The sequence below is a fragment of the Salvelinus fontinalis genome, chromosome 34 (genome assembly GCF_029448725.1).
Source record: "Salvelinus fontinalis isolate EN_2023a chromosome 34, ASM2944872v1, whole genome shotgun sequence".
In the NCBI taxonomy this organism is placed as follows: Eukaryota; Metazoa; Chordata; class Actinopteri; order Salmoniformes; family Salmonidae; genus Salvelinus; species Salvelinus fontinalis.
Window position 1 is genome coordinate 36,087,919 of NC_074698.1, and position 72,089 is coordinate 36,160,007.

Consider the following 72,089-nt stretch of genomic DNA (forward strand, 5'->3'; position numbering starts at 1 on the left):
AGACTAAATGGGATCTTTGGTAGTGGATGAGACTAAAGGGGATCCTTGGCAGTGGATGAGACTAAAGGGGATCTTTGGTAGTGGATGAGACTAAAGGGAATCATTGATAGTGGAGGAGACTAAATGGGATCCTTGATAGTGGAGGAGACTAAAGATGATCCTTGGTAGTGGAGGAGACTAAAGGGGATCCTTGGCAGTGGAGGAGAGTAAAGGGGATCCTTGGTAGTGGAGGAGACTAAAGGGAATCCTTGGTAGTGGAGGAGACTAAAGGGGATCCTTGGCAGTGGAGGAGACTAAAGATGATCCTTGGTAGTGGAGGAGAGTAAAGGGGATCCTTGGTAGTGGAGGAGAGTAAAGGGGATCCTTGGTAGTGGAGGAGAGTAAAGGTGATCCTTCCCATCAGGGATGATGTATTTTTATCATTCATCTTTCTAACACCAGATTATATTGAAATCTAGTCTTGGATTCATTTGCATCGCCCTTTTCAGCTATGCACCTTTTGAAAGCAATTTTCACACACTTGCGGAGACCGCATTCACCGTACACGCTGCATATGTCGGCTAAATCGAAAATTACCTTTAAATGTCAAGCACTTATAACGCGGATCTACTGCTGTTCAGACTGAATCCCGGCCCTAGTCTACCATTGGTAAAATAACACAATTCATACAAATAATCCAGGCTTCAGTTCTGGGAAAGGAAAGCATGTGCTGCCTGTCTTTGAAAGCAATCTCTCCCAAGTGTGACAGTGACAGAGGTCTCCCAGACCAGTGTTTCCCAACCCTGGTCCTTGAGTACCCCCAACAGTACCTCCAACAGTACCCCCAACAGAACACATTTTTATTGTAACCCTGGACAAGCACAACTGATTCAACTTTTCAACTAATCATCAAGCCCTCAATGAGTTGAATGAGGTGGGTTTGTCAAGGGCTACAACGAAACTGTGTACTGTTGGGGGTCCTGGAGGACCAGGGTTGGGAATCACTGTCCCAGACCAATGCCTGAATGAGAGAGGGACTACTTCATGTGTACTGTACATGACGTACCTTCTCATCTTTATTTAGACTCAACATGTCTACCACTGAGCAAGTCAGGGGGAGGATGATCCAATCACTATATCACAATCAATACCACACTGATGTATTTGTTAATGTACGTCATGTTAATGTATTAATGTGTTAATGTGCGTCATGTTAATGTGTTAATGTGTTAATGTGCGTCATGTTAATGTGTTAATGTGTTAATGTGCGTCATGTTAATGTGTTAATGTGTTAACCTTTATTCAATTTTCACCCAAAATGTCATACACAAATCTAACTGCTTGTAGCTCAGGCCCTGAAGCAACGATATGCATATTCTTGGTACCATTTGAAAGGAAACACTTGGTGAAGTTTGTGGAAATGTGAAAGGAATGCAAGAGAATGTAACATATTAGATCTGGTAAAAGATAATACAAAGAAAAAAACAACCTTTTTTGTATTTTTTTGTACCATCATCTTTGAAATGCAAGAGAAAGGCCATAATGTATTATTCCAGCCCAGGTGCAATTTAGATTGCAATTTGGCCACTAGATGGCAGCAGTGTATGTGCAAAGTTTTAGACTGATCCAATGAACCATTGCAATTCTGTTCAAAATGTTGTATCAAGACTGCCCAAATGTGCCTAATTTGTTTATTAATAACTTTTCATGTTCAAAACTGTGCATTCACCTCAAACAATAGCATGGTATTCTTTCATTGTAATAGCTACTGTAAATTGGACAGTGCAGTTAGATTAAGAAGAATTTAAGCTTTCTGCCAATATCAGATATGTCTATGTTCCTGGGGAATGTTCTTGTTACTTACAACCTTATGCTAATCTTATTAGCCTACGTTAGCTCAACCGTCCCGCAGGGGACCCACCAATGTGCGTTATGTTAATGTGTTAATGTGTTAATGTTCGTCATGTTAATGTTTTAATGTGTTAATGTGCGTCATGTTAACCTGTTTGGGATAGGGGGCAGCATTTTCACTTTTGCATGAAATGCGTGCCCAGAGTGAACTGCCTGCTACTCTGTCCCAGATGCTAATATATGCATATTATTAGTAGTATTGGATAAAAAACACTCTGAAGTTTCTAAAACTGTTTGAATGACGTCTGTGAGTATAACAGAACTCATATGGCAGGCGAAAACCTGAGAAGAAATCCAAACAGGAAGTGGGAAATCTGAGGTTGGTCGATTTTCAACCCAGCCCCTATTGAATACACAGTGGGATATGGATCTGTTTCACTTCCTACGGCTTCCACTAGATGTCAACAGTCTGTAGAACCTTGTCTGATGCCTCTACTGTGAAGTGGGGCCGAAGGAGACAGGAATTAGTCAGGTCTGCCATGAGGTGACCATGCTCTGACCATGCGCGTTCACATGAGGGAGCTCTGTTCCATCGCACATCTGAAGTCAATGGTATTCTCCGGTTGGAACGTTATTCAAGATTAATGTTAAAAACATTCTAAAGATTGATTCAATACATCGTTTGACATGTTTCTACTGACTGTTACGGAACTTTTTGACATTTTGTCTGCTTTTAGTGAACACGCTTCCTGACTTTGGATTTGTTTACCAAACACGCTAACAAAAATAGCTATTTGGACATAAATGATGGACATTACCGAACAAAACAAACATTTCTTGTGGAAGTGGGAGTCCTGGGAGTGCATTCCGAAGAAGATCAGCAAAGGTAAGTGAAGATTTATAATGCTATTTATGAGTTTTGTTGACTGCACAATTTGGCGGGTAACTGTATGGCTTCCTTTTGTGGCTGAACGCTGTTCTCAGATTATTGAATATTGTGCCTTTGCCGTAAAGCTTTTTGAAACCTGACACAGTGGTTGCATTAAGAACAAGTGTATCTTTAATTCTATGTAAAACATGTTTCTTTCATCAAAGTTTATGATGAGTATTTATGTTATTTGACGTGGCTCTCTGCAATTTCTCCGGATATTTTGGAGGGATTTCTGGACATGGCGCCAATGTAAACTGAGATTTTTGGAAATAAATATGAACTTTATCGAACAAAACATATATATATTGTGTAACATGAAGTCCTATGAGTGTCATCTGATGAAGATCATCAAAGGTTAGTGATAAATCTTACCTCTATTTCTGCTTTTTGTGACTCCTGTCTTTGGCTGGAAAAATGGCTGTGTTTTTCTGTGATTTTGCGGTGACCTAACATAATCGTTTGTGGTGCTTTCGCTGTAAAGCCTATTTGAAATCGGACACGTTGGTGGGATTAACAACAAGATTACCTTTAAAATGGTATAAGATACATGTATGTTTGAGGAATTTTAATTATGAGATTTCTGTTGTTTGAATTTGGCGCCCTGCATTTTCACTGGTTGTTGGCATATCATCTCATTAACGGGATTGCAGCCATAAGAAGTTTTAATGTGTTAATGTGCGTCATGTTAATGTGTTAATGTCCTTCATGTTAATTTGTTAATGTGCGTCAATGTGCATCCTGTTTGAATTTTAAAGACACTGGTTTACTGGCAAATTGTTTATGTCAAATTTTGTCCTGAATGTTGGCTGTATGGTTCATATGCGAGTCCATTTCTTATCCCAATTCAAACATATGATTTTGCTCATTGGTGTGCGGAGATGTGTCCCTTTCTGTCCAATTAGGTCGTATCTGGACCAGTCCAGTTTGGCAACTCCTTTTGGTTTAAGAGCACCCCAAGATGCTAATGTAGCGTAAAGCCTGTTTAAATGGACAGGTCCTCAGACTGCATGCCTTGTGTGTGTTGTAAGTGAATGGTAGTCAACATCAAGAGATCAGCAGAGCATTGATTACCTGAGACCTGCCTGCTGTAACACTAACACTTCTCTTTTCTCCAAGGACTTCCTGACATGGAGGCCTTCTCCGGTTACCTGTCCCAGAGAGGAAGAGGCGAAGCGAGAGGTATAACTGGGCCCAAAATCTGTCTTCTCCAGCAGGTGTCATTTAAAACATTTAAAAAACGTTTAAAAAAATGTATTGCTACATGTGGCTTGATTGATGGAATATAAGTTTTGTAATGATTAGGCTGTTACGAGTGTACTGATATAAGTAGGACACGTGACATCCCGGTAACTTGGAGAAAAAACACTTCATATTGGAGTTGTGGCAGTTATCACAAGGGTATCTGCCCACTCATTGGCTAGAATGGTCCCACCTGATCTTGCCTCTTCCTGACTGCCTTCCGTTTTTGAATACATTTATTTTCATTTTTAAACTGACCAATGGAGTATCTGGTCAATATAATGGATAATCTGTGCCTATCATTTAGATTGGAAAACATTCCTGTTTTTCTCTATTACATTGTCATTATAGTAATTTAGCAGACGCTCTTATCCAGAGTGACTTTCAGGAGCATTTACAGTTAAGTGCCTTGCTCAAGGACACATCGACACACATTTTTTTCAACTAGTTGGCTTGGGGATTTGAACCATCGCCCTTTCAGGTACTGGCCCAATGCTCCTAACATGGCACCCCATTACAACTGATCTCTGTGTATAATGGTTTAATTATACTATATCATACAGCAGCCTACTGCATGTTTACCCCTTTATACTGTGTTATATACTATACATCTGTCATGACGTTGGCAGTGGGGGTAGGTTTATGACAGTCATAAATACCTCTTTCCCCCTTTTTCTCTCTCCCTACTATAACTGATGTGACATAAGGAAACCCATGGGTTAACACAGAGATTCTGGGTAACATCAGAAGTGGGGGAAATTAACTATATTCTGGTAATCCGACCAACTGAACATATGCGGTGGTACTTAAGGTATATTATGTCAGTTCGGTTGCCCTCTGACACATTCTCATCAATGATAGAATGACATAAACTCTACTGTGGAAAGTCTAAACGTCAGAGGTATCGGATTCACATGGAATTGTTGTTTAATTCAAATGTTTGAATATGACATTATTTGTGAAGAGGTGAAATGTAATTTTAGCTTCCAAATGAGAGATCTGGACTTTCATACGTGTTCCTCTGCTCACAGTGGCCCGCCCCTGTGAAGAGGCATGTTTTATAAACTTTTCAGACACACCCCTCTCCCTCCACTATAAAAGCCATTGACAAGAATATAACTTCCTGTTCCGGGTACACTAGGATGATGGTCCGGTGTCAGAATGGTTCAGATAATAACTACAGAACTAAGCCAACAGCAGCATGGACTTTGATTGTGAATGGTATGAACTTTGAACTCGTATTCACTACAGAAGTGATATCTCCTAGCCGTTGAGTTAGCAACAGCTAAACGCAGGTTAGGAAGGACGTTCCTGCACCCAACCCACACAACGTTCCTCCAACGTATCCAGTAAGGCACCAGAGACATTCTTCAAAGGACAGAGGACTCGGGTTGGCGACACGGTCCATCTACCACCAACCTACTGAAGCGCAGCTCAGAGTAAATATTTATTGCATTTTCCTCTTCAAATGGCCGGTAATTTAGAATGCATAAGATACTGTATTTACGATAGCACAGCTTCACCTCTGTTCCAGTCTCCCGCTCTTTCACTAAAAGCCTCCCCCCCTTTCCTTTGTGTAACAAGCTGTCATATCTATTCCGCCCGCTAGGGACGTTTTTCTGTGACGTAGTTTGTGATCAAGTTATGATTTCATTGTGTATGTGTGATTCTGTGTGATTAGTTAGGTATTTAGTAAATAAATAATTAAACCCAATTTTGTATTGCTGATTCAACTTGTTAGCCAGGATTCTTGCAGATAATCAAGGATTTACAACTTTCAGATGAGACTGAATAAAATGACGATTAATGTGACTGTTATGGATGTAAAATCTGACTAAATCTTTAAGAGTTTATTCGGAAGATAACAGCTCTATAAATATTATTTCGTGGTGTCCCTCTCTAGTTAATTAATATTTACATGATTAGTTCAATCAGGTAATATTAATTACGGAGAAATTATTTTATAGAATAGCATGTCATAGCAATTAATCTGGCATAGTCAAAGACACGACACATCTGTACAGTAGAAAGTTGTTAAATATATGTTATATACTGTATGTCTGTGCAGTAGGTTGTTAAATAGATGTTTTAGATGTTATATACTGTACGTCTGTGCAGTAGGTTGTTAAATAGATGTTATATACTGTATGTCTGTGCAGTAGGATGTTAAATATATGTTATATACTGTATGTCTGTGCAGTAGGATGTTAAATATATGTTATATACTGTACGTCTGTGCAGTAGGTTGTTAAATAGATGTTATATACTGTACGTCTGTGCAGTAGGTTGTTAAATAGATGTTATATACTGTATGTCTGTGCAGTAGGTTGTTAAATAGATGTTTTAGATGTTATATACTGTACGTCTGTGCAGTAGGTTGTTAAATAGATGTTATATACTGTATGTCTGTGCAGTAGGTTGTTAAATAGATGTTTTAGATGTTATATACTGTACGTCTGTGCAGTAGGTTGTTAAATAGATGTTATATACTGTATGTCTGTGCAGTAGGATGTTAAATATATGTTATATACTGTACGTCTGTGCAGTAGGTTGTTAAATAGATGTTATATACTGTACGTCTGAGCAGTAGGTTGTTAAATAGATGTTATATACTGTACGTCTGTGCAGTAGGTTGTTAAATAGATGTTTTAGATGTTATATACTGTACGTCTGAGCAGTAGGTTGTTAAATAGATGTTTTAGATGTTATATACTGTACGTCTGAGCAGTAGGTTGTTAAATAGATGTTATATACTGTACGTCTGAGCAGTAGGTTGTTAAATAGATGTTATATACTGTACGTCTGTGCAGTAGGTTGTTAAATATATGTTATATACTGTATGTCTGTGCAGTAGGTTGTTAAATAGATGTTTTAGATGTTATATACTGTACGTCTGTGCAGTAGGTTGTTAAATATATGTTATATACTGTATGTCTGTGTAGTAGGATGTTAAATAGATGTTATATACTGTACGTCTGTGCAGTAGGTTGTTAAATAGATGTTATATACTGTATGTCTGTGCAGTAGGATGTTAAATATATGTTATATACTGTACGTCTGTGCAGTAGGTTGTTAAATAGATGTTATATACTGTATGTCTGTGCAGTAGGTTGTTAAATAGATGTTTTAGATGTTATATACTGTACGTCTGTGTAGTAGGATGTTAAATATATGTTATATACTGTACGTCTGTGCAGTAGGTTGTTAAATAGATGTTTTAGATGTTATATACTGTACGTCTGTGTAGTAGGATGTTAAATATATGTTATATACTGTACGTCTGTGCAGTAGGTTGTTAAATAGATGTTATATACTGTATGTCTGTGCAGTAGGTTGTTAAATAGATGTTTTAGATGTTATATACTGTACGTCTGTGCAGTAGGTTGTTAAATATATGTTATATACTGTATGTCTGTGCAGTAGGTTGTTAAATAGATGTTTTAGATGTTATATACTGTACGTCTGTGTAGTAGGATGTTAAATATATGTTATATACTGTACGTCTGTGCAGTAGGTTGTTAAATAGATGTTTTAGATGTTATATACTGTACGTCTGTGCAGTAGGTTGTTAAATATATGTTATATACTGTATGTCTGTGTAGTAGGATGTTAAATAGATGTTATATACTGTACGTCTGTGCAGTAGGTTGTTAAATATATGTTATATACTGTATGTCTGTGCAGTAGGATGTTAAATATATGTTATATACTGTACGTCTGTGCAGTAGGTTGTTAAATAGATGTTATATACTGTATGTCTGTGCAGTAGGATGTTAAATATATGTTATATACTGTACGTCTGTGCAGTAGGTTGTTAAATAGATGTTATATACTGTACGTCTGTGCAGTAGGTTGTTAAATACATGTTTTAGATGTAATATACTGTATATACTCTCTCCCTCTTCACTCTCTCCCTCTTCACTCGCTCCCTCTTCACTCTCTCCCTCTTCACTCTCTCCCTCTTCACTCTCTCCCAGGAGTCGTCTCTCACTGTAATCATTCATTGTTGTCTCTCACTGTATTTCTGCTTCAACCCAGCATAAGCCACCTCTATAATCTCAGGCCGAACAAGGGACACAATTGTGGGATGACGTAATTGATCTAACCTATGTACAGTAACCTGCTGGATAATGAAAAGTAGTAGTATAATACATGGACACACACACACACACACACACACACACACACACACACACACACACACACACACACACACACACACACACACACACACACACACACACACACACACACACACAGTAACATTCATTATGGTTAGGAGTAGGGTAGCACATAGCCGTTTGATTCATGATTAAACGCACCCCATGGTGGTTTCATATAGAACAGTTGCACTACCACAACAGTACCGTTACCGTTGCTTTTCCTCCGATTTATGGCCTTATTATGATTGTAAAATTGAATCATAAACCACTGTTGGATCACACTGTTCATTATGACACCCATTATCTGATGAATTCTTCCATACTAGCTGGATTAGGACTAGCTGGATTAGGCTTTTCTATTATTTATGTATTTGAACTTTATGAGTTATTGAAAAGATTTGAAAACATACACTGAGTGTACAAAACATTAGGAACACCTTCCTAATATTGAGTTGCACCCCCTTTTGACTTCAGAACAGCCTCAATTCGTCGGGTCATGGACTCTACAATGTGTCGAAAGCGTTTCACAGCGATCATGGCCCATGTTGACTCCAATGCTTCCCAGAGTTGTGTCAAGTTGGCGGGATGTCATTTGGGTGGTGGACCACTCTTGATACACATAGGAAACTGTTGAACGTGAAAAACCCAGCAGCGTTGCAGTTCTTGACACAAACCAGTGTGCCTGGCAGCTACTAAATCAAATCAAATCAAATTTTATTTGTCACATACACATGGTTAGCAGATGTTAATGCGAGTGTAGCGAAATGCTTGTGCTTCTAGTACTACTACCATACCCCGTTTAAAGGCACTTACCTATTTTGTCTTGCCCATTCACCCTCTAAATGGCACACAAACACAATCCATGTCTCAGTTGTCTCAAGACTTAAAAATCCTTCTTTAACCTGTCTCCTCCCCTTCATCTATACTGATTTTAGTGGATTTAACAAGTCACATCAATAAGGGATCATAGCTTCAACTGGATTCACCTGGATTCACCTGGTCTATGTCATTCTTAATGTTTGGTACACTCAGTGTATATTACAATGGTGACCTGGTTATTAGGGTTGTGGAGTAATATCATATCATCAGCAACCAGCGCTCTGCCCCTGAGGAGCCTCACTACACCCACGGGGCCAACTGTTTCCTTGCACTGAGCAGCCTGTCACCGTGGGAACGTGGTACTAATCACCCACCCACCAGGCTGAGACAAAGGCGATAGGCCACCTTCACATTTCACGTTGACGGGACAGAGGAGGGATAATCGTATCTATAAAAAAAGGAGGAGGTAATATCAACCATCTGCCTGGGCGAGGGGATTTCTGTTCATCTGACACGACACCATGATCAGGGTTCCAGTAACACTTTCCCTCTCTGCCAGGGTTTGGCCTCAATCAATGTTACCACTTGATTGGATCCTTTAATCTGGTTTGTTCTGGTTGAATTCAATCTAAAGTCAGAGGGAGGTGGATCAACTCTGTACTCACGTGATCTGGTGTTCCTGTGACTGTTACTCTGTGACCGGGGGTTCAATCCCCACATCCACCCTTCATGCCCCCTCTCTGTCTGTTGCTCATGAGGCTTACCTCTAGTGAAAAGGATTCTCCTTTTTTAAAGGGGAAATACACAGATGAAACTATAACAAAGTGTTTTCCCCACCAGTGTTTCAGTAAAAAGCTGAGGGACGGACTGGATAAATGTAACCACCCTCACATTCATACACAGAGCTATTGATGCAAGGACTGACTATCCATGATATCAACACTACGTGTTTAAATATGTTTTAACGCCATGAAGTGTTTGCTTACGTTTACTTTGTTTACAAACATTGGAGTAAAACAAGCTTATATATTTTGGGTTCTGAAGGGGTACAACAGTTAAAATAAGCTCATGAGGCATTTATAAGTTATATTATTAAAAAATAAATTGGTACATATCATTAAATTGATCTAGCAACTGCAGATTGCCTCTTTAAAGGAAGAACTTTCAAAATAAGGTATGTTTCCATGGTGATAGGAGTTAATAGCAGTTTCCCACTCCTATAGAATTCTATGGGTTTGAGAAGATCATACATTACAGGGAGTCTCTTAACCTTGGGCTTAGCAGATGACCTATCATGGTCAAGTTCAGGGGAGTAACATTTGTTATGGTTGGCTTCAAGTAAAGTATTATTACTGTTTATTTGCAGCTACTATCCAGTGTTGCGTTGCTACCCGTTTTAATGAATTAACAATCCAATAGCAGAAGCTGTTATTATCTTGTCCAATGATAGAAAATTCCTTGATCTGAGCATCCAATACAAGGCTAGTCCTTACAAGGCTATCAACCAATCAGCTACTGAGGAATGTGGACAGTGGTCGCCTCTGGAGAGACTGACCAACAGTGACCATTATAGCAGGCAGAAAGGGAGCAACAGCGGCATCTCAAGTGACAAACAAAGATTTGGCGAATCCCAGCTGCTTAAACCAGCTCCACTTACTTCCTGATTGGTCGCCAACACCAATAGCACCCTAAAAATAATCATGAAATGGCATATGATTAACTTTCAAACATCAACAAGGACAATGGGATCCCCACATACAGACACAGCAGACAGTAGACATAAACAACATGTAAAAACCTCTTACTCACACCCCTTCCTCTCTCCTCCTTGTTGACATATTCACCTGAACCTCCACACACACCCATCACATCAACACCTCCACACTACTCTAGGCAGGTTGGCATTTATTGGGATGAATCTTTTCCTGGAGGCAGCTCTGCAGAGTGGTCACTAGCTGTCCTAACCACAAAGGCATAACATCTGATTTTAAACATAACCCTAACCTTAACCACACTGCTAAACTTATGCCTAACATTTTGGTTTTCATGCATGTTTTATGATATAGCTGGCCCATCTAGCGGAAACCACTCAGCTCTGCCTCCAGGACAAGATTCATCCCAATAAACGTCAACCTGCCTTATCTACACCCCCCCTGCGTTCTCCCCGCCCCCCCCCCCCCCCCAACCACTGACGTCAGCGGTTGCCAGGACCGTGATAACCCCAGATGGCCCGGTGGGCCTGGCTTTGTGGCACTTTCAGGTGTAGAGAGAAGTTTGGCCTCAGGGGGGTTGTGTGGCACTGTGCAGTGGAAATATCAAATGTTCTTTCACAATGAACAATCTGACCATCTACACAACATGGTGTGGCAAACATGGCAGGTCATTTGAAATTCACAGGATGTTATGACCGCTTTGGTATTATTTAAACTGCCTGCATAATGCCTCGTTGAGGAGTGTTTCAGGTCTGTAGAATGTGTCTTTGAGGAGTGTTTCAGGTCTGTAGAATGCCCCTTTGAGGAGTGTTTCAGGTCTGTAGAATGCTCCTTTGAGGAGTGTTTCAGGTCTGTAGAACGTGTCTTTGAGGAGTGTTTCAGGTCTGTAGAATACCCCTTTGAGGAGTGTTTCAGGTCTGTAGAATGCCTCTTTGAGGAGTGTTTCAGGTCTGTAGAATGTGTCTTTGAGGAGTGTTTCAGGTCTGTAGAATGTGTCTTTGAGGAGTGTTTCAGGTCTGTAGAATGGTCCTTTGAGGAGTGTTTCAGGTCTGTAGAATGCCTCTTTGAGGAGTGTTTCAGGTCTGTAGAATGTGTCTTTGAGGAGTGTTTCAGGTCTACAGAATGCCTCTTTGAGGAGTGTTTCAGGTCTGTAGAATGTGTCTTTGAGGAGTGTTTCAGGTCTGTAGAATGTGTCTTTGAGGAGTGTTTCAGGTCTTTAAAATGCCTCTTTGAGGAGTGTTTCAGGTCTGTAGAATACCCCTTTGAGGAGTGTTTCAGGTCTGTAGAATGCCTCTTTGAGGAGTGTTTCAGGTCTGTAGAATGCTCCTTTGAGGAGTGTTTCAGGTCTGTAGAACGTGTCTTTGAGGAGTGTTTCAGGTCTGTAGAATGGTCCTTTGAGGAGTGTTTCAGGTCTGTAGAATGCCCCTTTGAGGAGTGTTTCAGGTCTGTAGAATGCTCCTTTGAGGAGTGTTTCAGGTCTGTAGAATGTGTCTTTGAGGAGTGTTTCAGGTCTGTAGAATACCCATTTGAGGAGTGTTTCAGGTCTGTAGAATGCCTCTTTGAGGAGTGTTTCAGGTCTGTAGAATGCTCCTTTGAGGAGTGTTTCAGGTCTGTAGAATGTGTCTTTGAGGAGTGTTTCAGGTCTGTAGAATGCTCCTTTGAGGAGTGTTTCAGGTCTGTAGAATGCTCCTTTGAGGAGTGTTTCAGGTCTGTAGAATGCTCCTTTGAGGAGTGTTTCAGGTCTGTAGAATGCTCCTTTGAGGAGTGTTTCAGGTCTGTAGAATGCCTCTTTGAGGAGTGTTTCAGGTCTGTAGAATGCCTCTTTGAGGAGTGTTTCAGGTCTGTAGAATGCTCCTTTGAGGAGTGTTTCAGGTCTGTAGAATGTGTCTTTGAGGAGTGTTTCAGGTCTGTAGAATGGTCCTTTGAGGAGTGTTTCAGGTCTGTAGAATGCCCCTTTGAGGAGTGTTTCAGGTCTGTAGAATGCTCCTTTGAGGAGTGTTTCAGGTCTGTAGAATGCCTCTTTGAGGAGTGTTTCAGGTCTGTAGAATGCTCCTCTGAGGAGTGTTTCAGGTCTGTAGAACTGATGTTTCAGGTCTATAGGAGTCTTTCAAGTTAAAACACATATGACTACGTGTCCTCACTATGGACTGAATGCTGCTGGTGCTGCTCTAACTGGTATTTCAGCAGGCCCAGTGAATGGAAACAGCCTGATGTGTCCAACACACTGTAGCTGTCATTGGATTCTCTTTTTACTTCCCAGAGTCATGATACCCTCAGCTAAGACTGGGCCAATGTAAGTGTTGACAGGCGAGAGTGTGTGTGTGTGTGTGTGTGTGTGTGTGTGTGTGTCTGTGGGGGGGGGGGGGGGGGTTGTATTTCAGACTTGTCAGACCTCTTTCCTATATCGAATATCAAAATGTTCCAGTGTAAGTGAAAGCTTCTGTAAATAGCTTTATCCCCCCTCTGTATCTCTGGCACAAGCAAACAAACACACACACACACACACACACACACACACACACACACACACACACACTCAGCTCCTATGCTGTGTGCTGGGTCACCCCATCAACTCAGTGATATTGACAACTGCCAAGATGTCTGCCTTCCATTAGAGCCCTCTTTTAGCGTCTTCTTTTAATCCCCCACTGAAACCACACTAGCCTCTATCCATCCATCTTCATCTTTCTCCCTGGCATAGAGGAGCCCAATGGATCAAGTCCCTGAAAGTTGTTTTTACAAGGCCTAACTACAGATATTTGTTGCTGCTGTGTTCCCCTAGGTACCTGAACCTCAGTGGACAAAACTGGCTGAAATGACGTAATTAGAACCAGGTTCCAACCAGTTCTGGTTGGCAACTTGTTGTTATTGACTGGTTGTGTAATCTGACTAGAATGAAGTCATCACAGACAGCTCCGACCTCTGGAACCTGACCTCTGTGTTCTACTGTATAGCGACCAGAAAACAGTTGGTGAATCTGAGTTAGCTTGTATCTCTTTGCAACGCTACTTACTGCAGTGCGAATGCAACTCAAAGGTGAGCGGCAACTTGATCACCCTCGAAGATGAGAGCTGAGGACACCATCAGCACACGGCGACGTTGAGCGGTTCCTAATCAGTCAAAATGTCAGTCCACAACTATCACACACACACACACACACACACTCTGGAGGTCACCATGAAGAAGACACAACACATTGTAAAACGAAAGTAGGACCAAGGCACTCTTCATATAATTAATTAAAATGCCTTTATGTGTATGGCATGTTCAATGGAAACTAAGTTTAAACACTCTGACGTGTTTCGGCTGCATGGCCTTCATCAGGGAGTACTCTTTTGAACAGCTTTTTCCAATCAACCCTGATTTGAAGAGGGAGTGGTTACAGAATTGATTGGACAACACCTGGTAAGTTAAACTGTAGACATTAAAAAGTGAAATATAGATAAGTTATACAAAATGCAAATCAAGTTTAGAAGCATCACAACCACTAGAAAGGTAGTTCTAACCTTGAATAGGATTGGGCAAAGTGGTCAGAATAGGAGAGCTGTCTATTTTACAGTACACCAGAACACAGCAAACATGGACCACAACAGTCTAAACATAGCTGAGGGAAATAGAGCAATATGTCCATTACACGGTGTATCTTGTATGAGTTGTAACCTGGTCATCAGCAGGGCCATCAAGTGGCTCCCTTACTGAAGTGTCGTCTTTCATCTGTCCAGAGAGGAAATAGCTGCTGCCTGCAGGTCTGGTGATGCGGAGGTAGGTTGGCCTTCTGTAAAAATATATCTGTTGGGATCACCATTTGCTCATCATTCCAAGACTAAGATTCCCTGTATCATTCTGAAAGGTTGACGGTTCAATTCCCACAAGGATCACATACAAAACATGCATGAACTCCCTGTACGGTGTGTCGTGTCCGATAAGAGCGTCTGCTAAGTGGCATATATTCCATTCTGGGAATATACTGAGAAAGCACAGCGCCTTCAGGAAGTATTCATACCCCTTAACTTATTCCACATTTTGTATTACAGCCTGAATTCAAAATGGATTAAATGTATTTTTTTTCTCTCACCCATCTACACACAATACCCCATAATGACAAAGTGAATACATGTTCTTAGGAATTGTTGCTAATTTATTGAAAATTAAAAACATAAATATTTAATTTACAGAAGTATTCATACCCCTGAGTCAATACTTTGTATAAGCACCTTTGGCAGCGATTACAGCTGTGAGTCTTTCTGGGTAAGTCTCTAAGAGATTTCCATACCTGGATTGTGCAACATTTGCCCATTATTCTTTTCAAAATTATTCAAGCTCTGTCAACTTGGTTTTTGATCATTGCTAGACAACCAGTTTCAGGTCTTAGATTTTCAAGTACATTTAAGTCAAAACTGTAACTTGGCCACTCAGGAACATTCACTGTCTTCTTGGTAAGTAACTCTAGTGTAGATTTGGCCTTGTTTTTAGGTTATTGTCCTGCTGAAAGGTGAATTCATCTCCCAGTGTCTGGTGGAAAGCAGACTGAACCAGGGTTTCCTCTAGGATTTTGCCTGTGCTTATCTCCATTCCGTTTCTTTTTATCCTGAAAAACTCCACAGTCCTTAACGTTTACAAGCATACATATAACATGATGCAGCCACCACTATGCTTGAAAATATGGAGCGTGGTACTCAGTAATGTGCTGTATTGGATTTGCCCCAAAAGTAACACTTTGTATTCAGGACAAAACGTTTTTAAAAAATCTTTGCAGCAAGTGCTTTGATGTAAACAGATGCATGCAATATTTTTTATTCTGTTCAGGCTTCCTTCTTTTCACTCTGTCAATTAGGTTAGTATTGCAAAGTAATTACAATGTTGTTGATCCATCCTCAGTCTTCTCCTATCACAGCCATGTAACTGTTTTAAAGTCACCATTGGCCATATTGTTGAAATCCCTGAGCGGTTTCCTTCTTTTCCAGCAACTGAGTTAGGAAGGACGCCTTTATCTTTGTATTGACGGTGTGTATTGATACACCATCCAAAGTGTAATTAATAATTTCACCATGCTCAAAGGGATATTCAATGTCTGCTTTTTTAATTTATAAAAACACAATTCCACTTTGACATTATGGGGTATTGTATGTAGGCCAGAGACAAAAAAAGTATACATTTAATCCATTTTAAATTCAGGCTGTAACACAACAAATGTTGAAAAAGTCAAGGGGTGTGAGTACTTTCTGAAGGCTCTGTCAGTAAGTGAAATTTTAGCCCAGATTTCATATCTGTCACATGTTGTTATTTATATCCTCTGACCAAGTGTATTTGGTATGATTTCAGATCTTAACTGGAACGCAAGATCAGACGTTCTAATTTAGTTGTTGGGTGACATGGGTAAGATCTCTGAAGACGGATCCTTATCACTGATGCTGTTGAATCACTTTCCTTTTGCACTTCTCCCTGATGCCTCATCTGGGTCAGGATCAGTCAATATGAGAACAGAGTCAAGGTGCAGACAAAATACAACTTTCACATGGGAGGGAAACAGGCACAGCTCTCCTTTATTTGGAGTAGCTAAAAATCATTGACATCTGTCGTCATTGTCTGTCTTCACAGAGATCAAAAGCTCGCCGCTATCAGAATAGAAAAAGCTAAAGTCTGAAAGTTTAAGGGATGGATTCAATGCGGACCACGGAAGATCCACATTACAGCATGATTGAAGATTAAAGGTCATTTCTGATTGAGCCGACATATGCAGTGTTACCGTAAATGCAGTCTCTGCGAATGAGGGAACATTGTCTTTAAATTTCAATCAAGCTATAGCGCGGATCGTCTGCAGTCCGGACTGAATCTAGGCCTAAATCAACAGCAGCACGAGGCCACACATGAAGAAAGAAACAAGGTAGAACAGCCCTGTTGGATTGATCCATGCTTTGACCAGTTCCGTGTCAGTCAGTCCCTTGGGCCGTCTTCAATACACCTGCTGTAGAAAGGATGATCCGTCTGTAATCCATGGAGCGTTGCCCATGTGGCACAGCTTTACTCCGGCCCAGCAAACCTGAATCAGATAGCTACAGAGGTCATGACATCAATAAACCGTGTTCATAAGCAATGGTTTATTATGTAAAAGCTGAATACTTCGCACGTCGCAGAGGGCAAAACTGTGAAAAACAGGTTGAAATGACCTCACAACCCAGCATCTGCCCGCTGGGTTAGTACTGAAGATGTTCAACCATCAACATTTCATGTCCTTCATACATACATATTTATTTGTATCTGTATCAGGAGTATTAGTGTATCAGACACCTTTATTAGTACCTGCATCAGCAGTATTAGTTTATCAAACACCTTTATTAGTGTCTGTATCAGCAGTATTAGTTCATCAGACACCTTTATTAGTGTCTGTATCAGCAATATTAGTTTATCAAACACCTTTATTAGTGTCTGTATCAGCAGTATTCGTTTATCAGACACCTTTATTAGTGTCTGTATCAGCAGTATTAGTTCATCAGACACCTTTATTAGTGTCTGTATCAGCAGTACTAGTGTATCAGACACCTTTATTTGGGGCGGCAGGTAGCCTAGTGTTTAGAGCGTTGGACTAGTAACCGGAAGGTTGCAAGATCAAATCCCTGAGCTGACAAGGTAAAAAACTGTCGTTCTGCCCCTGAACAAGTCAGTTAACCCACTATTCCTAGGCTGTCATTCAAAATAAGAATTTGTTCTTAACTGACTTGCCTAGTTAAATAAAGGTAAATAAAACGAGGATCAGACTCCTTTATTAGTTTATCGGACACCTGCATTAGTATCTGTATATTATATTGGGATATGTACAGTGCATTTGGAAACTATTCAGACCCCTTCCCTTTTTCCACAGTCTTATTCATTACAGTCTTATTCTAACCTTGATGTAATCCTTTGGGTATGGTCCAATGCAGTCCTGTGCTCAGAAACTATGACACAAATAAATACTAGTACATTTCATGGAGTATGTTTTCATCTGTATGTTTTGAAAGGAGCAACCCGAGCTTGGCGACCCGATATCTCAACTCCACACTCATGATCACACATTGATAGATCTTAGTTAGAGCTGGTGTCTGGTGAGCATGGTCTAGAACAGTGAATTCTCTGACCTTTAAATTCCTGGTAAAAAGTTCAGGATTCCCCCTTGAATGACACATTTAATTCAATCTAAATATGTCGAGACAAGAAATTGTCCAGATATCTATCTCTTCCTGCGTAATAAATGTGTCTGTGATTTCAACACTGTGTATAAATATGTCAAAAGGAAATGAGCCAGATGTATTCACAACTTTTACATAGAAGTAAAAGTGGAGCAGGAAAGAAACATGATTTACTGAGTTTCGCTTCTATGGCATTTTGGGTCAAAGCATTTTTTTTTTCAAGACGACCCTGGCGGGCCACGTCATATTGGTTCCAGAGGGGCCAAATCTGGTAGGCAATTAATCAAAGTTATGAAAACATAGGACACTAAAGAGGCCTTTCTATTGACTCTGAAAAACACCAAAAGAAAGATGCCCAGGGTCCCTGCTCATCTGCGTGAACGTGCCTTAGGCATTTGTCTCGCCAGGGGTGATGGTCAGGTTCGCGTTTATCATAGAAGGAATGAGCGTTACACCGAGGCCTGTACTCTGGAGTGGGATTGATTTGGAGGTGGAGGGTTCATCATGGTCTGGGGCGGTGTGTCACAGCATCATCGGACTGAGCTTGTTGACATCCTCCTCCCTCATGTGGAACCCTTCCTGCAGGCTCATCCTGACATGACCCTCCAGCATGACAATGCCACCAGCCATACTGCTCGTTCTGTGCGTGATTTCCTGCAAGACAGGAATGTCAGTGTTCTGCCATGGCCAGCAAAGAGCCCGGATCTCAATCCCATTGAGCACATCTGGGACCTGTTGGATCGAAGGGTGAGGGCTAGGGCCATTCCCCCCAGAAATGTCCGGGAACTTGCAGGTGCCTTGGTGGAAGAGTGGAGTAACATTTCACAGCAAGAACGGGCAAATATGGTGCAGTCCATGAAGAGGACTGCAGTACTTAATGCAGCTGGTGGCCACACCAGATACTGGCTGTTACTTTTGATTTTGACCCCCCCTTTGTTCAGGGACACATTATTCCATTTCTGTTAGTCACATGTCTGTGGAACTTGTTCAGTTTATGTCTCAGTTGAATCTTGTTATGTTCATACAAATATTTACACATGTTAAGTTTTCTGAAAATAAACGCAGTTGACAGTGAGGCGACGTTTCTTTTTTTGCTCAGTTTAGATACATACTCTGTAGTATGTGTCCCCGGAGGTTCGAATCTTAACCTTAGATTTGCACACATGTAAGCTCAAGTTTTCTAGGGACATTGATGCATGAATTCGGTAAGGGTTTCCCTAACTCGGTCCTGGGGCCGCCCCCTGGGTGCACGTTTTTGTTTTTTTGCAGTTTTGAATTAAGCAATGAGATCAGCAACTTAAATGTGTGCGTGTCAAGTTGGGATTCTTCCCGTTTTTCTGCCACATTTACTATGTGCATGATCTATGGGCAGGGATAATTAAAAGAGTGACTGAAGGGAAAATCAACTTCTCTGTTTGAAAACAGCCTATGTAGCATCGGTATGAGTCAGAAACATTTACTCTAGTGTCAAAATTGAGTACAAAGTGTAAATAGGATCATTTTGGTCATAAAGTCAGTATTGTCCAAAAATGGAGATTAGTGAGATGTAAGGAATCTAGAGTACGTAACAGTTGAGATGTAAGGAATCTAGAGTACGTAACCGTTGAGATGTAAGGAATCTAGAGTACGTAACAGTTGAGATGTAAGGAATCTAGAGTACGTAACAGTTGAGGTGTAAGGAATCTAGAGTACGTAACAGTTGAGATGTAAGGAATCTAGAGTACGTAACAGTTGAGGTGTAAGGAATCTAGAGTACGTAACAGTTGAGATGTAAGGAATCTAGAGTACGTAACAGTTGAGGTGTAAGGAATCTAGAGTACGTAACAGTTGAGATGTAAGGAATCTAGAGTACGTAACAGTTGAGGTGTAAGGAATCTAGAGTACGTAACAGTTGAGATGTAAGGAATCTAGAGTACGTAACAGTTGAGGTGTCAGGAATCTAGAGTACGTAACAGTTGAGATGTAAGGAATCTAGAGTACGTAACAGTTGAGATGTAAGGAATCTAGAGTACGTAACAGTTGAGATGTAAGGAATCTAGAGTACGTAACAGTTGAGATGTAAGGAATCTAGAGTACGTAACAGTTGAGATGTAAGGAATCTAGAGTACGTAAGTTGAGATGTAAGGAATCTAGAGTACGTAAGTTGAGATGTAGGGAATCTAGAGTACGTAACAGTTGACGTGTAAGGAATCTAGAGTACGTAACAGTTGAGGTGTAAGGAATCTAGAGTACGTAACAGTTGAGGTGTAAGGAATCTAGAGTACGTAACAGTTGAGATGTAAGGAATCTAGAGTACGTAACAGTTGAGATGTAAGGAATCTAGAGTACGTAACAGTTGATGTGTAAGGAATCTAGAGTACGTAACAGTTGAGGTGTAAGGAATCTAGAGTACGTAACAGTTGAGGTGTAAGGAATCTAGAGTACGTAACAGTTGAGGTGTAAGGAATCTAGAGTACGTAACAGTTGAGATGTAAGGAATCTAGAGTACGTAACAGTTGAGGTGTAAGGAATCTAGAGTACGTAACAGTTGAGGTGTAAGGAATCTAGAGTACGTAACAGTTGAGATGTAAGGAATCTAGAGTACGTAACAGTTGAGATGTAAGGAATCTAGAGTACGTAACAGTTGAGATGTAAGGAATCTAGAGTACGTAACAGTTGAGGTGTAAGGAATCTAGAGTACGTAACAGTTGAGGTGTAAGGAATCTAGAGTACGTAACAGTTGAGATGTAAGGAATCTAGAGTACGTAACAGTTGAGGTGTAAGGAATCTAGAGTACGTAACAGTTGAGATGTAAGGAATCTAGAGTACGTAACAGTTGAGATGTAAGGAATCTAGAGTACGTAACAGTTGAGGTGTAAGGAATCTAGAGTACGTAACAGTTGAGGTGTAAGGAATCTAGAGTACGTAACAGTTGAGGTGTAAGGAATCTAGAGTACGTAACAGTTGACGTGTAAGGAATCTAGAGTACGTAACAGTTGAGGTGTAAGGAATCTAGAGTACGTAACAGTTGACGTGTAAGGAATCTAGAGTACGTAACAGTTGACGTGTAAGGAATCTAGAGTACGTAACAGTTGACGTGTAAGGAATCTAGAGTACGTAACAGTTGACGTGTAAGGAATCTAGAGTACGTAACAGTTGTCCTTGAGTTGGGTTTATTTTCATTTCCATCATGCCCACAGCTGGCAGCACTGAAGTCATCATCAATTCAGACCGCAGCCCCACGTGCCCACAGCTGGCAGCACTGAAGTCATCATCAATTCCCCGTGACCCGATCATAATGCCTTTGGGTGCAGAACTCTTCCCATGTGTCGAACACACACACAAGAGACACCCACATCAAAGCCTGCATGCAAGACCCACATCTGGTTCTCAGGCACATTTCCTAATGTGGAGGTTTGAAACGGAGGCTAAAACAAGTCAGTTCAGCCCCTCTATAAAGTCTGTGGCAACTGGCAGCCGTATTGATCCCACCCCCATCCTGCTGTGTTGAGAGGTGAAGAGGTTAGTCATTGATACAGGAAGTCTGCCAGTCACACACACACACACACACACACACACACACACACACACACACACACACACACACACACACACACACACACACACACACACACACACACACACACACACACACACACACACACACACACACACACACACACACACACACACACACACACACACAGCACATACCCTCAAATAATGATGTCTGTCAACAATGGGAAGTAGTAAGTTAAACTTAGCATGATGTCACAAATGAATTTACAACATGTTTGTGTGGCTCGAGGCAGGGTAGCCTACACTGCTAAATAAGGGGATTTCTAGATCTAGAACCTATAGAACCGTTTCTTCTAATATATTTTCATATTATAGTCATATTTTTGTAACTTCTGCCACAGACAGGCCATCTTTGATTTTTCGGACCAGTGACCGGGCTGAGAAGGTCCTTAAACACTCCCTGTTCTGTAGGGATCAAGTCAGAGGGAGGTACAGTAGTGGTATGACCCAGGACACTCCCTGTTCTGTAGGGATCAAGTCAGAGGGAGGTACAGTAGTGGTATGACCCAGGACACTCCCTGTTCTGTAGGAATCAAGTCAGAGGGAGGTACAGTAGTGGTATGACCCAGGACACTCCCTATTCTGTAGGGATCAAGTCAGAGGGAGGTACAGTAGTGGTATGACCCAGGACACTCCCTATTCTGTAGGGATCAAGTCAGAGGGAGGTACAGTAGTGGTATGACCCAGGACACTCCCTGTTCTGTAGGAATCAAGTCAGAGGGAGGTACAGTAGTGGTATGACCCAGGACACTCCCTATTCTGTAGGGATCCAGTTAGAGGGAGGTACAGTAGTGGTATGACCCAGGACACTCCCTATTCTGTAGGGATCAAGTCAGAGGGAGGTACAGTAGTGGTATGACCCAGGACACTCCCTATTCTGTAGGGATCAAGTCAGAGGGAGGTACAGTAGTGGTATGACCCAGGACACTCCCTATTCTGTAGGGATCCAGTTAGAGGGAGGTACAGTAGTGGTATGACCCAGGACACTCCTATTCTGTAGGGATCAAGTCAGAGGGAGGTACAGTAGTGGTATGACCCAGGACACTCCCTATTCTGTAGGGATCCAGTTAGAGGGAGGTACAGTAGTGGTATGACCCAGGACACTCCTATTCTGTAGGGATCCAGTTAGAGGGAGGTACAGTAGTGGTATGACCCAGGACACTCCCTGTTCTGTAGGAATCAAGTCAGAGGGAGGTACAGTAGTGGTATGACCCAGGACACTCCTATTCTGTAGGGATCCAGTTAGAGGGAGGTACAGTAGTGGTATGACCCAGGACACTCCTGTTCTGTAGGGATCCAGTTAGAGGGAGGTACAGTAGTGGTATGACCCAGGACACTCCTGTTCTGTAGGGATCCAGTTAGAGGGAGGTACAGTAGTGGTATGACCCAGGACACTCCTATTCTGTAGGGATCCAGTTAGAGGGAGGTACAGTAGTGGTATGACCCAGGACACTCCTGTTCTGTAGGGATCCAGTTAGAGGGAGGTACAGTAGTGGTATGACCCAGGACACTCCCTGTTCTGTAGGGATCCAGTTAGAGGGAGGTACAGTAGTGGTATGACCCAGGAGTAAGCAGCCAACTATTTCTTAGGAGAGTTCTCTACGTCAGCGTTTCTCTTTCACAGTGAAAGAGAAGCCGAGCAGAAGGCTGTGTGTCAGGGTTGTCCTTTTCAGTTTATTGAGAAGTCATTTCAGTTTACTTCCTGAATTGCCTGCCTTCCATTCGAATTGACCCCAACCCTGCTGTGTGTGCAATCCGGCCTCATTCTCCTGCTTGGACTTCCATCTGATTCATACGGAGGACTACAGCCTCTGTCAGCATACACAGCACAGAGCCAGGGGCCTTGTTCCAAACCATGCCTGAGGGACAAGCTGAAATACCACATAGTCAATGTTTTATGGTGACATCAAAGGTCATGAAGAGGCTGTGGGTTGTTTGTCTTCTAGGCAAACAGAGTGTTAGTGTTCCTACTCCTGAACGCAGAGGGTGGAAACTGAATCCCTCTAACATGATGGTTAACACTCACAACTAACAAAGTGCTCAGAGAGATATAAGCACTGGAATTGACCCAGGGCCTTACTCACACACACTGCTGTGGCACGATCACATGTCAATATCAATGAGTTGATGGGGTGACCCACCACACAGCATATGAGCTGTGTGTGTGTGTGTGTGTGTGTGTGTGTGTGTGTGTGTGTGTGTGTGTGTGTGTGTGTGTGTGTGTGTGTGTGTGTGTGTGTGTGTGTGTGTGTTGCTTGCTCAGTTTGGAATTCACTTCAGGCACTTTCTGGGGCAGAAGGGTGTCGACTAGGACCTGGGACCTCCCCTCATGGTTGTGACAATCCTGATGCTGGATATTTTGGGAAACTATTATAAGTCTAGTAACACATGGCAGGAAGTCTAGCAATGTGAGGTTCTTGATCCATGTGAGGGCAATGTGAGGTTCTTGATCCATGTGAGGGCAATGTGAGGTTCTTGATCCATGTGAGGGCAATGTGAGGTTCTTGATCCATGAGAGGGCAATGTGAGGTTCTTGATCCATGTGAGGGTGGTCTAACGGAGGATTTTTCTTAGAGGATCTGTAAAAGTAAAAAAGTAAAAGTAACACGATTACCTTCATCATTCAGAGCGTGATCTCTGGTGATGTTTTATTAGATAATGTGGAAAAAGCCCCCGGGCTGTACCCACTCCATAAGTAGAACCAAATCAAATGGACTCACTGCCTCCCTGGCTGTCTGATCGATCTTCTGACTTCCCCTCATGCTGTCAGACTCCTGCCCACAGTTGGAAACTCATTTGAAATTTGTTGACTAAATATGTTTCCGTGGAAGATAGGAACACTCTCATTTCTAGGTGTACTGATGATGAATGAATATATTTGGAATGTCTTCCTGAGTCGATGTAGGGGTTGTCTCTTTCTACTGTAAGTCTAACAACCACTGAGTAGCCTTTCTATCCCCTCTGGAGTTGTGGACTATGGGGAGGTGGTTACGTAATATGTGCTTGTCTGTAGTGCAGAGGATAAAACGGCATCAGAGCCCACAGCTGCTATTATCAACACAATCTATGAATTAAGCAAATGACCTGTGAATTTAATATGAACCTTGAATGAAAAGTCATCATAAAAAAGGTTTGGGACTGTTCTCTTTCGGAGTCTCTCTGTCCCCTCTCTCTTTTAGATGTTGACTATATGTTAAGATTCATATCGACATGCTTGTGTACCAATCAATACAATTTACAAATGAGCACAATATAACTCTAAAGCATTACATTGTCCCCTGTCAGTAGTCTGCAGTTCAGGACCACATTATAACTGTCCTCTTTTTCCATAGTTTACCAAAGTGAAGCGTTCCTTCCATGCCTGTCGTTGAAAATGACTTCCAACAGAGGAGGGGGATTAAAATAGCTTGGTGTCTCTGTGGGCTTCGCAAAACTTTTCAGTCAGTCAAGTTTGGTGAATAAATGGATGGTGTGAGCTCTGACAGCGAATGGCTTGGAATCTGGGCCATTGGTCTAAATTTGAGGGAGCCTCCTACACAACCAGCCCCGTCCAGTTCATTCTATCAGGGCTCCTCTCTCTCTCTTTCTCTCTGTCTGTCTCTGTCTCTCTGTGTCTCTGTCTCTGTCTCTCTCTCTCTCTGATGTAGTATGTAGGTCATAAACCGACATCTTTGCAAAAATCAACCCCCTTAGAAATCAGATATTTTCCACACCTTATGCAAACATAGATACCGTAACAAACATAGCTAGATGCTTTGGCTTTCTAACTGGATTGCATAGGCCGGGGCCTGCTGTTGTGAGACAAAGGCTCAAATGTGTATATACCTGTACTGTAACTTAACCACTTGTAATTGATGTGGTAAGGGTTCACATTCAACAAACACCAATCATTCAGAACTGATGTTTTTGAGGATTTATGTTACTTTTTATTGAAAAAGACTAAACAAAATTGTCACAGACATAATAATAATATTATTATCAACAACTGCAATATTAATATGTATCTACAATATAATTCACAAAATAAAAAGAATCTGTACAACTTGTGGTTTGTGCAGGACATTATAGGAAGACTCTGATAGAAAAATAGACTCAACAGAAGAAGATGAAAGGTACATAGAAGGGAAGAATGAAACGGGGCCGCACCAGTGACTGACCTGGCATCACCGTATGACAACCCAATACACACCGACTCTGTCATGGGGATGCAGTGTATCAGACCTCCATGGACATTCTCTTATATATAATCACATTTTCTTATGAAGAATTTGCTAACAATAAAAAACAAAACATTTGTATTTGCCTATGTTAATGACATAGGCAATAAAAAGTGACACTTTTGAGCAAGTTGCAAACAATTTCAACACTAAACGTACATTCGGAGTAGAATTTGTGCATGTCTACGGTAACAAATTGTGAAGATTCGTTAGGCCTACTGTATATAGCCAGAATAAAAAGATCCGTATTTTTGTACGACTATAACTCGTCTAGTGCGTGTGCATTAGTGTGTACGTTTGTGTGCCTGTATGTGTGCACACATTTCTGTCTGCCTGTTCAGCTTTTGTGTGCCGCACTGTCTGTGTCTGAAAGATAAGAGAACTTGTCCGCCTCATACTCTATGCACCATGCCTTAAAGCAATGTGACAACACAAAGTGCTGGTCCTTTCAGAAGTGACAAAACAACAGATCTGCTCCCTCTTCACAAGACCCAGCACACATTAGTCTTCCCAGACCTCGGGCAACAGCACTGAACATTGTGGGAGGTAACCCGTCTGCCTAAGGAGACTAATCACACACAGCAAAGTAACACGGTTTTTAATGTCCCCAGTCAGACAAGGCCAAAACACTGATCTAAATACACAGTAGTAGTCGACATTATACGAGAACAGATGGTTTCAAATCAACAACAAAAAAAGAACAGATGAAGGTTTTATGTACATTTGGCTTTTCACAAAAACTGAATAAAATAAAAGGTTTCTACAGCCAGTGTCATGGAATTGGAGGAGGGGGGGTGTTCTATTGAAGAGGAAAGTGCACTGTAGCTTTGGATAACTGATAACACTGATAGAATCAGGTCTTTCTACATCAATTAAATAAGTACCTCCACATTTTTACTGTTATTCAAAATGGATACTTATAATAGACAAATAATACATTTTGACTCCTACGTTTCATTCTAACCATACAATATGTAACTTAGCAGCACTTTATTACCTACATTCATCTGCCCACTCCCTTCCAGCTTTCTAGCTCAGGGTGTCTGGATCCTGAGGGGTCTGGCCTGACACACAAGCCCAGGCTGACATACAGAAGGAGACAGAGATGATTTTCAAAAAGATGGGAACCAAGTGTTCTAATCCAATGCATTCAGGTCCATAGATGCGGTAAAGGAGTCAATGGAATGCAGATGTGTTCGTGAGAGTCTCCCCTTTCCACAGTGGGGTCATATTAGTTTGTAGCCCAAACAGTTCGGACACTACAGATAGAAGTTGGCACATCAGCATTACTGACTTCAGACAAGTCCCGTGGGGATTATGGGGGTCGTAGAGCAGAACGGAGATCACCATTGTGTTTCCATAGAATGGTCATATTAGTTTGTAGGCCAAACCGGATGCTACAGCCGTTTTAGTGAATAGACCGATTTTTGGTCTATTTGGGTTTTTTTTTTTTTTGTGTTACTTAGATTGACGCACAGGTGAATTACTTAGATTGACGCAAGGATTAAGTCCGATATGGATATATTTGACTATTTCCTTAGAAGTTGCAGAAGTTTAGAAGAAGTGACTGCTAAATGCTAACTCCCGTTCATATAAGCTGATAAGCATAGCTAGCATACAGAAATCTGTGTTGGTAGTCAAATTTGTTTTTTAACTGTAATGCAGTTGATTGGTGACAATGACATCAACATCCATACAAACAATATACTCCAATTTTTACCTCAACATAGTGTGAAATACAGTGCCTTCAAAAAGTATTCACACTTTTTACACATTTTGCTGTTTTTACACACAAGCCTGAATTGTAAATTGATAAAATTTTGATTTTGTCTCTCTGATCTACATACAATACCCCATAATGTCAAAGTGGAATTTTTTACAAATGTATTCATTTGTAATCGCTGCCAATGGTGATTCTGAAATGTATTGACTCAGGGGTGTGAATACTTGTAAATTAGATATTTATTTATTTAATTTTCAATAAATTAGCAGACATTTCTTAAAACAAATTTCACTTTGTCATTTTGAGGTATGGTGTGTAAGGGAAAGGGAAAGCGGGATACCTAGTAGATGGGTGAGAAAAAACATATATTTAATCAATTTCGAATTCAGGCTGTAACACAAGAAAATGTGGAATAAGTCAAGGGGTATGAATACTTTCTGAAGGCACTGTACACATAAAATATTGCCTTAATGTAGGCACATTTTGCTGGGGGGCAATGAGGAGACTCGGGAGCTTTCCCCCACGGCTCTTTCCCCCACGGCTCTTTCCCCCACGGCTCTTTCCCCCACGGCTCCCCCACGCATTTCCATGGCAATTCCATTGTTTTGGTCCAGTTCAATTGACCTATTTCACACATCTATTCAGTGGGAGTTCCGTTGAATGAAATCACTGTCTTATCCTTCTTCATCTCATCCTAGGTCAGCGTTTACCTAAGTAGGGATTGCTACCTCATGTGTGGTTGCCTGATTTTAAAATGGGGTCATGAGAGAAACTGAAATAAAATGAACTAAATCGTGCTCAGTTCATAGAACCGGGGTTACGTCAGTAACCTCCGCTTGGCGCTAGAAACGGTTGTAATAAACAGAGCGGTTTGTGTTACCTTCCTACAAATGAGGCTCTATCTTCTTAACCGTTTAAGCTACACAATATTATGACCCCATCACGGAAAGATAAGACTCTCAGGAGCACATCCTGTATGTGTCTTATGTTTCCTTCTGACCAAAATCAGCGCAGGACTCATTATGACAAGACCAGGCACTAAATCAGACTGGGTGAAAAGAACATAGTCAATGAATTGTTCTTTTCTACACAGAAGATCATGCAGAATTATTGCCTGATGATATTCTGAACTTCCCAATACATTTCTGATGCATTTCAGTCACTTCAAACTATACTTCCTTCAAAAGTACTGTCAGACTGATTTGTAATAGACTGTCATAGCCCAAATTTAAAAAGTAAACATTGGCCACTGATTACATCACTTTTTTCACACGGTGGGGTCGTGGGCCAAAATAACAAAATGGGGTCGCGGGCCAAAATATCAAAATGGGGTTGCGGGCCAAAATATCAAAATGGGGTCGCAGGCCAAAAAGGTTTGGGAACCCCTGTACTAGGTACCCCTGGACCGTTGAGATGTATCTTCCTGCCGGTTTATATGACACCTCTTGCACTGTGAGCTGTTTAAAAGCCAAATCTCAAGTGATGGCTCATGTTACTGAGACTTGCGTTAAGGCTCACGTTGCGAAAGACGCTATAAAGATGTAGGATCTTAATTTGACCACTCTGTTGTCGCTGAAAATATTCCTGCGCTGGAGAAATGCAGATGAGCTTGGCGATTTAAATACCGCACTAACACACGGTTGGCTATATTATCAGTATTGCACTTTTCATGTAGCCTAACCACCGATCAAGCAACATTACATTGGCGAAAAAGAGTAAACACTCAAATCTGGTTGCTGCAGGATTATTTTGCTGCGACAATACCGGTCAAATTAAGATCTTACATCTGTACTAAGACAACAAGAAGATGCATAATGTGCATAACGCCCCACACACACACACACACACACACACACACACACACACACACACACACACACACACACACACACACACACACACACACACACACACACACACACACACACACACACACACACACACACACACACATGGAGGAAGACTCATGGAGGAAGACTACCTGTTGGTAAACTGTGGCCAAATTAGTGGTATTACATGTAATCTTCAAAGATTATTTTCAAAGGGTGAAAAATGTAATATACTTTTTGTACAGAGATTAAGCTGTGTATACTTTTAGATTGTCAAACTGTGCAGCAGTACAATTGAGAAAATAACTACATGCTGTAGCTACATCTCTTGGCATCTAACTGACACAATCTTTTACACAAGAAAAGGATCTCTTCCCTTTTTGTTCTGGATAACATACGTTTCCTATATTTCCACCGCTATTTGAAGGTTGAGAACACAACAGGATAGGCTGGTTGACTGGGAATACAACACTCCTTCCCTGCTACGAACACTATCCCTCTCCAGCCACCCTGAATTAGTCCAAGTAAACAACACTAAGCTAATTCACTAAGCTAATTCAAAATATCAGGGCAGCTCATATTTACAAAATATGCAAATAGAAACATCTCTTTGGTTGTAGCGTTTACAGCGATTAAACTGTAGCAAACTGTAGTATACTGTAGAATACTATACTCCACACTGTAGTATACTGTAGAATACTATACTCCACACTGTAGTATACTGTAGAATACTATACTATATACTGTAGTATCCCTTGATCGTGTAGTACTTACTACGGAATTTTGTAGTATACTGTAGAATACTATACTATACACTGTAGTATCCCTCGATCATGTAGTGCAAGGACCATAAACTAGATTCAGTCGCGGGCTGATTTTTTCTTGAGCAGAAGGTTGAGGGGCCAGAACATAATTACAAATAATTAGCAAATTGGTCGCAAGAAGCCCAAAAATATATGATATTTGACTAAAACATAACAATTTCAAACTTTGCTTATATTTGTATAGGATCATGTGTCTATTACGCGTGGGAATAGTTGGCAACAGATTTCTGAAATAAAAATCGTTTGTAACTGATTTCCTGGTGTTTTTACAGTCTTTTATGTCCAACAATGAAAATGCTAAATAATGAAAACTGGGGGGGCCAAATAAATTCGGCCCGCGGGCCACTAGTTGGGGAAGCCTGATGTAGTGCTTACTATATCATTCTTTGTTGTATTGGTATGCTAATATTGAATTTGCATATGTCCTGCACATTCCCCTCCCCACACCCCAATTAGTGCCACAGATAGACCACATATAACAAAAGAGAATAAAAAAGGGAATAAAACAAAAATACTATAGTAAATACTACAGTATACTACAGTAATGTCTGCAAAAACACTATAGTAAAACCTACAGTATACTACAGTAATGTCTGCAAAAACACTATAGTAAAACCTACAGTATACTACAGTAATGTCTGCAAAAACACTATAGTAAAACCTACAGTATACTACAGTAATGTCTGCAAAAATACTATAGTAAATACTACAGTATACTACAGTAATGTCTGCAAAAACACTATAGTAAATACTACAGTATACTACAGTAATGTCTGCAAAAACACTATAGTAAATACTACAGTATAGTACAGTAATGTCTGCAAAAACACTATAGTAAATACTACAGTATACTACAGTAATGTCTGAAAAAACACTATAGTAAATATTACAGTATACTAGAGTAATATCTGCAAAAGCATTATAGTAAATACTACAGTATAATACAGTAATGTCTGCAAAAACACTATAGTAAATACTACAGTATACTACAGTAATGTCTGCAAAAATACTATAGTAAATACTACAGTATGCTACAGTCAGATCCGCATAAACACTACAGTAAATAAATATAGTAATACTACTAAAGTATAGGTATATATAATTTTTCATGTGGAATGTCTCAATGTGACAAATTTCTAATGTTCTCTTGCTACTTTCAAAGGCTCACGCACGCACGCACGCACGCACGCACGCACGCACGCACGCACGCACGCGCGCACACACACACACACACACACACACACACACACACACACAGTATAAAATGCTACCTAACCCGTCTCATTCCTATAGTGCCACGGGCCAGAAGAGCCATCAACTCCTCTCAGTCAATCTCCCATCGCCTCCCACCAGATGAGGGACTTGTGTGAAGAGAATAAATAATATTGCATCATTTTCTCTGGTCTGTTAATTCTGTATTCACTTGTGCCTGAGTATCTTCCTCAGAAAATGACACTCACCTCACAGTCAAGCCATCCTGCAGTAGTACAGACAGCCGTTAGGAGCAAAGGTCAAACCTATCATAATAGTATTTCATGTAGTATTTCCCCCCTAACATCTCTGCAGTCATATTTCTGATTCTCGTCTTAGAGGCCTTGCTTCTGAAGGCATCGTCAGACTCCTGGTATCCTGATTGTGTTCAGAATGTACAGAGACTGTGTCTGTGTTTGTCTCCTCCAGTGTTGCATTCTCAATGCCGTTCTCAATAGCACCCTGATCCTCCATTTTTACCTCCTCCTTCTCCTCCCCATCCTCCTCTTTCTCCTCATCAAACGTCTCCTCCATCTCCACTTTTTCAAGGGCCACCTCGTTCTCATAACAGAAGGAGTTGGAGCAAGAGACCAGAGACTTCTTCTCGGCCAGGTCCCTGGCACTACACTGGGGCGTGCTGCTCACCTCGTAGGTTTTCTCGAAGCGCGAGTAGTCCACCTTGTAGTAGTTATTCTCCTCGAACAGGACTGGCTCGAAGCGGTGGCCCCAGAGAACCTCGCTGGCCACGTAGGAGCTGCGGCACTGGGTGGTCATGGCCGTGGCTTCCACCATACCTTCCAGGATCACTACCATCTCAAACTGGGACGTTTCCAGCTCTTGCTTGCTCATCTCGTACAAGGGGCTGTCCTCGTCAATCTCGTGGACAATGGTGATGGGCGACACCAAGAAGACGCGGTCGACGCCGCTGTCGAAGCCCACGTCGATGTCCATCTGGTCCAGGGGGATATACTCGCCTTCGGCCGTGGTTCGCGACCTGAGGAGGTGGGCGCGCACGTGGGCCTCCACCAGGTGGCTCTTGCGCAGGTTCCCCACGCGCCACATCAGACACAGTTTGCTGTCCCGCATGGCCACCGTGGCGTAGTGGCTGAAGAGCAGCGTCTCGTTCCTCTTCTTGGGCTTGGCCATCTTAGCCATGACGGCGCCAATGATGAAGGCGTCGATGATGCAGCCGAAGATGCTCTGGAAGACCACCATGAAGACGGCCACGGGACACTCCTCGGTGACGTAGCGGTAGCCGTAGCCAATGGTGGTCTGCGTCTCCACGGAGAAGAGGAAGGCGGCGGTGAAGCTGTTGACGTTGGACACGCACATCTGCGTCTCGTTCTCCAAGTCGCCGTAGGAGAGCGCTACCAGCCAGAAGACGAAGCCGAAGAAGAGCCAGGAGAGGAGGAAGGACAGGCAGAAGATGATCAACATCCATCGCCAGCGGATGTCCACACAGGTGGTGAACAGGTCGGCAAGGTAACGTTGGCCCTTCTCGCTCATGTTGATGAACTGCACGTTGCAGTGGCCGTCCTTCTGGACGAAGCGGCTCACAGCCTGCTGCTGCGCCGCGTGAACCTTGGCCACCGTGCCGTTGGCGTAGCCGTTGGGCACGGCGGCGATGGCGGCCAGCTTCATGCCATCTTCCTCGGAGGAGACAATGCTGTAGCGGTGGCTTCGCACGCTCCCCATGGCTTCCCCTTGGGAGGAGGAGCAGCTGGGCCCAACCGCTGCTTCTGCTCTGGAAAACAGTCTGAGTTTTTGGTAGAAGCGTTGGAGAAACAGTTTTGAACGCTCGCGGGGTCCCACTAAGACAGGAAATGTGGAGTTTAGGACGATAGGGTCCTAGGGACTTGGATGGGGAAAAGCTGCCCCTGCTGCTGTTGCACCTGGGCTTCTCCAGAGGAGAGCTGTGCCGGCGAGGGGCCTGCTCAGTCCTCCTCTCTTATGGGTGTCTTGGACCTCATCAGTGAAGTGGGCTGTGGAAAGGACAAGCAGGAAGAAAAGTCTGTGTTAAGACTAATGGAACCACGAGGACAGATCAGCGGCGTTCAACCTATTGTCTAAATGATGCATTCAACACTCAAAGCTGCCAGCACCACAACTTGACAATTCACATGGAAGTAAATACATTCTACTGTACATTTTAGAATATTTAAGTAAATGTTGGGCTCAGGGATTGGAGACATGATACAGACATTCCAGTTCTGTGGCAGCTGACAAGGTAACAGATCCTCTCTGCTCTGCTTAGTGCTCGTATTAATTAGGCTAGACCAGCCAATTGAAAGTCACATTACAGATCAGGTTCATGTTAATCAAACAAGTCATTGGAGCACAAAGGAACCACTATGTGTGTCCATCACGGGAGGTTGGTGGCACCTGAATTGGGGAGGACGGGCTCATAGTAATGACTGGAGCTGAATCGGTGGAATGGTATCTTATACATCAAACATATGGTTTCCAGGTGTCTAATGCCATTCCATTCGCTCCGTTCCTGACATTATTATAAGCCGTTCTCCTGTGGTGTCCATGTATGTGGGTTTCTGCAAAAAATATCAGTGATCATACCTTTTCCCAATATCTTTTTACTTGATATTTTTCCCCCAATTGTTTATTTACATAGTGCTAATGTCTAATGCTTGTCCACCACTGTAAGAGTTAAATAGACATATTTTAGTCAGTATTTTCTGTGGGATCTTTCAATGATCTACTAGGGGAATAGAATAACACCTGTTCAGTTTCTTCTTCTCCTCTTAACTCAACAACTTCTATAACGTAATCATGTAATCAGGTTTAAAGGGCCAGCCTGTAAACAAGCTCTATACAGGAGGGTCTCATTTAAAGCAACCATAACCTTGCAGTGCAGAGCAACAAGGACAACTGAACTAGAAAACCAAGTAACTATCGACTGCATTTGTGTGGCCTGAGAGAGTCATTAGAATGCACCACAGGGTATGAATTATTATCTGCCGGCATACTTCCACCCTAATGCCAAAACAACTAACAGTGATTTGAACCACCGTCACAGAGAGAAGGTCAAGATGTCATTTGGGTGAAGTCCCGTCTGAGAGGCAGTCGGTTGCACACTATGGTTATTTTGGTTGACCCTTGCGGGTTGAAAAGACACATTTGTGTCTCGTTATGAGGTGTGATCTGTCTTGTCCAATGAAACATATTGGATAGTGAATACGTGTCCGCACTCTCAAATTCCCTTGGCGTAAACGCTTGGTATTTAGAGTAGGCTATTACCAACTGATTTACACTAAGTAGGCCTTTTGATTGTAAAAGATAAAGGCTCTAAAGTAGAAGAAATCAGTGTGTATAATTTAATTAATTTAATTATCCCTTGAAAATATTGCACTCTTTACTGAATGTGACTTTGAAAACGCACAGAGGTGCGTTCAAGACAACAGGGAACTCTGGGAAAAAAACAGGCATCCAACTTGGAATTCCAAGTCGGGAAACTCAGGCATCTTTTTAGAACTCAGACTTTCCGACATGAAGATCACTGACATCATGATTTTTTCCCAGAGTTCCTAGTTGTCTTGAAAGCTCCATCTCATCCAAGTCCCTCATCTCTGTTTTGCTCATCCAGTGATGTCACTGTCAGGTTGACTAGGAATAGAAATTAGTGTTGATCTGCATGCTGTATTATTGGGAGTTTGGAGCTTAATTTGTTATAACTCCTGGGGCGCTATGCATATATACTGTTCCCGCCGGAGACTGGGGTTTAGTCCCAAACTCCACCTTCCAAACTATCCCTCCCACCTTTCTGCATCGCATTTTAATTTCATATACAATACTCTCCTTCAACAAAAAAAGTAATTAAACAAGTATTTAGTTTAAATGGACGAAATCCTACTTAAAATGTAATTTATCATGATCAATCCATCATGTTTGTGTTGAACACAATAGACAGCTGAACTCTTGAGATACCACTAGATCAGTGAAACACCTGGAATAAAACAACAAAATAACAATTACTTGTATCTATTTTTACATCTGCATTTCATGAGGTTATCGGTGAATATTTCATGTAGCGACGTATGACCCATAGGCCAGGCCTACTATCATGAGAGAGATAGAGGCTGGTTCACTGTGAATGAGCTTCCTATGGGACGTCCTAATCTTCTCCAGCTAACTAACTACACCACCACACACAACACCCTATTACAATTAACAGGCCAAATCAGACTGCAACCACCTCATAATCACTATGCTTCCTTGCTATCTAACAAGTCATCTGGCCCCACTGACCATCTACCAATACCTGTGTTGTACCACAACACCAACACCACTAAATGCATTGACTCAAGGCTAAAACAAAGGTAATGATGACAGGATAAACCAATGGAAAGATATCCTGTATACACATCTGACACCGGCCAAGACGCTGGCTACAGTATCAAAGTGATACTGAGTCCTAAAGGTCAGGGACAACAAATAAGACTGGTCTGGAAATCAACAGACAGCACGCCTCAGTTACACCCAATCTGTTTCCTCAAATGAAATCTGTCATTGTGAAGTCCATTCATTAGATTCCACATCAACCCTTATCTAACCAGGTCATCAGAGTGTGACTGTGTGCACTGGGCTTAGCTGCACCACACAGACTGCAACTGTTTATTTTGCCTGCGTGCAATTAGGACAGCACCAGCTGAGACAGATGGAAACTGGTTACATAAACCTGCTCGTTTAAAAGAAATATATTATTGCAAAGAATAGATCAATAATTTCTATCCAATATTCAGCAGCACTGCAGCACCATTCATTATGGAATGACCTGCTACTATGGGATGTCAGGGTTGACAGTTGGCTTTAATTCATTGTTTTGAATCATGTTGTCAGAATTAACATTACGATTGAGAGAAATATTTTTCCTAGTCTAACTTTAAATTCGGATCATAATCAAATAAGTGTAGCCTAATATATTTAGGTAGGCTAGGCCGACTGTCATAATGAATGCATAGGTCTATAACGGCCAATGGAATAATCAAATACAGAAACACACTATAAGAAACAGCGATGAATAAATACTGATCAATTATATATATATATATTTATTTATTTTCTGAAGCAATGGGTGTAGGCTACTGGGCATGATCATATCAACCTGGGCTGGCCTACAGGCTCCTTTTTTCTCTGCGTGACAGGTGCACTAAAGGAAGAAAGTAACGGTTTATGTTTAGTTGTCAAGTCAAAACACCTTCCAACTGATAAGGGAGCACTACCTCGGCTACTCATTGGATATGAGTGGCTTAAATTAAACATACTTGAATCTCGCTGACGCATCGATACCCACACAATTAGTAGCCTATAACCCACAGAAAATTAAATTAACTCCCTAACTCTCTGAAGTATATCGAAAAAAGTGCTTGTTGAACACTATAAATATGAGACAGCCTCCTCAAAGACAGTAAAACTGAAATAAATAACAATATTTTTTGCATAAACACTGTCTGGGGCTCTTTGGTTATATTTTAGATGATCACTCTTTGTAGAAATAAAGTAGGCTATGTCCGGTTCAATTTGTAGGCTAACATTATACAGAAGACTCGTTATTCACGGTTGCACCGTTATTCCCACGTAGACTACACCGTTAGAACGAAGTAACGGGACATTGTTTACCTGTTTATCTGTGGAGAGCAAATCAGCGGTAATTTATTCTAATACATCCCATGCATCCAGGTAGGTTTTTGCGTTAATATCCATATTTGGGTTCCACCATTCATATTTGATATCCGGATAGACATCGTAATTACTGCCATCAACCTCTTCAGCAATCACTGAAGATACTTTGCTTTGCACGGGCGGACTTTGAAAACACATGTGCCTATCCCCCGCCCTGTCGTTGTAGTCGACCAATAGAAAGCTACAGCGCTTGTTTGGACTCCAGCATCAAATAGTTCATCATGTTCAAAGCCCATGCGCGCACACGATTATAATGAGACTGATAAATGGGCTATTAAAAATAATACTACAATTTTGTTATAATATACATTTTATTATTTTAATCAACCTTAGACTAAGTAATAGTTTATTAGGTCATCTTATATACTTTGAGTATACTAGTCTACAGCACGCACGCACGCACGCACGCACACACAGTGAACACAAGGTGGTGATATAGAGGTACTGGCGCAGAAGTCAGTGATAACTAACAGCTCTGTGATTTAACCCCAGTGTAGAATGTGATGCAGGTTGAATTAAACACATGGTTTAGCATGGAACTGTAAATATATTGCATATGACTATTCACTACAATGCACAATAATCTTCATCTTTTTTACTTTCCACTAAAGAAACATGGAGGTATTTTTGTATTTGAAAAAAACTTTACGACCATCACATCAGAAAAAAGTATATTTATTTTAAATTTGGTGCACAGTCTGTCCATCACAACAAAGACGTTCAAATGAGGCCAGACCTCGGACGTCAGATGTGACTAACAACGTACGCCTTGTTTATTTAACTGATAGAAAATAACATTTAGTTAAATTATTACATTCATAAAGGAAATAACAAAGGAGTATAAAATATTATATAAAATAGTTATTTACAATGAAACTACCCTATTACACTTACTCAAGTCCTTTACTGAAGTCCTGTGTGATAATGTACTATATAACGATAATGTAACAATGTAGTTATCTGTCTCTGCTGTTTTGGGATTATCACAGCGTCATCAGAGCCACGCCTCCTGAACCACCTCCTCACTGACATCAGCCAAGGACCTCCGGAATTTCCTGCTCGATCTCACAAACGGCTGCTGCGATTGGACGATAGACTCAGTGGTCGGCGGTCTCCCCCTGTCCCCCTCCTGGGCGCTGACCATGGGTGTCTGCACCCAGGTGGTCTGATGAAACAGGGCATAGTCTACCTTGTAGTGCCTCCTCCCCACCTGCACCATGTCCTGGAAGCGCTGGCCCCAGCGGATGTCCGCCGGGGTGTAAGACGTGCGTGTCTGGTGCAGGATTCCTGTGGAGTCACCGGTGTAGGTGAAGGACACTACCAGGTCAAAGTCCTCCTCCGTCAGGCTGTCCGGTCCCAGGCTGTAGAGGGGGCTCCCAGGCTCCAGCTTGTGAACGATGCTGGCCGGGGTGGCCAGGATGAGGTGTCTACTCTGGATGTCTAGGTCCTGGTAGGTCACGGAGATCATCCCAGAGGGGTGCTTCGTGGGGCGGACCAGCTGCGCCCGGGCGGTGCCTTCCAGGATGTGGTTCCTGCGGAAGTCGGCAATACGCCACACAAGGCACAGGGCACCGTCGCGAGTGTTGACCACAGCGCAGCTGCTGAAGCCCACTGTCTGCGCCCTCTTTCTCGCGCACGCCATTTTGGCCACGGTGATGCCGATGACGACTGTGTCGATGAAGCAACTCATCAGGGCCTGGATAGTCATCACTACGATGGCCACCATGCAGTTCTCCGTCATCACCCGGAAGCCGTAGCCGATAGTCGCCTGGGTCGACATGGAGTACAGGAAGGCGGAGGTGAAACTGCGGACGTTCGCCACACACGGAGCCGAGTCATGGTCCTCCAGGTCTTTGTGGACGTAGGCGATCAGGAAGTAGAGGACGCTGAAGAAGAGCCAGGAGAGGACGTAGGAGAGGCAGAAGATGAGGAGCATGACCCTCCAGCGGAGCTCCACTAGCGTGGTGAAGATGTCGGCCAGGAAGAAGCTCCACTGGCCCGGGGATTGGTGGAACACCACGGGGCAGCTACCGTCCTTCAGCATGTAGCGCAGCCTCTTCTTCCCCTCCCCTCGGCCAAGATCTCCTCTGCCCATGGTGTGTGTCGTGATGTGGTGGGTATCAATGATACACTGCTGCTGGTCCATGCCTGGATTTATTTTGACAAGGGCTCTTGTGCCGTGCCTCCCCCTGAAAAATATATATATTTGTGAGGTTAGTGTGATTAGTAAAACAAAAAATAATATATACTGTACACAGTCCTATATGTAGAAGTACACGTAAAGTAAACCATTTTTATTAGGTCTAGTTTAGTCTCTTTTTACAAGGGTTTAGGTTAGGAAAGGATGTTATTGGTGAGAGACCATCTCTATTACAAGCCAGCTTAATGTCATCAGGTTCCTCTGTTTGTTGAAGAGAACCCTCCATGTTTGAGTAAACAGGCTAGGTCACACCTTGCCCGAGGCTATCAGCACCTGAATGACCGTGACAATGTCATGCTGTGAAAACACTTTATTATCTTGTTGGCTGATTATTTACGAGAACTGTGATTTGCTACGGGGAACACAGTAAAAAGCTGTGCGATTACATTTAATGATAGTCCAAATTCATTAATTTCAATAAATATTTTCCATAATTTTACGGTAATGAAGACAGGATGAGTCAAAATGAAAGGCAAAATCAGATGTTGACAAATTAACATGCCTTTGTGAAACTTCATGTGGAAATGATTGCTGTAACCAAGACAGCAAAAGGAGAGAAACTTCTGGGTTTTCCCTTCCTTTGTGTTTGCTTCACTAGTCATCCAGAAAGTTTGATTAATTTGTCCTAACATGCTATACAACCACAACACATGCATTGCCTATTCCCATTGGCAACAAAGTTTAACGTCATTTGAACAGTTGTACTTTCCTTCATTGCAGGTTTCTCTAGACGGCCTACGTTCCTTCATTGCAGGTTTCTCTAGACGGTCCTACTTTCCTTCATTGCAGGTTTCTCTAGACGGTCCTACTTTCCTTCATTGCAGGTTTCTCTAGACGGTCCTACTTTCCTTCCATTGCAGGTTTCTCTAGACGGCCTACTTTCCTTCATTGCAGGTTTCTCTAGACGGTCTACTTTCCTTCATTGCAGGTTTCTCTAGACGGTCTACGTTCCTTCATTGCAGGTTTCTCTAGACGGTCCTACTTTCCTTCCATTGCAGGTTTCTCTAGACGGCCTACTTTCCTTCATTGCAGGTTTCTCTAGACGGCCTACTTTCCTTCATTGCAGGTTTCTCTAGACGGCCTACGTTCCTTCATTGCAGGTTTCTCTAGACGGCCTACTTTCCTTCATTGCAGGTTTCTCTAGACGGCCTACTTTCCTTCATTGCAGGTTTCTCTAGACGGCCTACTTTCCTTCCATTGCAGGTTTCTCTAGACGGCCTACTTTCCTCCATTGCAGGTTTCTCTAGACGGCCTACTTTCCTTCATTGCAGGTTTCTCTAGACGGCCTACTTTCCTTCATTGCAGGTTTCTCTAGACGGCCTACTTTCCTTCATTGCAGGTTTCTCTAGACGGCCTACTTTCCTTCCATTGCAGGTTTCTCTAGACGGCCTACTTTCCTTCATTGCAGGTTTCTCTAGACGGCCTACTTTGAAGAACTGGAGCCTTCTTCATTGTGCCCTCAAACTTGATCTAGTGACTCTCAATGTAAACATTGAAGAGTTTCTGGTATAACAAGCCTTATACAACCTTTCCTGGTATAGTTTCACCATGCCATCTTACTGACCTAGTACGGATTCTATTATACCTCACAGGTCAACAGTAACCAAGGAAATAGACCTTAAATCCCTCACCTAGTCCAAGTATGGATCCTTTCACCCTTTGATCTATATCTGGGCATTATCAGAACACATCTATAAAGATTCAACTAGGATTTAGGCTGGGTGGGGAAAGAGATAATTTTTTCTTACCAGGAAAGAACCTCATTTTAATGTTTTACCCTGCTCTGTCCCAGAACAATGGAAAACAGAGGACAATGTGCATGTCTATTTAAAACACTGCTACAATTAAGATTACTTGAGGTGGATGACACATTGAACTGAGAAGTGCAGTAAAACCTGTGTTTCTGTGTCAAGAATCATTATAATATTTACATTGTAGCTTTTTTTTGTTTTTACTTACTTTTTTTAACTTACAAGTTACAACTTCAGAACAGCTAACTATGCCTTTCGTTAAATACTCAGCACTTATTCCTTTCTTCACACCTACAGTGTGTTCATCATACTTTAAATGATTGAGCTAACCTGGTGACTATATTAAGGATTAGTCAGCTAACAGGTGCCATTATATCGCAATAAAGGTGCCAATTCATAAGCAACTGAATTCTTAAACACTGTCAGTCTAGAGTCTGTTCCAACTTCTCTTTCCCTGTATTGAGAATAATTGTATTGGGTCATTAACTATAACCCTGAGCTCTGTGTAGTTATTAAGCTTTTTTGACTTTGAGGATAAATTATTATCCTGCATTTACCACGAATAGCGTTCTCCTCTAAATGTTTCCATAAAAGTCCATCTTTACAGGGATACAACTAGATTCTGGCAAGTAGGTTGTTTTTCTACGTACCCAGGGTCAGATGAACTCGTGGATACCATATTAATGTCTCTGCGTGCAGTATGATGTCTCTAGCGCTAGCCTATACTGCCATACCTGCAGACTTCTAGTCATTGCGCTAACGCTAGCTAGCATTGGCTCGCCAAACTACCTCTAACTTTGTTTTTCTTGACAGCACAAACAATCTCACCAAACAAACTCCCACTAATGCATACAATGACATGTTAAAAGGGATATTTACCCAAATTACAAAATTACACACTGGTTTCCTTACCCAGTAAAAAATGCTAATATCAAGACAATTGACTTGCATTGGATTTGTGCCACAAAAGCTAAGAAGTTTGCATTTGTAAACAAAACCAACGCATTGATTGTTGTCATACCTTGTCCATAGACTGCTTACAGCAAGTGTCAAGCTCAATCCATGATTGTCTGTGGGTTTTCCCTTGTACTTGATTGATGAATTAAGGTCACTGATGAGCGAGGAACTCCCCTCACCTGGTTGTTTAGGTTTAAATTAAACTGGTTTAAAAACCAGCAGACACTAGGCCCTCCATGGAATGAGTTTGACACCCCTGGTTTACAGGGTAAGGAAACCAATATGTCATAAAAAAAATATATATATATATATATTTTATTTTATTTCACCTTTATTTAACCAGGTAGGCCAGTTGAGAACAAGTTCTCATTTACAACTGCGTCCTGGCCAAGATAAACGCAAAGCAGTGTGACACATACAACAACACAGAGTTACACATGGAATAAACAAACATACAGTCAATAACACAATAGAGAAAAAAAAGTCTATATACAGCATGTACAAATGAGGTAAGATAAGGGAGGTAAGGCAATAAATAGGCCAGAGTGGCAAAATAATTACAATTTAGCAATTTAACACTGGAGTGATAGATGTGCAGAAGATGAATGTGCAAGTAGAGATATTGGGGTGCAAAGGAGCAAAAAAAATAATAACAGTATGGGGATGAGGTAGTTGGATGGGCTATTTACAGATGGGCTATGTACAGGTGCAGTGATCTGTGAGCTGCTCTGAGAGCTGGTGCTTAAAGTTAGTGAGGGATATATGGGTCTCCAGCTTCAGTGATTTTTGAAATTCGTTCCAGTCATTGGCAGCATAGAAGTGGAAGGAAAGGCAGCCAAAGGAGGAATTGGCTTTGGGGGTGACCAGTGAAATATACCTGCTGGAGCGCGTGCTACGGGTGGGTGCTGCTATGGTGACCAGTGAGCTGAGATAAGACATTTAGTTCTGATTATTGCATATGTACAGCACGCAAAAGTATGACTTCTAAATATTTAAGATAATTAATGATATTCTAATTGTAGATGTATGACCATGCTTCCATGTCCTTTAATTGCATTATAGTTACAATGCTGTCCTTTATAGGTAGACTCATCGATATGATGGTGATGCAGAAAGCAAACAGCTTATTGAGTACGTTTCCATAACAACTAACAGGGTGACGCGTGAGGTCAACTTCTCTGTTGTTTTGGTCCCCTGTCTACCACCCAGTGAACAGCATGAAGAGAACCCCTGCACATACTGCACATACTGATACTGTGTTTGACTGTGTGAGAGCAAAGTCTACCTTTAAACATATGTAATAAAATATATTTTAAAAAGTGTTTCATCTAGTGGATTTATGACTTTATTGAGTCTGAACACTTATGCTCATCTCTGGTTTATAATCATTAATGGCAGTGATGTAAAGTACTTACAGTGCCTTTGGAAATTATTCAGACCTCTTGAATTTTTCCACATTTTGTCACTTTACGTAAAATAGTTTCCCCCCCTCATCTTCACACATACACACCCCATAATGACAAAGCAAAAACATGTTTTTAGAATTTTTTTGCACATTTTTTACAAATAAAAAACTGAAATATCACATTTACATAAGTATTCAGAACCTTTACTCAGTACTTTGTTGAAGCACCTTTGGCAGCAAATACAGCCTTGAGTATTCTTGGGTATGACGCTACAAGCTTGGCACACCTGTATTTGGGGAGTTTCTCCCATTCTTCTCTGCAGATTCTCTCAAGCTCTGTCAGGTTGGATGGGGAGCATCGCTGCACAGCTATTTTCAGATCTCTACAGAGATGTTCGATCGGGTTCAAGTCCGGGCTCTGGCTGGGCCACTCGAGGACATTCAGAGACTTGTCCCGAAGCCACTCCTGCGTTGTCTTGGCTGTGTGCTTAGGGTCATTGTCCTGTTGGAAGGTGAACCGTCACCCCAGTCTGAGGTCCTGAGCGCTCTGGAGCAGGTTTTCATCAAGGATCTCTCTGTACTTTGCTCCGTTAATCTTTTCGTCGATCCTGTATAGTCTCCTAGTCCCTGGTGCTGAAAAACATCCCCACAGCATGATGCTGCCACCACCATGCTTCACTGTAGGGATGGTGCCAGGTTTCCTCCAGACGTGGCGCTTGGCATTTAGGCCAAAGAGTTCAATCTTGGTTTCATCAGACCAGAGAATTTTGTTTCTCATGGTCTGAGAGTCCTTTAGGTGCCTTTTGGCAAACTCCAAGTGGGCTATCATGTGCCTTTTACTGAGGAGTGGCTTCCGTCTGGCCACTACCATAAAAGCCTGATTGGTGGAGTGCTGCTGAGATGGTTCTCATTCTGGAAGGTTCTCCCGTCTCCACAGAGGAACTCTGGAGCTCTGTCAGTGACCATCAGGATCTTGGTCACCTCCCCGACCAAGGCCCTTCTCCCCCGATTGCTCAGTTTGGCCAGGCGTCCAGCTCTCGGAAGAGTCTTGGTGGTTCCAAACTTCTTTCATTTAAGAATGATGGAGGCCACTGTGTTCTTGGTACCCTTCCCCATATCTGTGCCTCGACACAATCTTGTCTCAGAGCTCTAAGAACAATTTCTTCAACCTCATGGTCTTGGTTTTTGCTATGACATGCACTGTCAACTGTGGGACCTTATATAGACAGGTGTGTGCCTTTCCAAATCATGTCCAATCAATTGAATTTACTACAGGTGGTCTCCAATCAAGTCGTAGAAACATCTCAAGGATGATCAACGGAAACAGGATGCACCTGAGCTCAATTTCGAGTCTCATAACAAAGGGTCTGGATACTTACTGTATGTAAAAAAGGTACTTCTGTTTTTTATTTGTATTTCTAAAAGCCTGTTTTTGCTTTGTTATTATGGGGCATTGTGTGTAGATTGATGAGAACAAAAAGATTTACTCAATTTTAGAATAAGGCTGTAATGTAACAAAATGTGGAAAAAGTCAAGGGTTCTGAATATTTTCTGAATGCACTGTAAGCAAAAATAGTTTAAGGTACTACTCTGTACATTACTATTTATATTTTTGACAACTTTTAATTTGACGTCATTACATTCCTAAATAAATAATTTTTCCTAAATAATTTTTTACTCCATACATTTTCCCTAACACCCAAAAGTACTTGTTACATTTTAATGCTTATCAGGTCATGAAAAGGGTCCAATTCACACACTTATCAAGAGAACATCCATGGTCATCCTACTGCCTCTGATCTGGTGGATTCACTAAACACACATGCTTCGTTTGTAAATGATGTCTGAGTGTTGGAGTGTGCCCCTGGCTCTTCATAAATACAAATAAATAAAAAACGGTGCCGTCTAGTTTGCTTAAAGGATAACTCCACCCAAAAACGATGTTTTGGTATTTCAAAATGTTTTGCTTGTCAGCAGTAAAGTTTTCAAGATATGTAACTTTCAAAATACAGAAATCATCCGGTATGATGCATTTTGCATCAAATGATGCTGCGTTTTGCATCACATGATGAATGATGCAAAATACATCATACAGGGATGATTTCTGTATTATGAAAGTTACATATCTTGAAAACTTGATTTATACTTTTACTTTTGATACTTAAATATATTTAAAACCAAATACTTTTAGACTTTTACTCAAGTAGTATTTTACTGGGTGACTTTCACTTTTACATGAGCCATTTTCTATTAAGGTATCTTTACTTTTACTCAAGTATGTCAATGGGATACTTTTCCACCACTGATTAATGGCATCACAAAAAACTATTTTACAGCTCCTGTTTTGCAACTGTGTATTAATTTACAAGAAATAACACCTTTGGAAAGATCTTCAGATTCCAATAGCCTACAGTCGTGGCCAAAAGTTTTGAGAATGACACAAATATGAATTTTCACAAAGGATGCTGCCTCAGTTTGTATGATGGCAATTTGCATATACTCCAGAATGTTATGAAGAGTGATCCGATGAATTGCAATTAATTGCAAAGTCCCTCTTTACCATGCAAATGAACTGAATCTCCAAAAAACATTTACACTGCATTTCAGCCCTGCCACAAAAGGACCAGCTGACATCATGTCAGTGATTCTCTCGTTAACACAGGTGTGAGTGTTGACGAGGACAAGGCTGGAGATCACTCAGTCATGCTGATTGAGTTCTAATAACAGACAGGAAGCTTCAAAATGAGGGTGGTGCTTGGAATCATTGTTCTTCCTCTGTCAGCCATGGTTACCTGCAAGGAAACACGTGCCGTCATCATTGCTTTGCACAAAAAGGGCTTCACAGGCAAGGATATTGCTGGCAGTAAGATTGCACCTAAATCAACCATTTATCGGATCATCAAGAACTTCAAGGAGAGCAGTTCAATTGTTGTGAAGAAGGCTTCAGGGTGCCCAAGAAAGTCCAGCAAGCGCCAGGACCGTCTCCTATAGTTGATTCAGCTGCGGGATCGGGGCACCACCAGTACAGAGCTTGCTCAGGAATGGCAGCACGCAGGTGTGAGTGCATCTGCACGCACAGTGAGGCGAAGACTTTTGGAGGATGGTCTGGTGTCAAGAAGGGCAGCAAATAAGCCACTTCTCTCCAGGAAAAACATCAGGGACAGACTGATATTCTGCAAAAGGTACGGGGATTGGACTGCTGAGGACTGGGGTAAAGTCATTTCCTCTGATTAATCCCCTTTCCGATTGTTTGGGGCATCCAGAAAAAAGAATGTCCGGAGAAGACAAGGTGAGCGCTACCATCGGTCCTGTGTCATGCCAACAGTAAAGCATCCTGAGACCATTCATGTGTCAGCCAAGGAAGTGGGCTCACTCACAATTTGCCTAAGAACATAGCCATGAATAAAGGTACCAACACATCCTCCAAGAGCAACTTCTCCCAACCATCCAGGAACAGTTTGGTGACAAACAATGCCTTTTCCAGCATGATGGAGCACCTTGCAATAAGGCAAAAGTTATAACTAAGTGGCTCGGGGAACAAAACATCGATATTTTGGGTTCATGGCCAGGAAACTCCCCAGACCTTAATCCCATTGAGAATTTGTGGTCAATCCTCAAGAGGCGGATGGACAAACAAAACCCCAGAAATTCTGACAAACTCCAAGCATTGATTATGCAAGAATGGGCTGCCATCAGTCAGGATGTGGCCCAGAAGTTAATTGACAGCATGCCAGGGCGGATTGCAGAGGTCTTGAAAAAGAAGGGTCAACACTGCAAATATTGACTCTTTGCATCAACAACATGTAATTGTCAATAAAAGCCTTTGACACTTATGAAATGCTTGTAGTTATACTTCAATATTCCATAGTAACATCTGACAAAAATATCTGAAGACACTGAAGTAGCAAACTTTGTGAAAATTAATATTTGTGTCATTCTCAAAACTTTTGGCTACAACTGTATTTCAAAACTAAACTTACTATCACACTTTATTTGGAAAGTCCGGATTTTCCATCTGTAGATGCTCGACAGATGGTCATACTATCAACAAACTCTTTTGATAATCAATCGCTTGCTACGGTTAGGGTTAGAATAAGGGTTAGGGTAAGGGTTAAGTTTAGGGTTAGAATAAGGGTTAGGGTAAGGGTTAAGTTTAGGGTTAGGATAAGGGTTATGGTTGTAGATAGTTAGTTGAAATATTACTGATAGTCTATAGAGCATCTACAGATGGAGTATCCAAATAAAGTGTAACCACATTTATTTGCTCAGTTTGGGTCCCACTATCAAAAGTACTGATTTAAAAAAAGTACACATTTTTACACACACTGGATGTGTGGGTGAAAGACAAGAAAATATCCTCTTTACACAAACACAACTGTGCCTGCCACACACACAGCATTCCAAAATGTTTCCACATAAAACTCACCACAATAAGCCCAGAAAGAACCAAAACTCACTTGGATACAACACTGTCTATATAAAAAAAGTCAACCTTTATCTAATTCCTGTTACTTAATGATCAGACACTTACTTCAGTCGTAGGTGTGTGTTTGAGACGTGAAGTTGTTTTCACTGAGACGCAACACAGACAAACAGGTAAATCCGGGCTGCTAAGAGTTGTTACGGTCAGTCTCTCACTTATAACCTATTTACAGGTGAGTGTGACCTTCTGAGGGCAGGACTGGCCCAGAGGCAAAGTCCCATGTCATTGAGTTTGATGATATGGGATCAATTACACCACCCCTGAGAAAAACCCTATTGTGTCGATCCATAAGATTTTTATGACCGGTGTAATATATTTACAGACAAATTAAAGTTTCCTTGCTAGATGTCTATGCTATTTCGATTTTCATTATCGAAGGCTTTGTTGAAACACGTTTTATTGCATTTGGCATAGGGCCAGGAGGTTTTCCTCACCATAAGTGACCTGAGCAGGAAAAGGTCATTTGGTGAATGAAAACTCCTGCGTGGGGACGTCCCATGCTCCTGTTTTTACATCTTGGGATGTTTTAGAGAATTTATCCTGTTATGATGTGGGGGTTAGTTTAGTGTTAGCACACCGTTAGGCAACACATTACCAGGACACACTTCCACACCCCATCCCCATGGCAGCACCAACCTGGTCAAAGGCTCTGCCAGGAAGCCTTGATAAGCACAACAGGTGGTAGCAATCAGGCCTGCCAGTATTTTGAGTTATTTTGTGTTAGTTAACCTCTTTAGTTTAGGCATGCCTCTGTATATATTTATTTTTGGGTTATCACGTTGATCGAATACTAATCTGCTTGAACGACCATGGGAGTCATGACTGAGCTGGCCCTGGACCGAAGGCAGTAAAGTGGATTCAACACACGGTCACATTATCAGGTTTCAGGTATGACCCAGATGCAGACAGTGTCAAAGAAACAAAAGTTGATTTCTCGTACAGGGGCAGGCAAACGACAGGTCAAGGGAGGCAAAGGTCAGTAATCCAGAGAGGGTGCAAAGGTCCAGAACGGCAGACAGTCTCAGGGTAGGGGAAAGCAGGGGTCAATAATCCACAGAGGTGGGACAAGGTATAGAACGGCAGGCAGGCTCAGGGTCAGGGCAGGCAGAACGGTCAAAACCGGGAAGGACTAGAAAACAGGAGCAAGAACAGACAGGAGCAGGGGAACAAACGCTGCCAGGTTTCACAAAACAAAACGAACTGGCAACAAACAAACAGAGAACTCAGGTATAAATACACAGGGGATAATGGGGAAGATGGGTGACACCTGGAGGGGGGTGGAGACAAGCACAAAGACAGGTGAAACAACAGATCAGGGTGTGACACATATATTTACACATTTACGTGTAACAGTATAACTTTAAACCGTCCCCTCGCCCAGACCTCGGGCGCGAACCAGGGACCCTCTGCACACATCAACAACAGTCACCCACGAAGCGTCGTTACCCATCGCTCCACTTGCAGAGCAAGGGGCAACACTACATCTAGGTTTCAGAGCAAGTGACGTAACTGATTGAAATGCTAGTAGCGCGTACCCGCTAACTAGCTAGCCATTTCACATCCGTTACATACGCAAACATCCAATCACGTTATAGACCATGTAGCTAGGCCTAAGACCCCTATACATAATGAGTCAGGTTCCATGTAGCTGGGCCTAAGACCTCTAGACATAATGAGTCAGGTTACAGACCATGTAGCTGGGCCTAAGACCCCTAGACATAATGAGTCAGGTTACAGACCATGTAGCTAGAACCCCTAGACATAATGAGTCAGGTTACAGACCATGTAGCTAGGACCCCTTGATATAATGAGTGCAGCAAACCCAGTAGGCTAGTTATTGGTTTCGTAATACCTCCGCTTTATATTCTCATTATTCATTAGTCAGCTAGTTAACCTTTGCCCTATGCAACTGAGAGACTGTGCTCTTGGTCATTCGTTTAAAGTTTTATGTACACATGGTATTCACCTCCCAACAAAATACTTACTTGCAGATTCCTTCTCAACAATAAGAAATAATAACAGATAAGAATACGAACATAAAGTACATTTTTGCTTAAGTATAATACAGGAAGGCACAATTTATATTACAATATTTACAGATGTTTTGGGGAAGGGGGGATTGGGGGGCAAGTGTTTAAATGATTCAGTATTTAGTAATGATTATACGAGTGTGATAGCAGCAGTTGTGATGTGTGTGTGTAATTATATCTGTGTGGGTGTGTGTGAGTGCATGTGTGCTAAGGTGTAGACAGTCAGTGCAGGTGGTCAGTGTTCAGCAGTCTGATGGCTTGTAGAAAGAAACTCGTGGCTGGGGCCTTGATGATGCTGCGGGCCTTCCACAGACACCGTGTCGAGTAGATGTCCTGGATGGGTGGGAGCACAGTTCCATTGATGGTACCATGAGCGCAACAATAAGGGTTTCCTTTGTCTTCAGTGTCCCCAATTAGGGCCTAATAAATACTTGTTTAGATAAGGAAGAAAGAACACAACGGAGCCACAGAGCAGCATAAACACTTCACATGCTTTCAAAGGGCCCATAACAAAACACTAAGCAATTACTACAGAGACCATAATAATAGCAGCACTAATAGACCCTGGTCATCCAAAGAAGTGTTTCCTAAAATAGATAGCACCATTATTCTGCTTCCTTGTTAAGTCCACACCTTGCACAGCATATTGGTTTTCCTAGCTGAGAGACGAAAGATAACAGTAATGGATATTCTTACTGATAGTTTTGCAGGTGTGTGAAGAAAGATAACAGTAATGGATATTCTTACTGATAGTTTTGCAGGTGAGTGAAGAAAGATAACAGTAATGGATATTCTTACTGATAGTTTTGCAGGTGTGTGAAGAAAGATAACAGTAATGGATATTCTGTCACGTTCTGACCTTTATTTCCTTTGTTGTGTCTTTATTTAGTATGGTCAGGGCGTGAGTTGGGGTGGGCAGTCTAGTTTTGTAGTTCTATGTTTTTCCTATTTCTGTGTTTGGCCTGATATGGTTCTCAATCAGAGGCAGGTGTTTTGTGTTGTCTCTGATTGGGAACCATATTTAGGTAGCCTGTTTTGTGTTGGGTTTTGTGGGTGGTTGTCTTCAGTCTTTGTGTGTCTGCACCAGATAGAACTGTTTCGGTTTTCAAGTTTGTTGTTTTGTATTTGGAAGTGTTCAGTTTATTGTCTTTAAATAAACATTATGGACATGAGGTGCATTGACAGCAGGTCATCACTGACTGGTCTTAACAGCAGGTCATCACCGACTTGTGTTAGCTAACAGGTCATCACTGACTGGTGTTAGTTAACATGTCATCACTGACTGGTGTTAGTTAACAGGTCGTCACTGACTGGTGTTAGTTGACAGGTCGTCACTGACTGGTGTTAGTTGACAGGTCGTCACTGACTGGTGTTAGTTGACAGGTCGTCACTGACTGGTGTTAGTTGACAGGTCGTCACTGACTGGTGTTAGTTGACAGGTCATCACTGACTGGTCTTAACAGCAGGTCATCACTGACTGGTGCTATTTAACAGGTCATCACTGACTGGTGCTATTTAACAGGTCATCACTGACTTGTGTTAGTTAACAGGTCATCACCGACTGGTGTTATTTAACAGGTCATCACCGACTGGTGTTAGTTAACAGGTCATCACTGACTGGTGTTAGCTAACAGGTCATCACTGACTGGTGTTAGTTAACAGGTCATCACTGACTGGTCTTAACAGCAGGTCATCACCGACTTGTGTTAGCTAACAGGTCATCACTGACTGGTGTTAGTTAACATGTCATCACTGACTGGTGTTAGTTAACAGGTCATCACTGACTGGTCTTAACAGCAGGTCATCACCGACTTGTGTTAGCTAACAGGTCATCACTGACTGGTGTTAGTTAACATGTCATCACTGACTGGTGTTAGTTAACAGGTCGTCACTGACTGGTGTTAGTTAACAGGTCGTCACTGACTGGTGTTAGTTGACAGGTCGTCACTGACTGGTGTTAGTTGACAGGTCGTCACCGACTGGTGTTAGTTGACAGGTCGTCACCGACTGGTGTTAGTTGACAGGTCGTCACCGACTGGTGTTATTTAACAGGTCATCACCGACTGGTGTTATTTAACAGGTCATCACTGACTGGTGTTAGTTGACAGGTCATCACTGACTGGTCTTAACAGCAGGTCATCACTGACTGGTGCTATTTAACAGGTCATCACTGACTGGTGCTATTTAACAGGTCATCACTGACTTGTGTTAGTTAACAGGTCATCACCGACTGGTGTTATTTAACAGGTCATCACCGACTGGTGTTAGTTAACAGGTCATCACTGACTGGTGTTAGCTAACAGGTCATCACTGACTGGTGTTAGTTAACAGGTCATCACTGACTGGTCTTAACAGCAGGTCATCACCGACTTGTGTTAGCTAACAGGTCATCACTGACTGGTGTTAGTTAACATGTCATCACTGACTGGTGTTAGTTAACAGGTCGTCACTGACTGGTGTTAGTTAACAGGTCGTCACTGACTGGTGTTAGTTGACAGGTCGTCACTGACTGGTGTTAGTTGACAGGTCGTCACCGACTGGTGTTAGTTGACAGGTCGTCACCGACTGGTGTTAGTTGACAGGTCGTCACCGACTGGTGTTAGTTGACAGGTCGTCACCGACTTGTGTTAGTTAACAGGTCATCACCGACTGGTGTTATTTAACAGGTCATCACCGACTGGTGTTAGTTAACAGGTCATCACTGACTGGTGTTAGCTAACAGGTCATCACCGACTGGTGTTAGTTAACAGGTCATCACCGACTGGTGTTAGTTAACAGGTCATCACTGACTGGTGTTAGTTAACAGGTCATCACTGACTGGTCTTAACAGCAGGTCATCACCGACTTGTGTTAGCTAACAGGTCATCACTGACTGGTGTTAGTTAACATGTCATCACTGACTGGTCTTAGTTAACAGGTCGTCACTGACTGGTGTTAGTTAACAGGTCGTCACTGACTGGTGTTAGTTGACAGGTCGTCACTGACTGGTGTTAGTTGACAGGTCGTCACTGACTGGTGTTAGTTGACAGGTCGTCACTGACTGGTGTTAGTTGACAGGTCGTCACTGACTGGTGTTAGTTGACAGGTCGTCACTGACTGGTGTTAGTTGACAGGTCGTCACTGACTGGTGTTAGTTGACAGGTCGTCACTGACTGGTGTTAGTTAACAGGTCATCACCGACTTGTGTTAGTTAACAGGTCATCACCGACTTGTGTTAGTTAACAGGTCATCACCGACTGGTGTTATTTAACAGGTCGTCACCGACTGGTGTTAGTTGACAGGTCGTCACCGACTGGTGTTAGTTGACAGGTCGTCACTGACTGGTGTTAGTTGACAGGTCATCACTGACTGGTCTTAACAGCAGGTCATCACTGACTGGTCTTAGTTAACAGGTCGTCACTGACTGGTGTTAGTTAACAGGTCGTCACTGACTGGTGTTAGTTGACAGGTCGTCACTGACTGGTGTTAGTTGACAGGTCGTCACTGACTGGTGTTAGTTGACAGGTCGTCACTGACTGGTGTTAGTTGACAGGTCGTCACTGACTGGTGTTAGTTGACAGGTCGTCACTGACTGGTGTTAGTTGACAGGTCGTCACCGACTGGTGTTAGTTAACATGTCATCACCGACTTGTGTTAGTTAACAGGTCATCACCGACTGGTGTTATTTAACAGGTCATCACCGACTGGTGTTATTTAACAGGTCATCACCGACTGGTGTTAGTTGACAGGTCGTCACTGACTGGTGTTAGTTGACAGGTCATCACTGACTGGTCTTAACAGCAGGTCATCACTGACTGGTGCTATTTAACAGGTCATCACTGACTGGTGCTATTTAACAGGTCATCACCGACTTGTGTTAGTTAACAGGTCATCACCGACTGGTGTTATTTAACAGGTCATCACCGACTGGTGTTAGTTAACAGGTCATCACTGACTGGTGTTAGCTAACAGGTCATCACTGACTGGTGTTAGTTAACAGGTCGTCACTGACTGGTGTTAGTTAACATGTCATCACCGACTTGTGTTAGTTAACAGGTCATCACCGACTGGTGTTATTTAACAGGTCATCACCGACTGGTGTTATTTAACAGGTCATCACCGACTGGTGTTAGTTGACAGGTCGTCACTGACTGGTGTTAGTTGACAGGTCATCACTGACTGGTCTTAACAGCAGGTCATCACTGACTGGTGCTATTTAACAGGTCATCACTGACTGGTGCTATTTAACAGGTCATCACTGACTTGTGTTAGTTAACAGGTCATCACCGACTGGTGTTATTTAACAGGTCATCACCGACTGGTGTTAGTTAACAGGTCATCACTGACTGGTGTTAGCTAACAGGTCATCACTGACTGGTGTTAGTTAACATGTCATCACTGACTGGTCTTAGTTAACAGGTCGTCACTGACTGGTGTTAGTTAACAGGTCGTCACTGACTGGTGTTAGTTGACAGGTCGTCACTGACTGGTGTTAGTTGACAGGTCATCACTGACTGGTCTTAACAGCAGGTCATCACTGACTGGTCTTAGTTAACAGGTCGTCACTGACTGGTGTTAGTTAACAGGTCGTCACTGACTGGTGTTAGTTGACAGGTCGTCACTGACTGGTGTTAGTTGACAGGTCGTCACTGACTGGTGTTAGTTGACAGGTCGTCACTGACTGGTGTTAGTTGACAGGTCGTCACTGACTGGTGTTAGTTGACAGGTCGTCACTGACTGGTGTTAGTTGACAGGTCGTCACCGACTGGTGTTAGTTGACAGGTCGTCACCGACTGGTGTTAGTTGACAGGTCGTCACCGACTGGTGTTAGTTAACATGTCATCACCGACTTGTGTTATTTAACAGGTCATCACCGACTGGTGTTAGTTAACAGGTCATCACTGACTGGTGTTAGCTAACAGGTCATCACTGACTGGTGTTAGCTAACAGGTCATCACTGACTGGTGTTAGTTAACAGGTCGTCACTGACTGGTGTTAGTTAACAGGTCGTCACTGACTGGTGTTAGTTGACAGGTCGTCACTGACTGGTGTTAGTTGACAGGTCGTCACTGACTGGTGTTAGTTGACAGGTCATCACTGACTGGTGTTAGTTAACAGGTCATCACCGACTGGTCTTAGTTAACAGGTCGTCACCGACTGGTGTTAGCTAACAGGTCATCACCGACTGGTGTTAGCTAACAGGTCATCACTGACTGGTGTTAGTTAACAGGTCATCACTGACTGGTCTTAGTTAACAGGTCATCACTGACTGGTCTTAGTTAACAGGTCGTCACTGACTGGTGTTAGTTGACAGGTCGTCACTGACTGGTGTTAGTTGACAGGTCATCACTGACTGGTCTTAACAGCAGGTCATCACTGACTGGTGCTATTTAACAGGTCATCACTGACTGGTGCTATTTAACAGGTCATCACTGACTGGTGTTAGTTAACAGGTCATCACTGACTGGTGTTAGTTAACAGGTCATCACTGACTGGTGTTAGTTAACAGGTCATCACTGACTGGTGTTATTTAACAGGTCATCACTGACTGGTGTTATTTAACAGGTCATCACTGACTGGTGTTATTTAACAGGTCATCACTGACTGGTGTTATTTAACAGGTCATCACTGACTGGTGTTATTTAACAGGTCATCACCGACTGGTGTTATTTAACAGGTCATCACCGACTGGTGTTAGTTAACAGGTCATCACCGACTGGTGTTAGTTAACAGGTCATCACCGACTGGTGTTATTTAACAGGTCATCACTGACTGGTGTTAGTTAACAGGTCATCACTGACTGGTGTTAGTTAACAGGTCATCACTGACTGGTGTTAGTTAACAGGTCATCACTGACTGGTGTTAGTTAACAGGTCATCACTGACTGGTGTTATTTAACAGGTCATCACTGACTGGTGTTATTTAACAGGTCATCACTGACTGGTGTTAGTTAACAGGTCATCACTGACTGGTGTTAGTTAACAGGTCATCACTGACTGGTGTTAGTTAACAGGTCATCACCGACTGGTGTTAGTTAACAGGTCGTCACCGACTGGTGTTATTTAACAGGTCATCACCGACTGGTGTTATTTAACAGGTCATCACCGACTGGTGTTATTTAACAGGTCATCACTGACTGGTGTTAGTTAACAGGTCGTCACTGACTGGTGTTAGTTAACAGGTCATCACTGACTGGTGTTAGTTAACAGGTCATCACTGACTGGTGTTAGTTAACAGGTCATCACTGACTGGTGTTAGTTAACAGGTCATCACCGACTGGTGTTAGTTAACAGGTCATCACTGACTGGTCCTAACAGACATCAACAGCAGTATGACAGAGCAAAAACAAGGTTGTATAAAGTAGGACAGACAGAAAGTGTTTTATTACAGTACATACTGAACCTATAAACTGAACTCTCCCTCTCAGTAATGTTTTACAGGAAGTTACAGAACAGCGGAAGCCATATGAAGGACAGCGTGTCTTGTTCCATAAATATTTATCTGATGAGTTGACTGTAAGGAAGCCAAATAATTGCTTTAGAGCAAAGTTTTCTTTTGAAAATCTATTGCAAAATAGACATTAACTTGATGTGAAAGTACATTCACAGAGTTTGGCATAGTCCCTTGTCATTTCTCTCAATGTACAATAGTATTAAGACATGCCTTATACTGAAGACAGTCACCATGAAATCCACTCAGTAAAGATATTATACTCCATTTCTATGGGATCTGACCTCTTAGGACCTATTGAGTCTGTAGCCATGATAAGGATCACCCTCTAGAACGTAGCCAGTCTGATGGGTGGCAGACATGCTATGCCATTCATAATGCAACCCTGACATTGAGCCTCTTTTCTTTGATTTCCAAACATTCTCTGATGTATATCTATGTGTTCCTTTAGTGTTTCTATTAATGGATATAAGAGTCTGTTACCGGGACACAACATGACTGGAGATGGCATCTATGTGTTCCTTTAGTGTGGTTATTAATGGATATAAGAGTCTGTTACCGGGACACAACATGACTGGAGATGGCATCTATGTGTTCCTTTAGTGTGGTTATTAATGGATATAAGAGTCTGTTACCGGGACACAACATGACTGGAGATGGCAAAACTTAATCGGGCACCATAGTATAATTTTTCAGTCTATTTGTGAACTCATGAGATAATGGCATAATGTTAACAGTACAATAACTTGTGCTATTTAGTGCTTCGGCTTCATAAACGCTTCGTTTTTAAAAGTATTGTGTGTGCACGCTCCACCTTGCAATATAACAACATTTCACTTCTTGACCATAGCTAGTTGCCTTGCCAGAAAATAACTATTTCCAACATAAGGACTCATGTGGACGTCCTGCCCAGAGAAATGCCTGTGCATATATGAGTCCTGAATTAACACATCTCTAATGTTGAAAGTTCTTGAATTATGGTGGCACTTCATTTCTCTAGATGTATTTTTATTTAAAATGTATTTGGGTACATCTTCCCATTTTAAATCAACTCATATGACTTTTAATAATTGTTTTACCATTATGATAACATTGTGCCAACAGTAGGAGTAGTACACCAGGTCATCAATCCTTTAAAAATGATTTACTATTGTCACGCCCTGGCCTTAGTATTCTTTGTTTTCTTTATTATTTTAGTTAGGTCAGGGTGTGACATGGGGAATTTTGTGTTTTGTTGGTTTTGGGTGTTTCTATGGTAAAGGGGTTGTTGGGTGTAGTATATGGGTTTGTGTTGAGTTCATGTGTCTAGCGTTGTCTATGTATGTTTAGTTATCTAGGAGAGTCTATGGTTACCTGAATGAGTTCCCAATTAGAGACAGCTGATTTCGGTTGTCTCTGATTGGGAGCCTTATTTAGGGTAGCCATAGGCTTTCATTTGTTGTGAGTAGTTGTCTATGTTAAACGTTTGTAGCCTGTGTGTGCACATCGTTATTTAGCTTCACGATCGTTTTCTTGTTTTGTTTAGTGTTTAAGTGTTTTTGTTTCGTTTGCCTTCTTCTTCAAATAAAAAGGAGATGGCTTATTTTCCTAAAGCTGCGTTTTGGTCCGTCAATCCGCCAAACGGTCGTGACAGAACTACTCACCAATACAGGACCAAGCGGCATGGAAAGCGGCAACAGGACCCACCTACACAGGATTCGTGGACATGGGAGGAGATACTGGATGGTAAGGGGCCGTGGGCACAACCGGGAGAATATCGCCTTCCTCGTGAAGAGCTGGAGGCAGCTAAAGCCGAGAGGAGGCGATATGAGGAGGCAGCACGGAGACAAGGCTGGAAGCCCGTGAGTACAACCCAAAAATTTCTTGGGGGGGGCCTTAAAGGGAGTGTGGCGAAGTCAGGTAGGAAACCTGCGCCTACTCCCTGTACTTACCGTGGAGAGCGAGAGTACGGGCAGACACCGTGTTACGCAGTAGAGCGCACGGTGTCTCCTGTACGCGTGCTTAGCCCGGTTCGGTACATTTCAGCTCCACGTATCGGCCGGGCTAGACTGAGCGTTGAGCCGTATGTCATGAAGCCGGCCCAACGCATCTGGTCACCAGTGCGTCTCCTCGGGCCGGCGTACATGGCACCAGCCTTACGCATGGTGTCCCCGGTTCGCCTACATAGGCCGGTGCGGGTTATTCCACCTCCCCGCACTGGTCAGGCGACGGGGAGCATACAACCAGGTAAGGTTGGGCAGGCTCGGCGCTCAAGGGAGCCAGTACGCCTGCACGGTCCGGTATTTCCGGCGCCACCTCCCCGCCCCAACCCAGTACCACCGGTGCCTCCTCCACGCACTAGCCATATGGTGCGTGTCTCCAGCCCTTTACCACCAGTGCCTAAACCACGCACCAAGCCTCCTGTGTGTCCCCAGAGTCCTGTGCGTCCTGTTGCTGCTCCCCGCACTAGCCCTGAGATGCGTGTCCCCAGCCCGGTGCCACCAGTCCCGGCACCACGCACCAGGCCTACAGTGCGCCTCAGCCGGCAGGAGTCTGCCGTCTGCACAGCGATGACTGAACTGCCCGTCTGCCAAGCGCCATCTGAGCCATCCGTCTCCCCAGCGCCATCTGAGCCATCCGTCTCCCCAGCGCCATCTGAGCCATCCGTCTCCCCAGCGCCATCTGAGCCATCCGTCTGCAATGAGCCTGCAAAGCCGCCCGTCTGCCATGAGCCTGCAAAGCCGCCCGTCTGCCATGAGCCTACTGAGCCGTCCGCCAGACAGGAGCCGCTAGAGCCGCCAGCCAGACAGGAGCCGCTAGAGCCGTCCGTCAGACAGGATCTGCCAGAGCCGCCAACCAGACAGGATCTGCCAGAGCCGCCAACCAGACAGGATCTGCCAGAGCCGCCAACCAGACAGGATCTGCCAGAGCCGCCAACCAGACAGGAGCAGCCAGATCCGTCAGCCAGCCATGAGCAGCCAGATCCGTCAGCCAGCCATGAGCAGCCAGATCCGTCAGCCAGCCATGAGCAGCCAGATCCGTCAGCCAGCCATGAGCAGCCAGATCCGTCAGCCAGCCATGAGCAGCCAGATCCGTCAGCCAGCCATGAGCAGCCAGATCCGTCAGCCAGCCATGAGCAGCCAGATCCGTCAGCTAGCCATGAGCAGCCAGATCCGTCAGCTAGCCATGAGCAGCCAGATCCGTCAGCTAGCCATGAGCAGCCAGATCCGTCAGCCAGCCATGAGCAGCCAGATCCGTCAGCCAGCCATGAGCAGCCAGATCCGTCAGCCAGCCATGAGCAGCCAGATCCGTCAGCCAGCCATGAGCAGCCAGATCCGTCAGCCAGCCATGAGCAGCCAGATCCGTCAGCCAGCCATGAGCAGCCAGATCCGTCAGCCAGCCATGGGCCGTCCCTCAGTCCGGAGCTGCAGTCCCTCAGTCCGGAGCTGCCGTTCCTCAGTCCGGAGCTGCCCCTTATCCTGGTGCTGCCCCTTATCCTGGTGCTGTCCCTTATCCTGGTGCTGTCCCTTATCCTGGTGCTGCCCCTTATCCTGGTACTGCCCCTTATCCTGGTACTGCCCCTTATCCTGGTACTGCCCCTTTCCCTGGTACTGCCCCTTAGTCCGGAGCTGCCCCTTAGTCCGGAACTGCCCCTTAATGCAGTGGGGTTAATGTGGAGGGGGGTCATTTGGAGGAAGCTAAGGAGGCGGTTAGGGACTGTGGTGACGTGGGGACCACGACCAGAGCCGGAGCCGCCACCGTGGATGGAAGCCCACCCAGACCCTCCCCTAGACTGTGTAATGGTGCGCCCGGAGTTCGCACCTTAAGGGGGGGGTTATGTCACGCCCTGGCCTTAGTATTCTTTGTTTTCTTTATTATTTTAGTTAGGTCAGGGTGTGACATGGGGAATTTTGTGTTTTGTTGGTTTTGGGTGTTTCTATGGTAAAGGGGTTGTTGGGTGTAGTATATGGGTTTGTGTTGAGTTCATGTGTCTAGCGTTGTCTATGTATGTTTAGTTATCTAGGAGAGTCTATGGTTACCTGAATGAGTTCCCAATTAGAGACAGCTGATTTCGGTTGTCTCTGATTGGGAGCCTTATTTAGGGTAGCCATAGGCTTTCATTTGTTGTGAGTAGTTGTCTATGTTAAACGTTTGTAGCCTGTGTGTGCACATCGTTATTTAGCTTCACGATCGTTTTCTTGTTTTGTTTAGTGTTTAAGTGTTTTTGTTTCGTTTGCCTTCTTCTTCAAATAAAAAGGAGATGGCTTATTTTCCTAAAGCTGCGTTTTGGTCCGTCAATCCGCCAAACGGTCGTGACAACTATGATTATTAATATTGCTCACAATGTTATTTCCCTTCATTTAAATGGACTAACATCATGTGAAACTTTGCATTTATGACATACTAAAATGGTATGATTAACTAATAATGATATTTAATATAGACCTCTCCCCACTGGTGAGAATGATCAAGGTCCTTGTACACTGTATCTTTGTAAACAGTGATTTTCAAGGCAGTAGCACCAATGACATAAAACTGAGGGATACACATTATACTAGTAAAAATAATGGTTTTTAATAGCCTTCTTTGATTTATATTTATCTATACAATATATTAAATACTTTAGTTCACTGTCAAGCATAAAAAATAATAGATATCTCTAAATCCCCAGAACATCACTACACATCAATACTGGGACAAGGCAATTTGCACACCCTGAGCTTTTACAACAATGCATAAACATACAGTTGTGCAGTATAAAGGACTTGCATTAGGTAATTGATAAACAGTTCAATATTTACAAAAACATTTATGATATGTAACTATTTGTCATTTTAAAGTGTTTTTCCATGGTTGCAAAGGCAAGGGACCCAAATGCCACTGCAATTCAAGAGTGACCCAAGTATAAATAAAACGCTGGGTTTGATCTTGAATAATCAAACAGATTAGGTTTCCTCACCATTTAGTGTACACCTGGAAAGCTAATTATCATTCCTGTAAAGCACTGCTCAGCACAAGGACCTGATTAATCAATCCATCTACAATATTTGTTTTATATTTGTTTATAAAATTGGTCAGAGAGGATATACCAAGTTAGTTGAGTTTATCTCTGCCCAAACCCTGACACATCTATTACTGTAAGTGTAACAGTGGTATTTCAGCAGCAATAGCTTCAGAGGAACTGGGCTGGAGAGGGGATGGATCAGGCCCAACCCATTTGTACAGTATTTGGCAGTGTGCTGGACACCTCTGACTGATTCAGGTCAGGTCAGGGTTACGACTCATTTGTGGCACAAAAACGAGGAGCTAGTTTTGAACTGGGACCGGTTTGTCGGGTTGAAGCGAGCATATTGGAGTAAGGGCACGGTTCCCTTACTCCAACTCGCTTCAACCGGACAAACCTACTGTATGCGTTGCTCATTTCACCCCGGAGGACTTCCATGGCTTAATATAACCAGTGGAAGGCAGCACACAGAATGATACTGTCACATCTGCTCCTGCTACACCCCCTAGTGGACATCCGGTGTCTCCTTGACCTGCAGCCATTTCCCCAGTTCTCTCCCTCTCCCTCTTCTTCTCTCTCTGTGTGTGTAATTGTGTGGTTGGAGACAGGTGTGCTGGAGTCAGAGCAGTTCCCCACCAGCTGCAACCCGTTCCATAATCAAGACCTCTACAAATACTCAGTCCTGCCACTTCCACTCTGCCAGATTGTAGTCTCTGTTTAGTCGGTCATGCTTCTAGCTATTTGTTGTTATTTAAGATCCTGTATCCTGCTGTGCCTATTTCCTTGCCTGACGCTGTTTCTCCTCTCACTGCAGTTTTGCAACTCTGACTCCTGTTCCACATCTCACCACCCTGCAACCCTGTTCTGGATTCAACTCATCAATTCCTTTGATTCCCCTCTAGACTTGTTTACCCTGTCCCAACCCAGCTCACTCCAACCTCAGCCTCCACATCTGGTTTCCTACAACTCATCCAAGCTTCCCTGGATCTGCACTTCATCTCTCCCTGTGTTACAAACAATATCTTGTTTCATTCATCCCTGTTTCCTGGTCTGCGTCTGCTCTTGGGTTCCCCTGTGCTGCTCCACTTAACAGATACTCTGACTGAAACCAGGTGCTGTGCATGAATGTGAAACCTTTTTCAAACATTTCATACCGCAAGTGATACACCTACTCATTCAAGGGTTTTATTTTTTAAATATTTTCTACATTGTAGAATAATAGTGAAGACATCAACTATGAAATAACACATATGGAATCATGTAGTAACCAAAAAAAGTGTTAAACAAATCAAAATATATTTTAGATTCTTCAAAGAAGCCACCCTTTGCCTTGATGAAAGCTTTGCAAACTCTTCGCATTCTCTCAACCAGCTTCATGAGGAATGCTTTTCCAACACTTGAAGGAGTTTCTACATATGCTGAGCACTTGTTGGCTGCTTTTCCTTCCCTCTGCGGTCCAACTCATCCCAAACTATTTTAATTGGGTTGAGGTCGGCTGATTGTGGAGGCCAGGTCATCTAATGCAGCACTCCATCACTTTCCTTTGTCAAATAGCTCTTACACAGCCTGGAGGTGTGTTGTGTCATTGTCCTGTTGAAAAACAAATGCTAGTCCCACTAAGAGCAAACCAGATGGGATGGTGTGTCTCTGCAGAATGCTGTGGTAGCCATGCTGTTCAATGTGCCTTGAATTCTAAATAAGTGTGTGTCACCAGCAAAGCACCCCACACCATCACACCTCCTCCTCCATGCTTCATGGAGGGAACAACACATAATCTGTTCACCTACTCTTAGTCTCACAAAGACAAGATGGTTGGAACCAAAAATCTCATTTGGACTCAGACAATAGGACAGATTCCACCGGTCTAATGTCCATTGCTCGTGTTTCTTGGCCCAAGCAAGTTTCTTCTTCTTACTGGTGTCCTTTAGTAGTGGTTTATTTGCAGCAATTTGACCATGAAGGCCTGATTCAAGCAGTCTCTGAACAGTTGATGTTGAGATGTGTATTTTACTTGAACTTTACTTGAATTTATTTGGCCAACAGTCTGAGGTGCAGTTAATTCTAATGAACTTATGCTCTGCAGCAGAGGTAACTCTGGGTCTTCCTTTCCTGTGGCGGTCCTCATGAGAGCCAGTTTCATCATAGCGCTTGATGGTTTTTGCGACTGCACTTGGAAGAAACTTTATAAATTCTTAATTTTCCGGATTGACTGACCTTCATGGCTTAAAGTAATGATGGACTGTGGTTTCGCTTTGCTTATTTGAGCTGTTCTTGCCATAATATGGACTTGGTCTTTTACCAAATAGGGCTATCTTCTGTATACCATCCCTACCTTGTCACAACACAACTGATTGGCTCAAACGCATTAAGGAAAGAAATTCAACAGATTAACTTTTAACAAGGCACACCTGTTAATTGAAATGCATTCAAGGTGACTACCTCATGTGTTACGAATCCCGCCGAGGATGGTGCCTCTTCCCGTTCGGGCGGCGCTCGGCGGTCGTCGTCTCCGGTCTACTAGCTGCCACCGATCCCCTTTTCTGTTTTCATTTAGGTTTGTCTAATTGGTATCACCTGTTTTGTGTTTAGGGTAGGGGGTTATTTAAACCCAGTTGGCCCGCCGACTTTTGTGCGGGCTTGTTATTCTGTTTGTTGTGGTGGTGTTTTTTGTATAGTGGATTCGGTCCTAATTTATGTTGGACAGTAATTTTGACGCGCCCGTTGTTGTGTGGCGTAGCCACTTCAGAGATTATTTCTGGGTGAAATAATAAATTTCCACTTGCTCATTATTACCCTGCTCTCTGCACCTGACTCCTTCATTTTCACCATCGGAATTGTGACAGAAGCCCGCACCATCCCATGGAGTCAGCAGAAGCAGCAACCACCCCTCTTCCATCGATGGAGGAGCGTGTCTTCCATCACACCGCCGTTCTCCATCGGATTGGGTCGGCGATGGACATGATGATGGAGTTGGGAGGGGCTGCATCTAGGGGGGCCGGAGGAGGTGGCTTCTCTTGCACCTATTGTGGCCGAAGAGACACACTTCGGACCGGTGCTGGAGGAGTGCCTCTGGGAGTAGATGAGATTCTCAGGGACTTGCACGGGCAGGGTGTGGTAGTGTATATTGATGACATCTTGATCTATTCTGCCACACGCGCCTCGCATGTCTCCCTGGTGCGCAGGGTCCTTGGGCGGCTGCTGGAGCATGACCTATACGTCAAGGCTGAGAAATGTGTGTTCTCCAAACAAGCCGTTTCCTTCCTGGGTTATCGCATTTCCACCTCAGGGGTGGTGATGGAGAGTGACCGCGTTAACGCCGTGCGTAATTGGCCGACTCCGACCACGGTAAAGGAGGTGCAGCGGTTTTTAGGGTTTGCCAATTACTACCGGAGGTTTATCCTGGGTTTTGGCCAAGTGGCGGCACCCATTACCTCACTGCTGAAGGGGGGGCCGGTGCGTCTACGGTGGTCGGCCGAGCCAGAGGGAGCCTTCAACCAGTTGAAGGCACGGTTTACTGAGGCTCCCGTGTTGGCGCATCCGGACCCTTCATTAGCGTTCATAGTGGAGGTGGATGCGTCCGAGGCTGGTGTTGGAGCCGTGCTATCACAGCGCTCGGGCAAGCCACCGAAGCTCCGTCCCTGTGCTTTCTTTTCTAAGAAGCTGGGTCCGGCGGAGCGGAACTATGATGTGGGGGACCGGGAGTTACTAGCTATGGTAAAAGCCCTGAAGGTGTGGAGACACTGGCTTGAGGGGGCTAAATACCCTTTCCTCATCTGGACTGACCACCGCAATCTGGAGTATATCCGAGAGGCGAAGAGACTGAATCCGCGTCAGGCTAGGTGGGCCATGTTCTTTACTCGCTTTAGATTCACGATCTCTTACCGACCAGGTTCCCTCAACACTAAGGCCGACGCGCTGTCTCGTCTCTATGACACGGATGACCGGCCCATCGATCCGACTCCCATCCTTCCCGCCTCTTGTCTGGTGGCCCCGGTGGTATGGGAGGTGGACGCGGACATCGAGCGGGCGTTGAGGGTAGAACCTGTGCCGTCCCAGTGTCCGACTGGCCTTAGGTACGTACCGCTTGGTGTTAGTGATCGATTGATTTGGTGGGCTCACACACTACCTTCTTCGGGTCATCCGGGGATTGAGAGGACAGTGCGGGGTCTTAGGGGGAAATACTGGTGGCCCACCTTGGCTAAGGACGTGAGACTCTATGTCTCCTCCTGCTCGGTATGCGCTCAGAGTAAGGCTCCTAGGCACCTACCGAGAGGGAAGTTACAACCCCTCCCGGTTCCACAACGGCCATGGTCTCATCTCTCGGTAGATTTTCTGACTGATCTTCCTCCATCTCAGGGGAACACTACCGTTCTGGTCGTTGTGGATCGGTTCTCTAAGTCCTGTCGTCTCCTCCCATTGCCTGGTCTCCCTACGGCCCTACAGACTGTGGAGGCTCTATTTACCCACGTCTTCCGGCATTACGGGGTGCCGGAGGACATCGTATCTGATCGAGGTCCCCAGTTCACGTCCCGGGTGTGGAGGGCGTTTATGGAGCGTCTGGGGGTCTCGGTCAGCCTCACCTCTGGGTATCACCCCGAAAGTAATGGGCAGGTGGAAAGAGTGAACCAGGAAGTGGGTAGGTTTCTGAGGTCGTATTGCCAGGACCGGCCAGGAGAGTGGGCAAGGTACGTCCCGTGGGCGGAGTTGGCCCAGAACTCACTCCGCCACTCATCAACGAACATGTCGCCCTTCGAATGTGTACTGGGGTACCAGCCGGTCCTGGCTCCGTGGCATCAGAGCCAGACCGACGCTCCTGCGGTGGAGGAGTGGGTACAGCGCTCTAGAGAGACCTGGCGGGCAGTCCAGGACTCTCTCAGGCAGGCCAGTGAACGGCAGAAGAGGAGCACTGACCGCCACCGCAGTGAGGCCCCTGTGTTCGCACCAGGGGACAGGGTCTGGCTCTCGGCCCGAAACCTGCCCCTCCGCCTGCCCTGCCGGAAGCTGGGGCCGCAGTGTGTGGGGCCATTTAAACTCCTGAGGAGGATAAACGAGGTGTGTTATAGGTTACAACTTCCCTCTTACTATCGTATTAACCCCTCGTTTCATGTGTCTCTCCTCAGGCCGGTGGTAGCTGGTCCCCTTCAGGAAAATGAGGTGCTGGAGGTCCCTCCGCCCCCTCTTGACATCGAGGGGTCCCCGGCGTACGTGGTACGAACTATCCTGGACTCGAGACGCCGGGTGAGGGGCCTGCAGTACCTCGTGGACTGGGAGGGGTACGGTCCGGAGGAGAGATGCTGGGTACCGGTGGGGGACATTTTGGATCCGTCCCTCTTGAGGGACTTTCACCGCCTCCATCTGGATCGCCCTGCTCCTCGCCCTCCGGGTCGTCCTCGAGGCCGGGGTCGGCGCGCTGCGGGAGCCGCGCGTCGGGAGGGGGGTACTGTTACGAATCCCGCCGAGGATGGTGCCTCTTCCCGTTCGGGCGGCGCTCGGCGGTCGTCGTCTCCGGTCTACTAGCTGCCACCGATCCCCTTTTCTGTTTTCATTTAGGTTTGTCTAATTGGTATCACCTGTTTTGTGTTTAGGGTAGGGGGTTATTTAAACCCAGTTGGCCCGCCGACTTTTGTGCGGGCTTGTTATTCTGTTTGTTGTGGTGGTGTTTTTTGTATAGTGGATTCGGTCCTAATTTATGTTGGACAGTAATTTTGACGCGCCCGTTGTTGTGTGGCGTAGCCACTTCAGAGATTATTTCTGGGTGAAATAATAAATTTCCACTTGCTCATTATTACCCTGCTCTCTGCACCTGACTCCTTCATTTTCACCATCGGAATTGTGACATCATGAAGCTGGTTGACAGAATGCCAAGAGCGTGCAAAGCTGTCATCAAGGCAAAGGGTGGCTACTTTGAACAATTGCAAATATAAAATATATTTTGATTTGTTTAAATATTTTGTTTACTACATGATTCCATATGTGTTATTTCATAGTTTTGATGTCTTCACTAGTATTCTACAATGTAGAAAATAGTCAAAATTAAGAAAAACCCTTGAATGAGTGTGTCCAAACTTTTAACTGGTACTGTACATACACATCCACAAGTTCTAATTGTCTCAGACCACGGTCTTGGTCAAACAATATTTTGCAAAACACTCACCCTTAAATAATTTGCTGATTCTGAATGGATCCTGCAGTAAATGTTCACACTAAACAGTTAAGCTATAGGTTACTGTTAGTTCACAACCAGCTGTCAAAACAAGCTGCTTTATGAACCACTAGTGAGGAGATAGCAACCTTTCTCCATTACCCAGAGAGAAAACAGTACCACTGAAACCTCAATGCTGTCTGGTGCCCATGCATGATGCCTTTTCAAATAAACCAACTCAATCCCTTTTGTATTATTGTCTGTATGAAGTCTGTATGCTCAACAATATGATAACAGCATACGGTCCTATTGAGGTCCAGTGAAACATATAGCCAACTATAGGGTTTAGAGGCAGGTGGAGGTGCAGTATATCCGGTTCTGACCAGTCACAGTAATTAGTAATTACCTGTCTGTTGTGGTTGTTGTTTACACAAGTTGGTGAAATGAATCCTGGGAGGTTCATTTAAAAACTCATTATTTGGGGATTATGGCCAAGCACATTGTGTACAATATCGAGGATCATATTCACATGTAGACAGTTTGTGGGTGTGGCTGTGGAAGGCTGGGGCGACCAAAAGTTCCAGAGCAGCCTTTATAAGGGTCATCCCAGGTGTGGCATTGGCTAGAGAGGACAGGAGAAGGCAAGTGGTGATCACTAAGCAGCTAAAGGTAGGTTTTCAGTCCTTCTTCTAACAGTTTCATTGGAGGAAACTCATCTTAATTTCTAGTAAGACTGTGCACCAATGTCCAACTGACTATGTGCTTTGTGGCAGGAGAACGTTCAGGGATGAGACCCATGGACCACAGCGTGCTGAAATGTTGTCTCTTCTCCCTATTCTTGCTAACAGGTAAGATATTGGGCTCTATTTTACTCTTCTTAAAACAGGCGCGAATTGCGCTAGAATAATGTAATCTTTGTTCCTATCAGCAGATATGAAGTAAACAGTGTAAAACATTTTTATTATATGCGATTGCAAACTGCAATATTCATTTTTATTTCTTGTCACAAACAGATGATATTATTAAAGTCATGAAAAAAAATGTACAATGAGAAATTAAATAAATATAACCCAGCTAGCACATTTCTTTCCTTGGAAGGTGTGGGAACGTATGTTTTTGGTTTTACATTGGTTGTGGGAACGCAGCCATACGTTTCCTGACTGGTAAAACTGAATGTTTTTAAACATTCTGAGAGCAGAAGTGAAAATGTCTGTTCTGAGAATATATATTTTTAGGTTGCAGGAAGGTTCTGATAACGTTTTACTCTGGTTCCTTGAACGTTTTCCTGGGAGTTCTTTTTTATTATAACATCGAATATATGTAATAATATATGCAGACAGACAGATTAAAAGTACGTTTACATTGTAATGCTTCTGACAGCCAACGTTCTAGCTCCGTCCATAACTTTTGGACTTTATAACATTCCCAGAAAGCATGGATTATTGAGTCATTGTTAGTTTTACACTTAAGACATGACTGAATTTGTGAATTTTTTCTCTTGTATAATAAATTCTATACGTTAGTTTATACTGGATTAAGCATACATTTTCATTAACTGTAATTTTGTTAGTTAAGCTCCATTCCCTCCATTTTGTGCCAACATCAGTTCTTTTTAAGCCTAGGTTCCAATAGTTTATATATTTTAAGAGATTGCCAGTTGGATAGGCTCTCTCCAAGGTTTTGTATATCTTATATCATATGAACATCATTTTCTGACTCATATAGATTCCCTCAGGGTTGCTCTGATGTCCGAAAGATTTCAAATCTAAATTTCGTGATATGTAACTTTTAAGTTGCATGTATTTGAAAATATCTACATTGGTCAGTCCAAAATAGCATTTAAATTCTGTCATGGAAGTAAATATATTTCCTGTTACCAAGTCATTTGATGGTTTCCATTCCTTTAGATTTCCATATGGACCAATTTATCGGTGAATTCTGAAAAGCTATCTAAGGATTGTTCCATAGGGTTCTATTTTTAGGGAGTAATATTGCTTCTTGTAAAATACGTTTAATTATCTTCTATATTGTTATATTGTTATGAACTATGAAGTTGTTAATGTTCTTACCTTTCTCCTTTGAAAATAGACAAAAACTAAAATCAATTATTCTTGGGATGAGGATGCACATCTTTTTTACTCATATAACAGACCCCATTTCAAAGGTAACAAGCACTCATTAAGATCAGGTGTGGCCAATTAGTGGGTGCGACCAACACACCTGAACACACTTTACAAGGTAGAGGATAGTTTTGTTGATGCTGAGAACGAAATCTATATGTTTTTAGATAACAATCTTCAAACATTCTCTGAACGTTACAACAATTTTCTTGTGGTTTTTATAGAAAGTTCTTAACTTTCTGAGAATGGATTGTATTTTTTTTACATTTCTTAGAACGTTCCAAAGCCAAGCAACTATCCTGCACCAATCCCAGAAAAGTTGTGGGAAGATTGTATGCAAAACAACCATAGGACAATCACGCACTTACCAAGCTCTAAAAGACATGTTGTTCTCAGAACGTAACTGATAATGGACTAGTGATAAGAGTATCAGGTTTAGATACAGTGCAACATATAGAGAGCATGATCACTTTTCACAGTGACTCACTACTTTGAAGACATGCAACAACCTTATCCCATTTCATTTGGACTGTGTAAGTCATTTATTGTACTGTGTTGAACTATTGGAACGCCTCTTTGGTTCCTAGAAAAGCGCTATATAAATCCAATATTATATTCTGAAATGAAATACCCATCTCTGGTTCCACAGTATCTGCATCAGGCACTCTATCCAACGTAGCAATTACTACTATCCAAACACTATCTAATACAGCGAGTGCAAACCAACCATCCAACGCAGCCACTTCATCCAGTGCAACCACACCATCCTGTACGACCCGTCGATGTCTGGCCAGCATGCTGATTGCGAAAGAAGCTCTGAGTCCGCCACAGTCTCCGCGGTGCATCTCAATTATCCGTGTGCCGTCAATAGTGTACGAAACTCTGTCTGTCGTAAGTCCCTTTCCGTTCCTTTTAATTGAGTTATGTACAATGTGGTGAGTTTCAGAGATAACATATTGACATTTCTATCGTTATGTGATGAATTATTCTCTTCCTAATAGGACACAAAAAACCTCCGCTTCGAGAGTCGTCTGGAAGTCCCGCTGGTAAGTACACTCTTAGGGGGGGGGGAAAGGTGCTATAACCTAAAATGGTTCTCCGGCTGTCTTCATAGGAGAACCTTTTGAAGAACCCTGTTTGATTCCAGGTAGAACCCTTTCCACAGAGGGTTTGACCTGGAACCTAATGGGGACAGCCGAAGAACCCTTTTGGAACCCCTTTTTCTAAGAGTGTAGGCACAAAACATCCAGGGAGACATTTTGTAATACTACTCATTCTGATTCTAAACTACAGTCTTGGGAAGACCCTGACTTATCGTGGGACACATCAGTCTATCATCATGATATGGTTGTCCTGCCTGTCAGCAAAATCTGGACTCCTGAACTCCATGTGACTAATGGGTGAGTCCACTTACAGAATACAATAGCCTGTTATGTTTAATTATCATTTTTCATTTATATTTTATAACATTACAGTCAATGTATGTGTAATCTTCTAAATAGCGAGTGAAACATGGACAGAATTAGAGACAGTACTAATATGTTTTAAGTGGCCAAATGTTTAGGTGTGACAGTTTTAGTAGATCAATCCTCAGTTGTCTGTCCTCAACACTCTCATGTCTAAAGAGTGCAAACAATGATGAAGCACGGCAACAAGGATTTGCTGGTGCACAGCAACGGGACTGTAGAGCACATGGTCATCATGAACACTGTGGTGGGCTGTGAGGTCAATCTGTACAACTACCCCTTCGCTTCAGATTTCTGTGCCATCGCCCTTAATGTGTGGGCAATTAGTGGTAAGTGCATCATTTCAAACCTCATTTTGTCTGCTAAATGGCTCTTGCACACAATTATTTACCAAAGCTCTTACTAACCAAAAACAACAAACCAAAAAAATTGTTTTGTTTGTATAGCCTAATGCAATTTAGTATATAATGCAATTCAGTTTATTTGTCGTCTTTGGAATTTTCAATGCTCCCTGACTGTCTAGCATTTCTTTTGGTGCTTGTTAGTCGGCTGGACACAGTGGAGCCATACTTAAGAACATTAGAAAAAGTACATTTTTTTTGTTAAAGTTTTAGCATCAGACAATTAAAATTGTTGATATAGTTGCATGTGATCAAAGGCTGCATGTTAACTGTTCCCATGACAACCTGGCAGATTTAGCCATATGCTAACCTCATCAGATGGCAATGATTATTTCCTTTAACAAATTCCGCACCCGCCTATCAAAGACCTTAAACTTTTTTGTTGTCCCCTACTAAAGATTCCATCTTTAACTAAAGTTATCTCCCAAATTAAATAACGTTAATTCATAAGTTAAGAACAAATAAGAATTATATTAACAACATAACAAATGCAAGCTCTAATTCGTTGTATAGCCTAGGCAGTGGCGTGCCGTGGGCCTGGGCCTTCAGTGAGGTACTACACAGTCCCACCCGAATTAATCCACCTCTTATTACCATCATTATGATGCCATGGCTCTAGACACTATACATTTAGACAGAAACGCAGTATAACCAGGCGTTGCGTCACCTTGAAATTGACAAATTGACATTTTTGGGTAAACAGTGTTTACCCAAAAACATGACACAATCAATGAGTCTTTTCAATATTTCCCTTCACCTTTTCAT

At 43.0% G+C, this 72,089-nt stretch overlaps 3 protein-coding genes across 4 annotated transcripts in view; 1 reads left to right on the forward strand and 2 right to left on the reverse strand.

Annotated features, from left to right (window-relative positions):
- Positions 1–23,757: 23,757 nt before the first annotated feature.
- Positions 23,758–37,075, reverse strand: LOC129833998 (inward rectifier potassium channel 2-like). 2 transcript variants are annotated; one of them, XR_008756161.1, is made up of 3 exons: positions 36,894–37,075; positions 31,472–33,244; positions 23,758–23,997 (listed from the first exon to the last, which is right to left on the reverse strand). XR_008756161.1 is itself a non-coding variant. In XM_055898815.1 (2 exons), exon 2 carries the CDS (start codon positions 32,955–32,957, stop codon positions 31,578–31,580), a length of 1,380 nt encoding a protein of 459 aa, XP_055754790.1. In that variant the 5' UTR covers positions 32,958–33,244; positions 36,894–37,075; the 3' UTR covers positions 30,331–31,577. The 2 variants fall into 2 exon arrangements, 1 of the variants encoding a protein (XP_055754790.1); XM_055898815.1 differs by lacking the exon at positions 23,758–23,997 and having other exon boundaries at positions 30,331–33,244.
- Positions 37,076–37,724: 649 nt separating this feature from the next.
- LOC129834003 (inward rectifier potassium channel 16-like) lies at positions 37,725–47,873 on the reverse strand. Its single transcript, XM_055898821.1, has 2 exons — positions 47,801–47,873; positions 37,725–39,145 (listed from the first exon to the last, which is right to left on the reverse strand). Exon 2 carries the CDS (start codon positions 39,100–39,102, stop codon positions 37,951–37,953), a length of 1,152 nt encoding a protein of 383 aa, XP_055754796.1. The 5' UTR covers positions 39,103–39,145; positions 47,801–47,873; the 3' UTR covers positions 37,725–37,950.
- Positions 47,874–70,184: 22,311 nt separating this feature from the next.
- LOC129832794 (5-hydroxytryptamine receptor 3A-like) overlaps positions 70,185–72,089 on the forward strand; it is a 10,247-nt gene continuing 8,342 nt past the window's right edge. The window contains exons 1-4 of the mRNA XM_055896794.1: positions 70,185–70,348; positions 70,459–70,503; positions 70,751–70,857; positions 71,083–71,252. Of these exons, the coding sequence (XP_055752769.1) occupies positions 70,253–70,348; positions 70,459–70,503; positions 70,751–70,857; positions 71,083–71,252 (418 nt within the window). The 5' untranslated portion in view covers positions 70,185–70,252. The remainder of the gene's footprint in view (positions 70,349–70,458; positions 70,504–70,750; positions 70,858–71,082; positions 71,253–72,089) is intronic.

Excerpts from the sequence above, each read along its gene's own strand:
- LOC129833998 (XM_055898815.1), bottom strand. The coding sequence starts at position 32,957 with ATGGGGAGCGTGCGAAGCCACCGCTACAGCATTGTCTCCTCCGAGGAA.
- LOC129834003 (XM_055898821.1), bottom strand. The coding sequence starts at position 39,102 with ATGGACCAGCAGCAGTGTATCATTGATACCCACCACATCACGACACAC.